Source organism: Barbatula barbatula (genome assembly GCF_947034865.1).
Source record: "Barbatula barbatula genome assembly, chromosome: 1".
Taxonomy (NCBI): Eukaryota; Metazoa; Chordata; class Actinopteri; order Cypriniformes; family Nemacheilidae; genus Barbatula; species Barbatula barbatula.
This window is the reverse complement of record NC_136766.1, coordinates 15,847,734-15,899,227: the sequence shown is the minus strand read 5'-3', so window position 1 is coordinate 15,899,227 and position 51,494 is coordinate 15,847,734. Positions and strand designations below refer to the sequence as shown.

General features: G+C 39.7%; 6 protein-coding genes and 2 long non-coding RNA genes across 10 annotated transcripts; 2 read left to right on the top strand and 6 right to left on the bottom strand.

The window, feature by feature from the left end:
- Positions 1 to 314: 314 nt before the first annotated feature.
- LOC306900361 (high choriolytic enzyme 1-like) lies at positions 315 to 2,547 on the bottom strand (the record flags this gene model as incomplete). Its single annotated transcript, XM_079467256.1, has 8 exons — positions 2,321 to 2,547; positions 1,959 to 2,283; positions 1,663 to 1,717; positions 1,325 to 1,468; positions 1,042 to 1,159; positions 704 to 882; positions 546 to 627; positions 315 to 447 (listed from the first exon to the last, which is right to left on the bottom strand). The coding sequence occupies exons 2-8, from the start codon at positions 2,022 to 2,024 to the stop codon at positions 315 to 317; spliced, it is 777 nt and encodes a 258-aa protein (XP_079323382.1). The 5' UTR covers positions 2,025 to 2,283; positions 2,321 to 2,547.
- A 2,549-nt stretch (positions 2,548 to 5,096) lies between these two features.
- On the bottom strand, positions 5,097 to 7,369 carry LOC306900353 (high choriolytic enzyme 1-like). Its single transcript, XM_079467244.1, has 9 exons — positions 7,282 to 7,369; positions 7,162 to 7,192; positions 6,983 to 7,045; positions 6,752 to 6,904; positions 6,554 to 6,671; positions 6,253 to 6,431; positions 5,928 to 6,009; positions 5,716 to 5,837; positions 5,097 to 5,464 (listed from the first exon to the last, which is right to left on the bottom strand). Exons 1-9 carry the CDS (start codon positions 7,348 to 7,350, stop codon positions 5,460 to 5,462), a joined length of 822 nt encoding a protein of 273 aa, XP_079323370.1. The 5' UTR covers positions 7,351 to 7,369; the 3' UTR covers positions 5,097 to 5,459.
- A 5,226-nt stretch (positions 7,370 to 12,595) lies between these two features.
- mtch2 (mitochondrial carrier homolog 2) lies at positions 12,596 to 18,300 on the top strand. The gene is made up of 13 exons (XM_079458985.1): positions 12,596 to 12,769; positions 13,586 to 13,670; positions 13,910 to 14,016; positions 14,135 to 14,158; positions 14,275 to 14,331; positions 14,924 to 14,981; positions 15,069 to 15,120; positions 15,209 to 15,268; positions 16,312 to 16,405; positions 16,561 to 16,608; positions 16,707 to 16,774; positions 17,161 to 17,236; positions 17,404 to 18,300. Exons 1-13 carry the CDS (start codon positions 12,683 to 12,685, stop codon positions 17,488 to 17,490), a joined length of 903 nt encoding a protein of 300 aa, XP_079315111.1. The 5' UTR covers positions 12,596 to 12,682; the 3' UTR covers positions 17,491 to 18,300.
- A 734-nt stretch (positions 18,301 to 19,034) lies between these two features.
- On the top strand, positions 19,035 to 24,234 carry psmc3 (proteasome 26S subunit, ATPase 3). 3 transcript variants are annotated; one of them, XM_079467614.1, is made up of 11 exons: positions 19,035 to 19,149; positions 19,824 to 19,904; positions 20,029 to 20,154; positions 21,628 to 21,732; positions 21,869 to 21,931; positions 22,077 to 22,214; positions 22,308 to 22,451; positions 22,543 to 22,788; positions 22,872 to 23,017; positions 23,207 to 23,288; positions 23,700 to 24,234. In XM_079467614.1, exons 1-11 carry the CDS (start codon positions 19,108 to 19,110, stop codon positions 23,808 to 23,810), a joined length of 1,284 nt encoding a protein of 427 aa, XP_079323740.1. In that variant the 5' UTR covers positions 19,035 to 19,107; the 3' UTR covers positions 23,811 to 24,234. The 3 variants fall into 3 exon arrangements, with proteins under 3 accessions (XP_079323740.1, XP_079323741.1, XP_079323742.1); XM_079467615.1 differs by having other exon boundaries at positions 19,078 to 19,143; positions 23,700 to 24,053; XM_079467616.1 differs by having other exon boundaries at positions 19,131 to 19,286; positions 23,700 to 24,053.
- Positions 24,235 to 25,016: 782 nt separating this feature from the next.
- On the bottom strand, positions 25,017 to 26,249 carry aplnr2 (apelin receptor 2; the record flags this gene model as incomplete). The annotated part of the gene is made up of 1 exon (XM_079464288.1): positions 25,017 to 26,249. The coding sequence occupies one exon, from the start codon at positions 26,247 to 26,249 to the stop codon at positions 25,017 to 25,019; it is 1,233 nt and encodes a 410-aa protein (XP_079320414.1).
- Positions 26,250 to 28,571: 2,322 nt separating this feature from the next.
- Positions 28,572 to 29,489, bottom strand: LOC306900723. Its single transcript, XR_013787321.1, has 3 exons — positions 29,404 to 29,489; positions 29,188 to 29,283; positions 28,572 to 28,679 (listed from the first exon to the last, which is right to left on the bottom strand). It is a non-coding gene; the product is annotated as an uncharacterized lncRNA (long non-coding RNA).
- Positions 29,490 to 33,740: 4,251 nt separating this feature from the next.
- Positions 33,741 to 34,279, bottom strand: LOC306896460 (CD59 glycoprotein-like; the record flags this gene model as incomplete). The annotated part of the gene is made up of 3 exons (XM_079460485.1): positions 33,741 to 33,940; positions 34,043 to 34,140; positions 34,221 to 34,279. The coding sequence occupies 3 exons, from the start codon at positions 34,277 to 34,279 to the stop codon at positions 33,741 to 33,743; spliced, it is 357 nt and encodes a 118-aa protein (XP_079316611.1).
- Positions 34,280 to 35,297: 1,018 nt separating this feature from the next.
- LOC306905711 lies at positions 35,298 to 37,515 on the bottom strand. Its single transcript, XR_013787764.1, has 4 exons — positions 37,384 to 37,515; positions 37,002 to 37,071; positions 36,778 to 36,873; positions 35,298 to 36,265 (listed from the first exon to the last, which is right to left on the bottom strand). It is a non-coding gene; the product is annotated as an uncharacterized lncRNA (long non-coding RNA).
- Between the last annotated feature and the right edge of the window lie 13,979 nt (positions 37,516 to 51,494).

Genomic DNA, 51,494 nt, shown 5'->3' with positions numbered 1-51,494 from the left:
TAAAGCTTTAATAATTTTTCATTTTTGCACATTACAGGTGATAAGGACCGATGGTTCTGCCTGCGGGGCACTGAATGTTTTTCTGCTCCTCCTAAAAAAAATTAAATGTCAATTTAAAAAACATCCTAATAAAATGTACATTTTGTTCAACTATTCAAAATCCTCAGCCATCATAATGAGGATGAGGAGTTAAAAGTATCGTGATCAAATACTATATCTGTATCTACTAGTCCTCAAAGGTAAATGGGAAATAAACAAACAAACGACTTTGCAAACATGTCTTGAGAAATTGAAGAAAGAATGTCTGTTTCATGTCACTCACAACACTTATAGAGTCTGTTGATTCTGGTGATGTCATTCTGGCTCATCTGAGAACCTCCACCTAGCTGAACATTGCTGTTTGGAATAGGAACCATAGTAGGATAGCCATTCTTAGAGAAAGCAGTTCTGTAGATAAACACGACACAGACACCGTTAGAATATGAATCAGGTACACCTCACACAGAGAAACCCTATCTTTTTTATGCCAAAGTGATGTCACTCACCTCTCGTACTGCATCACAGAAGTATAGTCATAAGGAGTACCCTGGTTAAGAGTGTTGATTTTGTTGAAGTTGTACTTCATGTCTGATAAACAAACAAAACATTCACCATCGGTCCTATTCAAAAATCTAAACTTTGTGGTCTTGTATTGAACAAATACCGTCTTGGATGTTGTCCCAGATGATTTGGATGTAACTGTCACGGTCACTGCGGGTTTGCTCATGGTTGAAGCCAAGAGCATGGAGAAGCTCATGTTGGACAGTACTGTGGTAAAGGCAGCCATTACGGGCCAGAGAAACAGTCTGGGCAGAACCTTGACGACCAACGAATGAGTAGCATCTGTCAAAGTAAAACATCTTTTTCAAACATGATTATTTTGATGATTGTGATGTGAATATGGGTTTTGCTAACAGTCACACAATGCTTAACGTTGATTTTAAGTCTATGTCTGTATGTGGCGTTTTCTGTTTCCACTGCAATCGTGGTTCTGTTACATACCCACTGCGGGACTCAATGCTGATGTAGTCTCGCTCATTATTACGAGGGAAGAAACGGATGCAGGAGACGGAAGAGAAAGAGTTTAGACCACGCTGGATGATCTGTAGCTCACTTGAGGCTGAGGGGGTAAAGGACAACGTTTGCTATGGAAATATTATTTTGTTTCAGACTCACATGCTTTTGAAATGATTATAAAACTCTAGCAATCAATTCTGCCATTTGTTACTCTTTCATTCTTTTGAGACACTGAGTGGTATCATTAATCATTACATGAGTGACTTACAGTAGTGGTTGGCAATGACGTATGGAACCCAAATGTTGCCGTCGCTGTACTTGGGCCAGAGGCAATTATAGGATGTACAGGGATCAGCATTTTTCTCATTCACAGCAATGTCATCCAACAGCTTGGGCTCATCAGGCTCAGGAACTACAGAAATAAAAAATATAGTTGACTCTCAACAACTAAACACATGCATGCGCCCCAGGTCAGAAAATAAAATGTATGTTGTTGTTATTTTATTATTGTTTAAATTGTTAATTGCAGAAAACTATATATTTAGCACTCATGAAGCATAATCAGAGGTATAAAAAGCAATTTGTAGGGTTTGTGTGTATACGTACCAATGCCTCGGTTGGCTCTATGCAACAGTTCAGACACAGAGAGCTCAGCAAGATCCTCCTCTATAACTATAATAAAACACACCAGAACATTTAATCAATGGATTCCATCAAAATCATAGCTAAGTTTGAATCTGAACAGTATTAAATATGGAAGTATTTGACTTACCAGGCTACATTTGAGGTTTGCCAGAACACCACAGATTAAACAGAAATGAAAATATATATATATATATAAAACAGGCAGCAACATTTTTATTTTTACATTTATAAATGTATCAGCATGTGCAGTCTCATACCTTTCCTTCAACAGCAAAAGCCAGCAGCATGGCCAACAGGCCAAAAGTCACTTTGGTCATAAACATGGCAGGCAAAGACTGCACACAGAAGCGCAGTGAAACAGTTTAATTCAAAATGATTTACGCATTAAACTACAAGATTATTGGATGACTAGATATCAGGTTAGTTTTCTTATTTAATTTTGTGATCTTTATCGATTAAGTGGAGGCTTTGTTTTTTCCTGTTTCTGCACTGTATATATTGTCATGTGCATTATTTTCTAAACTTATGTGTAAAAAATCTAAAGCAATAGGCAGCATTTAATAATCCAACAGAAAGCCAAAACTAATGTTAAAATATCAACCAAACATCCAAAATATACATCATTTGAATAATATTGATGGCATTAGACAAATCTAATGTTGACATATGTTTCTCAAAAACACTATAAAAACCTGCTAAGATAATTTAAAAGGAAATCTACATCATGATTAAACTTATAGATCCTTCATCACACGCAGCTAAACTTCGGACAATTTAATCAAATATTACATCAGACATCAAGGGGGAAACACATTAGTTCTCTTACCTTAGATTTCCAAAGCCAGTGCAGTCCTGCAGCCACGGGACACTTTTATACCCTGACATGGGTTTGTGTTACTACGGCATTTACGTTTGTGAGCAACAGAACTTGCTGACATAAACAAAAAATGTTACAGGGACAATATATGATTTGTATGTGAGATTTGTGAAACCTTGGTGTGAACAGGTGGGAAATTCCCTCACATGTCAGACACAATATCTTTAGACTGATGAGAGGAGATACTAAGAATAACATAAATTCTATATACAAATGTGTAATAAGATGTTTTTACTTTAAATTTTAAAATGTTGTAAATCACCTCTGGGGGACAGCATGGATAAATCCTAGCTGCCACAGGCTATGAATTTCTTCATTGTAAACAACAGGGTGACTTTTTATTATTAACTGATATTTTTAATTAATTTACATTTTAAATCACACCAGGTCTTATTTGAATGCAATTATATTACAGCTAATCACATGAAAGTATTTGGGTCACAATGACTTTAACGTCTTCTTTATCACTTCCCTGTGTTAAAACAACACAGAAGACACAAAGTCACTGGTCCTGGAAAAAATATCTAGTAAGGATACAAAATAAAACCTGACCCTTGAATTTCTTTTATCTTTGTAGCCTTCGTAGAAATATGATAAACCCTATAAGGGTTTTTTGAGTTCAGTCTGTAATCTTGTTCTCGGTTAACAGGTGTTTATTTCCCTGTCACAGTATGGTGCCTTCACAGGATGAAAAAATCAGTAACAGGACTTTTTTATGTATCTTAAATGTTCTAAAGTTACATTTCTAACCAACATTAGATATTTGCAGCTAGAAATAGTAAAAACAGGTACCTTCAAACTATAGGGTGTCACAATATACTGTATTGACGACAATCATCAGCATATTAAAAAACAAGATTATCGATATTGTGTTAATTGTACCAATATCGTAATATCATAAACTATTCAGCGTCCATTCAAAATGTTGCCTTCAACTCTCTCACTCTGCCTAAATACATTTGTATTGTGACCAAATAACAGACAAAACACTAAATAAACAGAATGGATGATTAAATTCACTGATGGCATCAGCTTGTAATACATATTGTGATAATTTGTCTTCTTATTGTTTGTCCACCATAACCGTGCAGTGAAAATATTCTCGGTTACGTATGTAACCTCCGTTCCATGATGGAGAGAACGAGACGTTGTGTCGACAGAATGGGGTTTGACTTGAGAACCTATCATCTCTGAAACTTGAAAAGGCCAATGAGGTTCTCTTGACGTTGTGTCGACAGAATGGGGTTCCTATGAAAACGCTGCAGCGCTGTGCCACATCACAACTCTAGCGGAGCGACACTGACTGGCCTGGGTGTGTCCGACGTAAGCGCTAGCACGAAATTATACAGACCTGACACTGCCTGCCCGTTGCACACAGCACCCCAACCCTGAAGGGAAACGTGTGTCGTTACCACGATATGCCTCGAGACCTGCCCAAGAGGGACCCCTGTCCGTAGAAAGGTCATCGAAGACCAGGGGGTTAGGGTGCGTCGGCAGAAAGATGTGATGGCAACACGCCTGCGATGTGCCATGCTCTCCAGGGAACTCGGCATCAACCCGAGGGGGACCAGTTTCAGGGAGAGCGCTGGCTGCTGCGTAAAGAGCTTCAGGCAGCTCAGCACTGACTGAGCACGCTCTGTGGTAACAGCCCACATTGCGAGATGGGGGCATCGAGAAAGCGAACTTTCTCTGCATCCCACATTTGTGCAAGGTTAAGCCAGAGGTACCTCTCCTGGACCACTAAAATGGACAGAGGTCAGTGGTGGTGGGGAGTTCCTGCATAAGCCCTGGGTCGGTCCTTCCCTTGTGCAACTCCTTCAACGCTTTGCCTAGGCCAACCTGGAGGATGGCCATAGCTTACTGAGCCGAGGCAGTTTCCGAATGCGTGTCTGAGGAGCAAGACGGGGTAGGACCGCCTCTTGAGGAACGGTCAGACGAACGAGATGGGGTGTGAACGGTCCGCGAAGGGGGGGTTGACGGATTGAGGCTCACGGTAATCCCCATATCACCCTCGTTGCTCGCCGTAGTGGACGGCAGGGCCTGCACCACTGCTGTCATGGAACAGGAAGCAAGGGAGGTGGTAGCTGATTCCCGAAAGCACACAGCCACTCATGACCGCATCGTCTGGATCGCCATTCGGATCCGAGGAACAAAAGGTAAATGAATGTACCCTGTCGACATAATGGCGAGAGACAGACTGAAATGGAACTGATATTGTGAATGGCCTTATTTAAAACATTTTAAACATGACATTAGATATCATATGTTATCCTTGAGGGCAATTCATTTCTTATTTTGCATGATCTATTAATTCTTAAGGCAGACACGTCTGTTGTCAAATGTGTAGATCAAGAGAAAGAGTCCTTGTTGAGCAGTTTTAGTGAAACTTTCTTTCTTTATGTTTTTGTCTTTAGGCCCCCAGTGAGCAAAACCATGGTGACAGTGGCCAAAACTAAAATATGGATTTTGAAATAGTGTTTTTGCATTTCTCAGGTACTGTCAATGCTATCATTACAGAATGGTGTGTGTTTCAAGTTTTTAATTCCTTGTAGGTTTATTGGTACAATATAATGTGACAAACATGCTATGTTTTGCAAAGCAAGACAAAAACACGTCAATGTTTATTACTTATTTATTTGTGCATTAGCTTTTACACGCTTTGATTTTTTAAAACCTTTGTCAAAAGTTTGTTGAAAATCATGACGCATTATCTTTACAGTTGATGCATAAAGACAGATGACAGATTTTGATGAAAATATAGCAAGTGACATCAATTTGACATTGGAAATAATAATAAAAGGAAAGCTTGGAAGAATGCTTGAAAAACGAGGATTAACTGGGTCTTCAGACATGCTCTTCATGCATCTCAGCATCACTTTGTTTAACCTATCAAAAATAAAAAGAGCAAGACATGACTGGAAAGACAAGATCATAAGTTAGAAATTATAATAAAAAACTAAAACCCCTGCTAAAAAGACCAGCATATAGAAATGTTTGTGAACTGATGTGTCCACAACGCTTCACTAAGGTTTTACAGTGGTTCACCAGTCTCTCAAGTTTTGGATAGCAGTGATTTAGCATGTAAACCCAAGTGCCCAAATGCATTTTTTCACATGAAAAGAACACGTTTTACATACTGCAGTAAAGACTGTTAATACGCTGGATGTCATTGGGGCTCATTTCTCTAGCTTCACCAATCGCAACATTTTGGTTTGGAATGGGAATGATGGTTGGCTGACGGTTCACGGAGAAAGCGTCCCTGAAACACAATAAAAAATACACAGTTGCTGATTGTGTTTTCGTGTGTGTGTGTCTTAAAAATGTTGGTCTGGACTACACCAAAACTTGCCTTGGATAGTGCATCACAGAATTGTAGTCATAGGGAGTACCCAGATTATTGGTATCTTTTATTTGGAAATTGTGCTCCATTCCTGTTACAGCATATAAAAAAGATTATTTAATATGTAATTGTAAAAATTAAACTGGAATAAAATTGTGCATATTACATGAGACAACTGTGGTTATATTAAAATTATGAAAAAAGTATGTGTTATTATTGTAATATTTACATTTGGATTTTTTCACTAAACTTACCCACAAAAATCCAGTCTAGTTTACAACGTTGCAAAGCAAATCTAAAGAAAATTCTAAAAGGAAATGTAAGAAAGGTGTACCGGGGTAGACGTTTTCAATAAGAATTCGAACATGTCCGTCACGGTCACTACGATTCTGCTCGTGATGGAACCCGAGGGCGTGAATCAGCTCGTGTTGAACAATACTGTGATAAACACATCCACCGCGGTCCAGAGACACAACCTGCCCTCCGTTTTGGCGTCCAATATATGAATAGCAGCTGTAGACCACACATAGAGGTTCTTACTTTAATGTGACTCTTATGCACAAATTCACATTATGCACAGAATAGAGAGCAAAAAACATTAGCATACAGAAGATATTTGTGCATAAGACATTTACCCCGAGTCTGACTTTATGTCAAGAAAGTTCCTCTGTCCATTGTGACGAGTGAATCGAATGCAGGTTGATTTATGAAAAGATTTCAGGCCTCTTTTAATCACTGCTTGTTCTTGGGGAGCTGTGAATGAAGTAGAATGTTGAATGAAATATGTACTGTCAAAAAGTAAGATCAAAAGTAAAGTAAGAGTTGTCAATTACAGTACTGGTTGGAGATGGTATAGGGCACATAGACTTTTCCATTTCTGCTTCTGTCCCATTTACACCCTCGAGCTGTGCATGGATCTGCATTCTGTAACCCTGTTGCTACAGCGATGTCTCCAAACATGATCAAAGGATCGTCCAATCCCTGTCCTGTGTTATATAATGCTGTTATTCACTCTGTTATTCAATTTGTCGATTCATGGGAATATCATTTTTGTATGGAATTACCAGCATTTTTGTTGGCATCAAGAATTGCTGACACTGGAACGTTATCTTGATCAGGGCTCTCATCTAACATGTGTTAAGTCAGTGAATCATAGAGAAAACACAAAAAAACACAATTTTAAATATAAAACTTTCACCAGTAGTCGCTGTGATTACAAATAAACTTAATGCGGGCATCTTACCAGTCACTTCAGAGGTCCTTCTGAAGAAATTCTGTTTAAGGATAATAAACACATGTAGATTAGAAACCTCTGATTGAAATAAAAAGCATTTAATTTCTTTTATTTCTGATGTGCTCTTACCGCAACAGAATGACTCTGAGCTGGAACAAAGCTCAGCACAAGAGAGATGCAGACTACTAGCAGATACATGATGAAAGCTTCCCAAAGAGCTGTGCTGAGTTAAACAGAGCTGAGGTTTATATAGTTTTCTTAAAGCAGTTAACTTCCCTTTTAGTAAACCGACCTTCACGATTTCACAGATATACAAATGAATGAATGAATTAACAATTCTTGTTGCAGAAAAAAGAAGACAGACTTTAAAAGTTACAGTAGCAGCCAAAAGTAATTTCCATACGGCATATTTGTGCAAAAAAAGATGGAATTGTTAAAAAAGCCAGTACACTGAACATTTCAGCTATTTATTTTTATTTAAAATTACTTGGCAGAAAGGTAGATCATGGAATATGAGTTTAACTCAAATTTGCAACAAACCAATACACAGAGAAGTGAAAATCACACAAATAATAGTATGTTGACTACAATTCAGTTATTATTTTGTGGTTCTTCTTACGTAGCAATATTTTGTAGCCTAACAAAAGTAAAAAGTAAACTGAATAAAGTTTTTTTACTTGAAGTAAATTGATTATTTTGTACCTACTCAATAGGATAGTCCTCAACATGTTGCTAACAAATATATACTAAATGGTTGTCAAAATATGTTTGGTTGTCAAAATATTTTCACGTAGCATGCTGTCAAAACTTTTTTGGTTTTAATTTTTAAAGGATTACTGTTTACTGGCTTAATTATTGCAGGATTGGGCTGTTGTTGTTGCCATAGTAAGTTAGACTGGCCGTTGTATTTAGAGTTTATTTTTTTAATGATGTTTGCTTATTGAGAATTGTGTGCTCAACACACACTGCTTCAATGTTTCTTGACCCATGTTTTGGTCTCTCTGTTTGAAACACATTTTTTTATATAAAAAATGAAATAAAAGCTTTAGTTTCTTGAAGCTATATGTTTCTGCAGCTTAACTGAGCATCCCATTAACATTGCAAAAGTCTGTAGGTTTTATTCCCAGAAAACATATTGAGGGCTGAAATGGAGATACCGGATGAAAGCCCTCGATGAGCTCTGTAAAATGACAAGTGAAATCTTAATAAATTTGGAGTTATACTGCGGCAGTTGGTGCAGAAAGGGCATAACTGCATTTTGGAAAAAAATGCATTTTATGAAACCATAATGAAACGATGCCAAAAAGGCGCATGTTACATTTTTTATTTAAAAAAATATTGTTGTTTTCTTACGAACTGAAATGTTTATACTGTTCAATAAGAATACTGTCAAGATTGAAATCAATACACAAAGTCAGATCAAACTATAATATTTTTTTATTCTGGCTCTCCTGTAAAGTTGATGAAATGTCACTCAGCCCCTCTGGTTCCTACCCCATAAATATGTATACATAGAATCCACAGTAAGTTGCTGGTTTGTTATTAAAAAAATAATAAAGAACACGATTGTCAATTTTCAACAACAAAGCCAACAAAGTCAGACATCACTTTTGGTCAATATTGCATTTGTGTTTGTTGTGAAATAAATAGAAGATTCTCAAGAACTGCAAACTCTGAAGCGGAACAAAAGCTAACCGCCTAAACCAACATGGGTTTAACAGGGAGGAAGCTGCCAGGTCTCTGGTTTACAGTTAACCCGATACTGAGTCATACTATTAGCAATAACTTCAAAAGAGGATGTCAAAAGATTTCAAAAACTTCAAACAGGCTGTTGTCACTGTATACCGTGGCTACAGTCATTTCTGGCTAATCATTGAAGAATCTATATCACACAGCAGCTGTAAAATAAATACTTTTAAATGTTATATGTTTTTACACATAATTTTACAATCCCTTTGTCACCAATTTCACCAAATCTTCTTTTTGTTCATTGGCTCCCAGTTGATTGTCTCCAGGTGTGTTTTGTTACCCCTTTAAAAGTTTGTGCATTTAAACCCATTTGTTTCTCGTGTTAGTGGTCTAGTAGTGTTGTATTGTACGGATGGGTTTTTTGTGTATATTTAACCTAACCCAACCTAACCTTCCCACTTCACACAATTATGTCAAATATGAAAACGTGGTCTGTAAAAGTGGTACACAGGACCATAGAAATCAAATAAATCTGACAAAAGGGTAAGAAAAATAATCTTGAATTGAGTGACTAAGAAAAAGGTTTAATTCAAGATTATTTTTCTTACCCCATTGGCAGATTTATTTGATTGTTTAAAGCACAAATTCACTGAAATTTCATATTTCTTTACTAAAAAAAAGACTTATTTTCTTAGGTCCGTTTCCTCATTAAGAAAATACTCCTTGATTCAAGAATTTTTGGACTTTTTTTCTGGAAAAAAAATAATACGTAATAAAGTCATTTCTGCGTGGTCATTGATGTGTGGTCATTGATGTCAATTGATCTAGTTATCTAGTTAACTTTCATGATGCCTTCATTTCATAATAGAATATGCCTTAAAAACCATGGAACAGTTACTTGAGTAGTTGTATCAATTGATAGTTCAATAGTAATGAAATGAATACATAGTCATCTCAAATTGTGTGATTTGCATTTTGAAATTGTGATACTTTGATGTTACGTTGTTTCAATTTAAACAGGTGATTTTGGTTCAATGAACAAATGATCTTTGGTGTGTCATGTTCATTTTATCCAAGCATTTGGAAGAGGTGTTAAGAGTTCTGAAAAATGCATTTTGAACACAGGTTAATAATTATGTGTCTAGAGTTTTGAAAAATGGCATGAAGGTTCTGATATTAGTGAAAAATATTTGTAAAAAAACTGTAAACAAATGCCTTCATATCAAAAAGTTTTTAGGATCATGTGACCCCAAGTCACCCTAAACCATTAAATGATATAGGCTATAACTGCAACTAGATTTAGCATCTGCAGTGAAGTATAGTTTAAGATGTTTAACTATACTTAAACTATACTAAGGCCACCCAACCGCAAAGGTTTTGAAAACTGAACACGTGTTATTGCACACAGCAATAGCATGAATTTCCATTTTCCTTTACATCACATAGGCTGTTGCGCAAACATGTTATGTGTTTAAATATTCACACTGTTGAGGTTTTCTTTTGACTTCTATTCAAAGTCAGACCAGTGTGCATACCAGTTCAGTGTTTTTTCAGGGATAAGATAAATGTGTGCATATTGTAAATACATGTATTGGTTATCAAGTGAATTATTCATTAAATACCTTTATAGTGCTTTGAAAGTCTGTTTATAGGTTGTGGTACGTCTATAAAAACTGAACACTTAATTGCAAATAAATTATTATTATTATTATTCAACTAAATTTTGGAAGGGCACTATATGCAGGTGATGGAACGGTATGTAAAAGAGTTAGGAATTTAAAGAATGTAGTTAAAGGAATGCAGGCAATAAAATTGGAAGATTGAGAGAATGTAGGTATCTTGGACTAATATTTGATGAAAAATGTAATTGAAAGTCACATATTAGGAAAATTGAAAATAAATGTAAGGGAGTACTTAATTGTATGACTTCAATAAGTATGATTGGGGAGCAAATAAAATTTAATTGTTACAGATATATCAAGCTTTGGTACGATCTACCATAGATTAAAGATGTGTAGTGTATGGAGATGGGTGCAAATCAGAACTGAAGAAATTGGAGAACATACAATCTAGAGCACCAAGAATCTGATGTGGAGCAATAAAATCAACCCCTCTAGATGCCATTAGAGTTGAAATGGGGGAAATGCCATTCGATTTGAGATGGAAGAAGCTGATGTATTGGGTTAATTTGCAGGCGAGTGATGTCAAGCACTACACAGTTTTAAAGGATAGCTGGGAATATAAAAAAGAGGAAACAGCTTTGGATGGATATATAAAAAATGGGTCAAGGATTGAGGTTTAGAGAACGAAAACATCTGCCCCAATTTGCCATCAGATGGTGTCTCAGTATGGAACTTTCCAGAATCTTTTGTTGAAATGACATTAGAGGAGAAGGTTGCAGTAACAGTAATGAAATTTGTGTTTTTTTGTGGGGGGAAATGTTCTCTTTCACACAGGTATACACAGATGGATCTAAGAGATGCTGATAAGTTAGCAAAGAAGGCATTACAGAAAGAGTTTGTGGATATCAAGGTATATCTTGGGAGAAGATAAGCTAAAACAGTAATTAAAAGGGAGTTAATAGGTACATGGCAGGAAAGGTGGGGTAATAGCAGTAAAGGGAGATGGTTTTATAATTTTGGAAAAACTTAGGAAAAAGGCAATGTTATGGTAGATGTAGGAAGGAAGAAGTAATGATTTCCAGGACATACAGGTTTCAATTCTACACTTGCATGAGTAGAGAAGCATGAAAATGGTATGTGTGAAGAGTGTAAAGTGTAAGAAACATTGGAACATGTATTGTTTTAATGTAATGGGTAGAAGCATGAAATAGTCTTCTTAGTAATGTTAAAGATAGACAGTTGAGTGGTATGGCCATTTTAGGATTGAGTGATTATCGGATATATAGAGCTCTGTTAACCTTTTTAAAAAGTACAGGATTAGAGGATATAGTGCTTGGAGAACGGGATGCTTCTTTTCATAGGTTGAGTAGCCTAGTGTGGAAGATGGAGGAGCTGGAGATGCAGCACCATCTGAAACACGGGCTATGATCTTCTTGGGTGAGGGGGGCATCACGTCTCCAAATAAAATTACAATAACAGAACAATACAGATTCATCACCCAAGATATACAGTAGGTGGTGGTAATAGTCCAACGGAGTGGTCGGACATAAAACTGGATGAAAAAGTAGAAGGTGGGTCACATGTATTTGCTCAGTGTGATTTTACAAGGGATTTTTGGAAATAAAAGTCTTGACTTATTTTTTCTGCTTACAACAAACTTGTTGTTTTTGTTCTGGGAGACAGGGTCAAAGGAAACGGATGAGATTTTAAAACTCTTGTGTATTTCACCTTCATAAATGTAAAGTTATTTGTTATTTTCATGCTGATTTTTAAATGTTCTATGATTCTCTATCTTCTTCACTTAACAGGAAAGCTATGAAACCTTCACTTCTATTGAAAGAAATTGTGATATCCTTATGGGGATTCTTACATTTATGCATTTGGCAGAAGCTTTTAACCAAAGCGGCTTACATTGCATTATCCTATACATTCTTACTTGTTGTTTCTTGTATGTGACTCTTTCATTCACCCTATTTATTAATGTTTTTGTTAAGTATTATTAAGTTCGATATATCATTTCATCTTGTATACATGTTATGTATCCCCTGTATTTCTTTGTTCAATAAACCAGCATAAAAAAAGTCATGAGCGGTAAGTCATGATAAAATGGCGCCCTCTTCCGGACAATAAAAGAAAACACCCTGTCACGTGATCAGGGTGGACGAGTAACCCTCATCACGTGACTCTCCTGCTCGTTGAGGGAGACATTTCGGATCACAATGGCGGATACATGTGGCCAAATATTTCTCGGGTCTGGGCTAACTGTCCTTTCCCACCCTCTTATGTACATCAAGGTTTTAGTTCAGGTAAGATTCACACAACGTACATTAAAATGGCAGCCGTACCCAGTTTACTCCTGCACATGCGCTGCTAAAGAGTCATTCACTTGCAGTTCCGATAGCATGTCAACGTTAGCCCTTTCTTTAAATAAAGATTAAGAGTATTACGACTGTTTAATTCACGTGACAACATTTCCTTTAGAAGTAGGAGCATCTTTTTAACAAGACGTGTATTTGACGAGATAAAGAAATGTGTTGGTGTACTGTTGGTAACCTGCTTTTAAGATTCGCTAGCTGTAGCAGGGTTATTGACTGCTGTCTGTCTTTAGTGTGTGAGTAATTGGTCTCTCAGGATTGTTTTTTTAATTGTAAATCGGTAATTATGAAACTGGAAGCTCGTATTATCCTCACGCGTCCTGATATTTCCCACGTCAAACACAGAGAGCAGCCACGTTGTGGTAAAGCAGGTCTGTCCTTCGGGCCACTGGTTAAGGTTAACGTGCTGTAGTGGGTTATTGGGATTTTGTTAATCTGTGTCTTGCATTGTGCACTGTACTGTGATCTGATAACAATATGGTCTAGTTGGCAAACACAGATGCCAGCACGATGTTTTGTGTAAAAGTGAAAGGGAATTTGATTGATTCTGCAAGACAGACTTTCATTTCCGTATATTAAATGATTTTACTCAAGGATTTACATTGTTTGCTTCTAACTTCACACAGCGTTTTTTCACAGTGTAGTCATTTTTAAAAAGCATTGTATAAATAGGGCAAACTCTTGTTTCTTCATGCCTTATTTATCTTTCAGTTATTAACACAGTCTTGTTTTTTTTGGCATATGTAGGTTGGACATGAACCCCTCCCTCCTTCTCCAGGCAGGAATTTATTTGGCCGTCAGGTGTATCAGCTTCCGGGGCTTTTTGCATATGGTAAGATTTTCAAGTTTGTGTAACTATCTTCTCGATTACATTTTACATTGTTGGAGGAAACTTATCCAAAGTGACCAGTGTTTATGTTCAGTGGGGAGCAAATGTATGACCTTTGCACAGTGTCTTACCAGTTGAGCTACAGGAATACATTAATGTTGTTTGTTTGATTCTGGGTATTGTTTTAGATAGAGTTCTGGAAAGTGTAGGAAGTTCATTACAAATGTATTTGTCTCTTATAGCCAAACACATCATAAAGATTGATGGGAAATCAGGCCTGTTTAAGGGTCTCGCTCCAAGGCTTTGTGCTGGGACAATTGGAACTATTGTCCACAGTAAAGTTTTGCAGGTATGATTTGCTCATAGGCAATAATGACAGTGGAGGGTCTCTGGCTGTTGCCATGGGATTTCTGTGGGGTTATTTATACTCTGTTTTATCTGGCTTTAACCTTTATTTGTACCCACAGAAATGTCAGGAGAGAAAAATTCAGGTGAGAACATGAATACTATGAATAAATTACATATTGAGCTTATTTTATTGGTATGGTTGTGAAAAGAAACTGTACAAGATTGTTTAAGATGATCTCACACCTCTGTACTCTTGCAGGTACTGGGAAGTAGTCAGAAAGCAGAGGAGGGTTCTCTGCAACATGTAGTAAATGAGGTGAGACTGGCTTTTATACCACTTTACCAAAACCCTGATTACAACTAATACCTATTCCAGTGTTTCTCAAAGTGTGAGGTGGGCCCCACTGATGGGGAATAAAAACATGACAAGTGGGGCGCGATAGATGGGTGGACATTTTGTCATCTCACTTATTTACTTTATTATTGACCATACACTCAAAACTTAAAACAACATCAGATTGCAAAGAAAAAACTGGAGATTCGGCACCCGCAGAGAAAACCAAGACGGCCTTATTACATTTAGTCTTTTTTTAGCAGATGCTTTTTTTTTATCTAAAGCGTTTACCATTTTGTTTTTGGCTATTTGGGACAGGTGGGGCTCGCACCCCTTCTTAACCTCCAAAGTGGGGAATGGCAGGAAAAGTTTGAGAAACACTGACCTATTCTGTAAGAGCTTTAGGTTTCTGAGTGTGTTATTTGTCACAGTATCATAACAGTGCAATGTTTCCGATTTGTGAAAAGGAGTTCAAAAGATGCATTGTCTTATTTAAAAAATGTGGCATTTTGCAGATCATATTGCAGTTCTCTTTATGATGTTTTTAATCTTCCGTCTCGATTTATCTTCTCAGACAACTAAAGAAATGATTGCACGCTCATGTGCCACAATTGTCACACACCCTTTTCATGGTAAATGCAATAAATATGCATTTCTTGATTATGACTTGAATCACTTTTAACACTGTAAACTAACTGTCAGTAACATTTTTATTTCAGTGATCACACTGAGATGCATGGTCCAGTTCATTGGTAGAGAAGCCAAATACAGGTTCGTCCGTCTTTCCTGATTTTCTTTTGTGGTATCTTTGTATTGTGCTTTTGAGTTACATCTCTTTTTGTTGTCTTATTTCTTGCAGTGGTGTCTTTGACTCCATTATTACAATCTACAGAGAAGAAGGGATCCTGGGTTTTTTTGCGTAAGTGCTTAATACAAAACATTGAAAACAGGTGACATGGAGCTGTGCATTCTAGATCACCTGGCAACACAAACCTAAGCAGAAATTTCCTTTCATTCTTTTTTTTTTATTGTACATTCTAGGGATGCACCGATATACCAAGCTCATGTACTCGTAAAAATTCCCTGATACCAAAGACCGATACCTCATGTGACGTAATTGACAGAATGTTCCAGTGCACACAGAGACACCTGCCGTAGCAGACACAATGTCATTGAGTGTTCACACCTAAATCGTGCTATTCGTGTGTAGTTGGACGCTTGAACATTTTGAGTTTACTCGCTTCATTCGAGAGTGAAATTTGCGTCATGGGAGGGGCTTCTGGCAGGCGGCTCCAGTCTTGTTGCGAAATGGCGGACATGGATTTTGTTGAGCAGGTAGCTGCGCATTATGTGCTATGGAAGGCTGAAGATAAACGTAGACTCGTTCGGCGCCGTGTCTGGGTCCATCAGCTCGCTATGTCATAATCACGTCCCTACTAGAGCAAGCTCCTGATTGGTTAACATGGTGCAAATTTTCGCCAAAGTTCAGATTTTTCAACTTGCGTGAATAACGCGAACGCTCAATTCGCACCGCCTCATTCGCGTGAATCGCACCGCAAGTAGGTCTATCGCGTCTTTGCATTGACTTAACATGTAAATCACTCTCTCGCTTCATTCGCACTTAGCAGTGTGGAAATATTTCAAAATCAATGATGACGACCCACGTTTGGCAATCTGCATGCTTATATCCCTGGTTTTGCCCTTTGGAGGTTATTGGACACTGTGAATTTTGGGCTTTGAAAATTTTTGATAAGCACATAAGATTGATTTATTTTTTCATAATATGAGTTGAAGTTGTTAAAAATAAAGATGCTGATATGTTCATTAGTCCCATTGTGTTGTTGTTAGAAAATTGCCACAAACAAAAAAAAACTATACAACAGGCTTTGTTTCAGAATGTATCTTGTGTGTGACAGTGTCTAAACTGTAAATAACTGATCCTAAATTCTTGATGATCCAAAGTGGCCTCATTCCTCGTCTGCTGGGTGACGTTCTTTCCCTGTGGATTTGCAACATGCTTGCTCACCTCATCAACACATATGCTATAGATGACTTGGTATGTAGACACACAAAAATGTAGTTAATGGATAACATTTATTTTAGATTTGCATAAAATGTAATTTTGCTCTGTGATGTTTACTCTTCCTAACGTGCTTTGGTGTATATGTATTTAGGTTTTTACGTTGCATTTTGTGCATTCCTGTCTTTCAGACAAGTCATACAGGAGAAATAAAGAACTGCTCACAGGCTGTGACTGGGGTACTTCTCAAAATAATTCTGGGTGTTTACCCACAAACAGAAATTATCATCTGATCCTCTGTAATGCTATGTTGATGTAATTCCTTTGTCTTATGCAGTTTTTTGCCAGTATGTTGACATATCCCTTTGTGTTGGTGTCCAACCTGATGGCTGTAAATAACTGTGGGTAAGGGATCTTGTTTGTCTATACTACAAACATTTTTCAATACCATTTAAAGGAGATTTTCTTCAGCCAATAGAATAATTTAACTTAATAACTTTTCTTCAAATATTCAGTATATGTATTTGTAAAATAAGGTTTTGTCATTTTTTTATTTGCTATAGTTAGCTTTTATTCTCTCCTCAATCTTTCATTGCTTGGGCAGACAAGAAGACCTCTATTCAAGCGTACATTTTTGCTTGACCATGTTTGACCCAACTAGGCAGTTAAAACAAACTATTTCTATTTTGTGGCACAAATATCACACATTTGCCACTTAAGAGATGGTGTTGTGAACATAACCGTAAGAGTAAAATCACTTGTGTATAAAGTGTTCTCTTGGTCTGACCCAGGCTGGCCGGAGGTCAACTACCCTATGCTGCCGTTTATCCCAATTGGCTCCACTGCTGGAGTCACCTAAGCCGAGAGGTGAGCACATTTAATTGATCAGTAGAGCTGCATCTAAATGACCTTATCAGTTGACTGCCATGCTGAGCACAGTTTGTATATGGTCAGCCCACGATTTCTCCAAAAAAAAAACATTGTGAAGAAATGTAACTGTCATGAAATATAAATCTGGTTCTTGTGTGTTGCAGGCCAATATGAGCAGAGGCAACAGTCTGTTCTTCAGAAAGATGCCTGCAGGGAAGATGTATTCCATCGATCAGAAGAGATTTCTCTGAATGGGAAACCAACAGCATAGTGATTAATAATGATAATTTAATTGAGCTGGCCCATGATGTTGGACTCCTAATCCATTGTATGCACTTGTTTACGATTACAGACTTTTGTTTTTGATAATCAACGTCCAGGATTATTACTGTTCATTTTGTCAGTACATGATTTTCACTACATTGTGGTTCCTTTGATTTAAAAACATAAAGAGCTTTATTTTAATACCCAGTGATTTCTATTCATGCCCTATATATGCCCTAAAAATACCCCTGTTGAATTGTATAAGTGAAGCAGCTGAGGGTTTCCCCGTCTGTGCCTGAGTTCAGTACAGGCCTCCTACACACACTTCTGTTTCTTTGTTTCCATTGATCCCAGTCATGATGCTCGACAGTAAAACAGTCATTATACACCTGTTGTTGTTTTAACTGTCTGATGTAATGACTAATTCGCTGACAGAGAAATAAGAAATTCTAAACTCAATTAACAATAGACATGACAGTGAAGTGAATTAAACAGATACATTCTCGCCCATTTGGAATCTTGGTCTATTTATTAGTGCTTATGTGAGATAGTGGTTATGCGACACTGAGTGGCTGACTTCTCTTTCTGTGCATTCTTTGTTGTTGTATGTTTTGCATAGCTTTGCCAAGTTTGCCCCCGCCCAAGTACATGAGAAAAGAGCCTCTGGTGTTATAACAGGCTGAGGAGAGGAGTTTGGCTTCTACTCACTGTCTGGGCTCCTGCTCCCATTAAAGAGCAGAAGAAGTTGAGTTTATGTTAATATTCTGACTGACCCAAATAAATCTGAGAATGCCTTTTTTTGTGGTTTACCTGTCCATTATTCGCCAAGGGACAATATGCATATGTACAAAGCATTTTAGTAATCTGCACTTTCAGCATGCTAGTAAAAAGTTTTGTGACTCAGAATTTATCATCTGAACATAGTGACTATTAAAATCCCAATAGAATGTCGTTGGGGTTCAATGTCCATATCAATGGAAAAAAATAGATGTTGAATGTTTTGACCAAATAAATGGTAAAACAAAGCTACAGTTAAAACAATTATTTGCTTCACAGTTCACAATATAAAAAAGTCAAAAATTATATTAAGTGTACCCTAGATCTATTCCAAAAACAATTATCCTTTTTAAAATAGATACAAAATGACAAATGTCCGGTGTGAGAAAAAACATTTGACATCATAATAGAAGAGGAAAATACCAAAGCCTATATTGTTACATATCATATGAGAATATTGAAATACTGCTTTCCACTCTTGTAATAAGTCTTTAGATGAAAGCATCTGCTTAATGTTAATTACGCATATTGTATGTATAAAAAGTTTAGCTAGAAGTAGCCTACTAAATGAAACGGACGTTTCTTTTATTCGGGAAAAAATACACATATCAGAAATAATTTGTGTCATGGAAAATATCAAAAGAAACAAACGCAAATAGTAATTTCCTGTAATACTCATTTCATTTTTACACTAGTAGTATTTTGCATTGTTGATGTTTACGTTAAACTCAACGCAGTTTTACTCCGCGCCAGTAGGGTGTGGTGTATTGAACTTACGACAGCCACTAAAACTTATAACACGCTCCTGCGAAGAATAAGCATTCAAGATGTCGTCGCTGAATGACAGATCAGTTTGGGATGAGGTTGAGGTTTGTTTTTTATTTTAGGTTAGGTTTTATCTAGTTCTTATCTATTTTTTGTAGCGAATGTCTCCTGAAGTTTTCTGTTTGCGGGCATTATCATTTAGAAGCGTCTCTGTGTGCGGTTCAGAGGCTTTCAGACCACAGTGCGTAGCATGACACAGTGATTTCACCCTGGTTCATTCATTCATTCGTTACTAACTGTGCGAGCATTAGATTATTTGACGGAAATAACAGAAACGAGCTCTGAAAAATGATATGGTCAAAAATTATGTTCGTGCCGTAACTTGCATCTTTAGTACAGGTGTAGTAGTTATGGCTTGCTAGGATAACATTAGCCTGACAACATCAGCGAGCTAACGGGTTCACTGTTTGAAGTATAATGGCTGGAATACACTACAAGACTATTAAAATATGAACAGATTTCATTTAAAACTAGACCTTATTCATTTGCAGAGTTTTTGAAAGATTGAGATAGAAACACTAGCTGATCAAATTAGTTATATCCAGACTGAAAATCATAGCCAAAGTCGTGTAGTGTATTGTAGCCTTAAGGTTTTATTGGTTACAAGGTGAGGGATTAAAAGCTGCTTAAAACACTTGTGCGACGTGCACGTGAAGCTCGTATGTTGTTCGTATACTGCTGCTATTGCAAAACACAATTTTTTGATTGTATTTTAAAGGATGGCATCGGCGAGGAAGTCCTTAAGATGTCGACGGAGGAGATCGTTCAAAGGACTCGTCTTTTGGACAGTGAGATTAAGGTGATGTAATGTTAGAAGTGTAACCGTGTGCAGTTGATCATTTTTAGTGCCTCCATGGAAATGGTCTTGTTTTTATCACACAATCGTGTTCTCAATCCTGACTTTATAATGTATGTGGTTCCAGATCATGAAGAGCGAGGTCCTGCGTGTCACTCATGAGCTGCAAGCTATGAAAGACAAGATAAAGGAGAACACAGAGAAAATCAAAGTTAACAAGACTTTACCATACCTTGTCTCTAATGTGATCGAGGTAAGGAATATAAAGCTCTCTTATAGGCACAACATAGAAACTTAAAATGAGGAATGCATGATTTGGTGAGGTGCTAACTTTAGCCTGCTAGCACCAGGGTTGACAGGTCCAAGAAATATTTCAAGCCCAATGACCCCTCAAAACCTGCCCAAAAGAATGAAAACTAGCCCTATGTTTTCTGGTGTCAAATCAAAGTCAACAACTGCCATTATTGCTACATTTACTTATATTAACGTATCAGATCAGTAAATATAGCAATATTGACAGTTGTTAACCAAGTTTCCTAGGTATTGTGTGTGTATATGTATATATTATATTATATATTCATATGTTGAACACAAAAGCAGATATTTCGAGGGACTTTGGAAAGCAAACAGTTCTGGGGCACCTTAGACTATACCATTTACATTTGTTCTACTATGTTAGTCAACAATGCCCCAGAGTTTTGAGTTGCCAACCTTCTTCCAAATAACTTTCTTTTTGTTCAACCAAACAAATAAATTTATACTGGCTTGGAACAACTAGATGGTGAGTAATTTATGACAATTTTCAATGTGTGAACGCATGGAAACGGATAAGAACTAGTTTTCTCTTCGTAAATAATTTATGCAAAAAAATTATTGGATATGTACGTGCTAGTACATGCACCTCAATGTTTCACTTGTTCCAGACTGCATATTGCTCTTCTCAAACGTTCTGCAATCGGAAGAATCAGCTGCCCTACAATCGTGCATGATTTATTCTATTGTGCAATGCGACATGCACCTTGGCGCGAAACAATAGTACAAACATAGTACGAATGCATTGTCTCTAGCACCGCTATATTTTTCCTCTTGTGTTGAGCTGAGCCACACTTTTGAGACACTGCTGGTCCTAGAGTTGCCAGGTATTCATTCCAACTATGAATACACATTAATAAACTGTTCAATTAACAATCATACTTTGTTTATAAATAAACATTTTTGGCGGCTGCAGTGCATTATGAAAGTAGCCCTAAAACAAACGCAACCCGTGGCAGCTCCCTAATTTTTGCGACAACTCCTTTTTTTAAATAGCCCAATTGTTTGAGAAATATGCGGGAAATAAGGGGAAAGTTAGGTTCCAGCTGTTTATCTGCCCTTCTCCCGCTGTGTTTGCACAGCGTATGTGACTGTGCTCATGAAATGCGGTGTCTGCGTGAACAGGGTGCTGAGTGGGATGCAAAATACATTGACTGAAAATCTATACACACAATCAATTATTGCGTTCAGACCATATGCAATAATTGGGCGAAAATTATTTTGGTCCTAACCCTTTCACAGACGATATATACTTATAACAATATAATTGGACCACTTTACTTTTTGATGCTATCAGGATGTAAAGAGATTTACAACCAGCGTGACAAAATGTTCCGGGACAGGATCACCTATTCTGCCTTTAATGCTTAAAACATTAGAACCAGTATTAATTTTGTGTCTGTTTGAACGGAAGCTGCTGGATGTAGATCCTAATGACCAAGAAGAGGATGGGGCCAATGTTGATCTGGACTCACAGAGGAAGGGCAAGTGTGCAGTCATCAAAACCTCCACACGGCAGGTAAGTCAGGGAGACTACTGAAGTAATTGCAACTTTATCAAAACTGAGAATTTTTGTGGCCAGAATTTATAAGCTAAAGTTGATTAAAATGAGGTCATTTTTATTACGCATAATAAATTCAGTGTTTTAATTGCAGACTTATTTCCTGCCTGTGATTGGTTTGGTGGATGCTGAAAAACTGAAACCTGGTGATCTTGTGGTAAGTGAGGCTGTAAATGTAAAGAAAGGTACTATGAATCAGTGACCTTCCTCCACTTTTTCAGAATCATCATAGAAATTATTCTCAAGCTCTAAAATGCTTTTTTTTGTCTTGATGTTTTTAATATTTCTGAATCTGTTCACAGGGAGTGAATAAAGACTCTTACCTGATTTTGGAGACTCTGCCTACTGAGTATGACTCTAGAGTTAAAGCAATGGAGGTGGATGAGAGGCCTACAGAGCAGTATAGTGACATCGGTGGCCTTGACAAACAGATCCAGGAGGTACCACCTAATAACATGCCTCATATTTGAAAAATCAAAATGTTGTTGACAGTTAGAGACTGATTTTTGAGATGACTGGTTTGCTCTGTGCAGCTGGTGGAGGCGATCGTTCTGCCTATGAACCATAAAGAGAAGTTTGAGAATCTGGGCATCCAACCACCAAAGGGAGTTCTGATGTATGGGCCACCAGGCACAGGAAAGACCCTTCTGGCAAGAGCCTGTGCTGCCCAAACCAAGGTACAGTGAAATACCCTCAGAACAGTGCAGAATATAAGCATTTCCCAGTTTCTTTTTGAGGGATCATATTTTACCTTTGTCCTTTTTTCAGGCAACGTTTTTGAAGTTAGCTGGCCCTCAGTTGGTGCAGATGTTTATTGGCGATGGTGCCAAACTGGTACGTGATGCATTTGCTCTTGCCAAAGAGAAAGCTCCGTCTATCATTTTCATTGATGAGCTGGATGCTATCGGCACCAAGCGCTTTGATAGTGAAAAAGCTGGAGACAGAGAGGTGCAAAGAACCATGTTGGAGCTTCTTAATCAACTTGATGGCTTTCAGCCTAACATGCAAGTGAAGGTCTGTACTCGCAGATTAAGATGATGTAAGAAAATATAGGCTTATATTACTTGAGGTTTCACTTTTTTAATTATTATTCTCAGGTGATTGCTGCCACTAACAGGGTTGATATCTTAGACCCGGCTCTGTTGCGTTCAGGTCGGCTGGATCGTAAGATTGAGTTCCCCATGCCCAATGAGGAGGCTCGTGCTCGCATTATGCAGATCCACTCACGCAAGATGAACGTCTGGTACTGAATGCTTATCTCTTACAGTGTGTACAGTGGAAAGTTCAAAGTGTAAAAATATTCACTTTCATTGTTTAAAGAAAATGCATTAATAGTACTAACATATAGAGACTGACTGTAAGGTGTTGTAATTTGATTATTATAAAAACATTAATCATGCATCTACTATTATTTCTTCTGTATATGATGCAGTCCTGATGTGAACTATGAAGAATTGGCACGCTGTACTGATGACTTCAATGGAGCTCAGTGTAAAGCTGTGTGCGTTGAGGCTGTAAGTATGATTTACCTATGCAACCAATCTACATTTACCTCATTTGTCATACACTTAGATTTTTAAAAGGGTGAAACTGTTTACTACAGCAACAGTAAAACCCATTTCGTTCATGTGCTTATTGCTTTTCATATAATACACACTATAAAATTATTTGTTTGTAAAAAGCTCTAAGATTTAATTCACCATCTGATAAAACTCACTCATCTCACTCACTGAATAGCAGTAATACTGCAGTAGTTATAGTATGAAAAAATATTTTTGCGGTCCAAATAGGACCATTGCCGTTATACATTTTACACTACTCGCATTGAAAATTAATTAAAAACCATAGCTTGGGTGAACTAATGCAGTAGGTTGATGTTATAGTAGCACACGAGATTGATTGTAGACCATTTTTTGTCTTTGAAGGGTATGATAGCTCTGCGGCGTGGGGCCACTGAACTCAACCATGAGGATTACATGGAGGGCATTCTGGAGGTGCAGGCAAAGAAGAAGGCCAACCTGCAGTACTATGCCTAATATTGTGCTTAGACATTCTTTGTGTGTGTGTGTGCGTGCGTGCGTGCGTGCGCACTTGTGTATGAGAGTGTGTATGTGGTTAAGCGTCTGTATTAGGCACACTTGTAAACCTGTGCTGTTGTAATCCGGTACTGATCTAAATGAAAGTGACGGATCAGCCACACTTGACTGCCTCACACTGTTTATTTTTCAGTTACCCCTTTTGTTTGTCTCTCAATCAATTAAAAACACATCTTTTTCATTAATGTGTTTTGTGCTTTAAGTTTCAAGAGTTTTAAATATGCATTGCCATGGTGGAGGTTTGTTATTTAATAGGGAACAATACAAACATTTTTGTATTGTTGGACAATTTTGTCTTTTTTTACAAAGATCGCTTTCCATTTTTATATTCCTCTTGAGTGGACATCTGAAGAGATCACCGTTTATAACATAGTGTCTTAGCATAGTTAGACAATCACTAAAGGGGATACTATCATACAACTATGCTAGCATGTAACCAATGCAAAGAAAAGCTAACTGATGGCTGTCCAATTAAGGGACCTCTGTTATAACACACTAGAAAGCTTTATTTTACATGTGACGGAGTGTTGCCTGTTATGATAAACAGTAGACTTTCATCTTGTTTATTAGAATAAACAAAATGCTAACAATTTCTACTTATGCAGAAAGAAAAATACAGCTGTTCCTTGGATGTCCTAATTCTTTTAGGAAATGGAAGAAACAATATTTATTTTTAATGATTAAATACTGTGTTTTCAAAGTTGGCAAGCACTTTTTAATATTTGTATTGGCTAGATAGTTGCAAACCCTAGTGACAAATATGACCAATAATAATGCATTATGGCAAAAAGGTTTTCCGAATGACAGCAGTGAATAGTTAGATCATCTTCCAGCATAATGTCACGGAAAATGCTCCCGTTGCCATCTTGGGGAAGTTTATCCAAATTTCACATTCCAATACAAAAAGCATAATCTGATTCTTCCTGTTCCAGCTCTGGAAAGCACTTCACCAACTATATGATCAGCATTTTAAGCAGCAATCTTGTTATATACAGTATATTTACAATACTATGACACCATAGCCATGGGAAATCTGGATTCTGTATCTCAGTTGCCACAACTTTTTTTGAGGGGATGAAGTTTATTGATGGATAAGTATAAAAAAGATCTAGCTCTGTCAGAGTATATTCCTGAATCTCTCATGGTTCACTGTTCATCTTTGATAACGGTCATTTCATGTGTTCCTGATGGTTCTGTGGAACTCTTGTTGCATTGTTCTCTCACACTCCCTTCCTGTGCTCCTTTGAAACTGGTCCATGCACACACTAGCAGTCCCCTGCACTGTCTACGGAATGCTGGGTCACAGCAAGCGTACAGCAGAGGGTTCAGACAGCTGTTGACGTATCCAAGACAGATGGCATATGGGTGGACTGCCACCAACCACTGATCAAACCTACAAGAAATGGGAAGGATGCCCAGTTCCACCAAAGCTGACAGTGTCTTGTTTGTGTGAAAGGGTAGCCAGCAGAAGAAGAAGGCCAATACAAGGGTGACAATGATGCGGAGGAGCCGACGTTGACGTGTGTGATCGGGCCGCGGACCTTGACTGAAGTGTTGCAAAAGGAGTCGGCCCAGCAAGCCGTAGCATAGCAGAAGCACTACCAGAGGCAGCAGGAAACCAAACACAGTTGATTTTAATCCCAAAGCTGCTGACCACATCAGCTCTGCCTGCTCCGAAGCCTCCGGGTCAAGCTCGTTCGAGATCAAACTGGAGAAGTCCATATCACACAAGCACGAGGAGACACGTCCATCCTGCCAGTCACCACCTGGACCCGCTTCCAAATCCACCTCCCTGACGGTCCGTAGAAGCAGTGCAGGAAGTGCAAGGATTCCAGCTGCCACCCAAACGCAACCCACAATCCACTTGGCACGAGTGGTCGATCCACCATGTGGTGAGCTGTTAGCACAGCGCCGTGTGATGACACAGTATCGCTCTACGCTGAGCCCAGTCAGAGAAAACACACTGGCATACATGTTCAGAGCCACTATGTAACTGCTCACCTGGCACAGAACGTGGCCAAACGGCCAGTGGTAGCCCAGTGCTGTGTATGCTGCCCATAATGGTAGGGTCATAACAAAAGCCAGGTCAGCTAATGCTAAACTGGCTATTAAAGACTCTGTCACTGAACGGGATTTGGGTGAGGCCCTGGAGGTTGGGTTATCAGGGGTTTGGGAAAGTTTGGAACAGCTCCCAATCCTTCCGCGTCCTCTTGTTCGGCGGTCCAGGTATACCCACAGCACCAGGCCATTACCCAGTGAGCCCACAATAAACACCAAGATGTACACACTTGGAATGAGCACCCAGGTTGGAGACCATTCACTATAGTCACATGAGGGGAAGGGGGAGGGTGAAGGGAAGGGATGATTCGGCTCAGACATCGAGGAGGGATCCATACTCACACCTACCAGCAGAGAGACCAAGTGCATGACACGAGCAAGGATTGCGGATGGACAGGAAAAGTGAGAGTTTCCTCTAAATTATGTGTAGTTATTGTTCTCCTTATTCCCGAAAAACATGCAAGTCAGGGTTTGATACGGGAAGTTGTGATAGTTTTCTAAAAAAGCTTATTCCCCTATTATAACTGCTGATGAGAGCACATTTATCGTCATGTAGTAAGTACTGTGTTATAAGTAACACTTTTTTGTCTTATCTCAGGGATTGAGTACAAAGCATAAGACCTTCCTCCTTCATCCTCGTAGACGATATCACTAACAGACAAAAATAAAATAAAGATTATTCCAGGCAGGGCTTTAAAAACATGACAAAGGGATTTCTTTCCCAATTAATCCCAAGGCAGCTTTTGAGTAATTTATCAAGTATTAAAACATTTGTGTAGTAAGTATAACCCCACACATTAAATCATTACCAGAATTTCCACAAAACAGGAGGATTAACTGGTAACAAGAATTTAAGGAGGCTTGGCAAACAATAAAGATATGCCCATGGAGAATATTACCACACCACAGCCAATTTATAACTAAAACTGTAGCCAATGTATGAAGTAAGCTTTAAATTAACATCTAGAAAGTTAAGGATGCACTTAACTTTCTAACGCAAAAGCTCTGTTATTGCAAATGAGGCAAAGTATACCTGCTGGGTTCTGAAGGGTCGCTTCTGTTATATATAAAGTGTCCACTCCCCTCCTAAGTGTAGTTGTTGTCTATCTGTTGCAGAAGTTCTTTAAATCAGCTCTCCAGAAAAGAAAAGTAGTTATTCTGCATCCACAGTCTCCTTCTACAAGTGAAAGTTTCCTTCTGTGTCCCTTTTTAAAGACCCTCTCTTCCCACCATCTGCTTTCCCTGTCTTCATATAGGACCACCCCTGCAGAAGTTTTGTGAGATCTCCAAACAGTTCTCCTGCTCTTAAACAGACTGAATAAACTCAGAACATTGATACACCTGCGTTTGAAAAGAGCATTATAACAATGTGTTTTAACAGAAGTAGTAAACAAGCCTCTGGTCAACAATGACAGTACACTAAACACTACCTACATGAGGCTGTTTGAGCAAACATTGTACACATTCCTGGACACAATAGTCTGGAGAGATCAGGAAATCAGCAATTCACCATAATGGAGATTGCCTTACTGAAGCAAAGGTGACAATTATACCTGTATATTTTGCAAGCCACTGTATTCCAGCATCTTTGCGTAGACTTCATACTCACTTTAATAGCACATTTAATCTTTATATCAGTTAATTTAACTCACAATTTAATATCTTCATCTGTATTTCAGTAAAATGAAATTCAAAGTTTGTCCATTTCACACAACAATGGCGGGGTTAAAGTGCATTGAAAACAATACATTTCTAAGATAATAAAAAACGGAATAAATAACAATATCCTCAATTTCATCCTGTATAATAATATACAGGCATCTTCTGATGATCCCTGAACCTTCATCAATCAGATGATCCCAGAGTAAAGTTTTTTAAAAGGTGATTCATTCAGAAAAGATAATAAATAATAGATCACCTGTAAACTTCGTCATGTAGCATAGTATTTTTTCTCTGATTCTTGTCCCTAGAAATCTTCAAGTAGATGCGTGTGAACTCTTCACCTGTCCGTTTAATCAATCCATATGATGTTTCTGTTGAGCTGAATGCTTAAGGTCCCAGATTAACTGTTTGAGCAGTCGGGTGTTACACTGTTTAAACACTTCCAACACACAAACATTCTCTTCTGTGGGCTTTGTGTTTTGTGCATGTGTGTGTGTTGAGTTTCAATATGAATGAAGAGGGTGAAGTCTTTGTCTTTAGGAATATTTTGACACTGTCAAGTATTTACGAGGCATCTGCATAAATCACCAAAGCCATTTACTTTTAAAGACATTGTTATATATATATATATATATATAACTTAAGCTATTCAGATTGCAATACTTCTATCAAATCCCTTATTAACTGCAATCACCACGATCCAACACGGCCAATAAGTACCTAAAGGATACTAATAAAAGTTGAAATGTCTGTTGTCTTTAAAACGGATATCTAAAAACTCACATTCCACCTTTGAGCACAGCATCTCAAAAATCTAAAATAAATATTTTTTCAAAAATTCCTCATTTATCTTTATTTTGGCAGTGCAATTCAGTGCAAAAAGAAAGCATATAAATAGCCAAACACAATGGCTCCGTCCGAAAGCTTAGGCAGCTGACGTTGCCCCGCTGAACTTTTAAAGATCTTGGTGAGGAGAGAAATTAGAAGTAGAATTGATTGAAATTTACTATTTATTAAGCAATGGCTGCGTTCGAAATTATGTTGCCTCGTTCATCAAAGTGCAGTCATCATACTTGTGTCGCAAAGCACCTGAAAGAAGTAGAGGGTTAAACAATGAAATGTATATGACAATTAGGCATTTTTACAATTCAACAATTACTTTTCAAAATATAGTTAAAGAGATTCTCCACCCAAAGATCTGTCTCTAGTTGTTCCAAACCTGTATACATTTCTTTGTTATGCTGAAATGTTTGGAATAATGTTAGAAACTGACATTTCTGGGACATCATTGACTACCATAGTAAAAAAGGATTCCCTATGACTGTTTGCTTTCCCAAATTCTTTAAAATATCTAATTTTGTGTTCAACCAAACAAACAAATGAAACAATTTCCTACTGTAATAGTGAATGATGTCCCAGAAATGTCTTCCAAATATCTTTCTTTGTGTTCACCAGATCAGAGAAATGTATGCAGGTTTGGAACAACTTGAATAAATTGCACTAAAATTCATTTTTGTGGGAGTATCCCTTTAAATAAACATACGAACTTGTATTCTGTATATACATATTTAATGAAAACAGGTCTATAGGAAAATACCTTCGCCCTTAACTGACAGGCAGGAATCTTCAGTGTTGCAAACTTGAGTTGCATTACACAATCCATTGATGCATGTATAGCACTTTAGTGCAGAACCTCGAGAGAGAAGTAAATATATATATTAGAGAAGAATTACTGTACATTTAAAAACATAAGCCAAATTTTTTCTGGGTTTTCCTGACCCTTTATAAAAGTAAACATTCGTGCTGTACATACCAAGTTCCAGTAGAGTCAGAGCAAACACAAAACCGACCAGAGTTTTCATCTTGTGTTTCTTTCTGTAATCCTGACAGGGCAACAACAGAAGCAGGTTCATTGGAATTACAATTTGTTTTAATAAAAAATAACCACAATGTGTTTAACACGACATGGCAGTTTCTTTTAACAAAATAACATTATGTGGTGATCTGTGAAAGCCCTCTCGGTTCTGTAATTCTTATATTTTCTTCCGCTTCTCTGTGTTGCAGAACACACCTCTATTTTATAATTCTGAGCTCCGTTGTCTTTTTTTCTCTTTTTTTTTATCTGCAGAGCATCATATCAGACTAAAAGGAGACCAACATGCAACCAGTCCTCGTTATTTTTGGGGCAACTTGTTTGACATGCCCATCAGTACACGGTGCATGTTTCATTGATTTTAAACACGTAAGATGTCAGAGTTTACAATGCAGAAGCGGTGTGGTGTCATTTGCCTGTCAAATTAGCCGTTTACAGCTTTAACAAATTTGTACAGAAGTTCAGAAATATATGAGAATGAACTTTATTTGCCCGCAACTCCTCTCATGTGTACTCGGAAGGGAAATGATGAAGCAGATGTAAGGTTAACTTTCTTGCTTCTGCTGCCTGAATGGATGTTTTTTGTCCGCACGCAGGTTAAAATTCCAATATGCGGGAGCTTCAATGAACATTTGTTGTAATATTTCTGTACCCATGCCTTACATAAAAAAAGTTGCCCGCAAGGACACGGACCCCAATTTTAGTTCCACCGAGGACCCCGCGGATCCTGTTTGCCCTACAGCACTACAGTAAATGTGTGTACTAGTCGTTTAACTTGTGCATTAACGCAATCAGCAGTGTTTCTGAAACACTTCTCTCTTGCGTACAGCAGAAACATATCAGTCCATGGCTGAAATTCATTTTTGTGTTCATATTGTGGAAATCACTTTATCCATTTATAATGCGATTGGTTTTGCCATGCTGACGTCATTCATTCATGTGCACGCGCGCGCAAACTAAGGATCTAAGAATTAGCTTCAGGATCAAAGCTTGAGTTGCTTTGATGCTTGTTATAATAATCAATTAGATTATGAGATGTTAGCCTGGGTTTTCACAGGGTCAAAAATGTTTACACGCTGACTAATTATGCTAATGTAGATAAAAAATTATGGCTAATAAAATATTGCAAATCTGGTTGAAAGGTTGGAGACATATAGCTTAAAGTAAACAGACTAACAGATACAAATACTTTAGTTAAATTAAGCACGTGTTTGCTGCTTTTCATGCAGTGCGTCATTGGCGGGAGAGAAGCAGAGCAGAATGGGTTATAATGAAGCGCCTTTGGCACAAAACAAAGATATTAGAGGATATAGTGGGAAAAGATAAATTACATGTTCTTGAGAGCGCGTGTGATGTGATTCTCTGTTGTTTCAAATACTTGAAATTTAATATGATATCTGAAATAAATGAGGATGAAACCATGTTTAATGCACAAATCCATCAGTGAAACGGTACAATAGAGCATATAAAACATTTAAATAAACATCAGAAAATAATGAAAACTTAAATAATAAAAGTAAAATATTAAATAAAAAAAGTCAGTCAGTCACTTCAGTCAGTCACGTATTAACCAATACAGTCCTTTACAATTCCATTTGAAACAAACTGTTCAAACCTACATTGGCTTTTTCCTATTCAGATTGCCATTAAACATTACTTTTTACTACTCATTCATGGAAAATTTACATTTTAAAATGTTTACAGCTGCAATAAATAGGTGTTCAGAAGATGTGTACAGGAGCGCAAACGAATGTCTCTCGGCAACCGCAGCAAATCCTGCGCATGCTCCGACACCAAGCAAACGGTTTATGTAACTGTTCATTTCACAACAAGATCCATTGCAGAACCCACAGAGTAACCTGGGCTTTGCTGTGCAGTAAAATACTTTCAATAGACAGTTTAATCATGTAGATTAACAGGCAAAGTCCCAAAGATGAACCCCTTTCTGTAAATGTGCAGTATTTAACTGTACACCCGTTGGCGCCTGAAAATGTCATGGTTCTGCCTCCTTTTGTAATGATCTTTTAGTCTAGTGTCCCTGTTTTTTGTGAGCTCTTCATGCACTACCTGTCACTGGGGCGGAAAGCGGTGCACTGCTGCCCGATTCTCACGGCGATCCGGGCAATGGCTGACATCGTAACGTCGGCCTCGTCCTGGGCTCAACCGGCCGGGAACTGAAGGGAGTCGGATTTACGCCCATGGGACTCCCATATCATCAACCCACCAGCTGTCGCAGATAGCTTGTTAGCCGCTGTCGAGCAGGAATAAAACGGTGTTCGCTGCCGTGACCACAAAACCGTTAACACAAATGCTACTTCAGCATGCTGGAGACCCAGACATGTGACGCAGGTATCGTGCCTGTCTGGCTCCCAAGACTACAGCCTGGCGACATGTGCACGCTGTAGGAGAAATTGCTCTTCTGAAATATCCACTCGTTACAACCTAGGTAAGCAGCAAAGCATTTGTGAAGCCACAACACGCACAACCTTGAGGCGGATGGGCTACAACAGCAGAAGACCCCACCGGGTACCACTCATCTCCACTACAAATAGGAAAAAGAGGCTACAATTTGCACAAGCTCACCAAAATTGGACAGTTGAAGACTGGAAAAATGTTACCTGGTCTGATGAGTCTCGATTTCTGTTGAGACATTCAGATGGTAGAGTCAGAATTTGGTGTAAACAGAATGAGAACATGGATCCATCATGCCTTGTTACCACTGTGCAGGCTGGTGGTGGTGGTGGTGTAATGGTGTGGGGGATGTTTTTTGGCACACTAGCCCCCTTAGTGCCAATTGGGCATAATTTTAATGCCATGGCCTACCTGAACATTGTTTCTGACAATGTCCATCCCTTTAGGACCACCATGTACCCATCCTCTGATGGCTACTTCCAGCAGGATGATGCACCAAGAATTAAGGCAGTTCTGAAGGTCAAAGGGATTCGAACACAGTATTAGTATGGTGTTCCTAAGAATCCTTTAGGTGAGTGTATTTTAGAATTGGACAAAATTGTCATGATCACAGGGGTGAGACACAGACAGAGGACCCAGGTGCAAACAGCGGGTAAGGGGTTAACAGAAGACTTTAATATTATTAATACAGAAACAAAACCGGGATGGATACAATAACATGACAAGACAGGACTAAAACTAACTACACCTAAACAAGACTAAAAATAAACTCATTACAAGAACTACAAATACATTAAACTAGCCGAACAAGACACATGAACTCACCACACAATCACAATGAACCAGCACAAGACAGAAGATACAAGGGCATTAAATAAGGGACCAAATCAAGAGGGGAACAGGTGTAGGGCATGAATCAATAACGAGAGGATGGGAACAGAGATGAAACGGGGGAGAGCATAAAGCAAGCCAAATAAACAATAGTCGCCTCTCTCCACATTAAACAGGAGGTTCTGTCATGATCCTGCCACTACACTAAAAGAAACATGACATGATGCGGCAGAATCATGACAATAATAAGCATTGAACTACATAAAAACAATATATTTCTTATTATTTGCCATTTATAATGAATAAACATGTTTCCAGTTAATGTCAAGCTCTAAAATATTATTGGGAAGAAATCTTTAGTTTTTGTGACTAGGGCTTTTGAATATTGTTAAATACAATGGGGGGCCTTGGAGTCAAATAGATTTAGAATCTCTGCACATAAGAGAATTCACAGAATTTGCATGAAACAGCATGTTCCTGTTATTGGCAAGTAGCTGTAGTGGTAACAAAAAGCAGATTATAATGCTGAGAAGAGACATTTAAATATTGCACAAAGTTTTTCTAAGGTTTTTGTTTAAAGACATTCATAAAAAGGCAAATTAACACATGTATGAAGGGCATTTATAAAAAGTGCTGTGGCCTTTAAAAAACTGCATAGGAATTAGAGTCCAATCAGATTCTCCCGTTTCATGTATAACACTAGGAATTAGCTTTGAAAATTATACACACACAATGAAAGCCACACATTACAATCAATTATAATCAGACAGTTTCCCTGTCACTGTTTAGTGTTAAACAACAAACTTTTACATTTAAACAATTAAATCATGCATCTTAGCAAAACTGTCAAAATGATTAGCTGGTTACCGGGCTACCCTGTGTTATTAGTTTTGAGAGGTTTTCATCTGGTTTTGAGATTTTTTTCATTAGTTTTGAGAGCAAATCTTGACCATTTGACTCAAGAGATGAAAGATTTCTTGCTGCATGATATTACTAGATATTTGAGGAACAATGCAGAAGCATTTTGTGAATATTTAGAGAACACACCACCAGAAGAATGCTAGCGAGAGCAGAATTCCCACCACTGAGTGGCTGGCCAGTGACATGGTTCCTGTGTTACACAGATCAGAGGCACAGCAGGAGAACTTGAAGCTGGAAATTTGGGGAAACTTCTGAGCAATTGTGTTGTAATCACATTCAGAGTATTTTACACACTGTCTGTGTGTGTTACCACCTAGAACAGAGGGAAGACACAAAGTTCAGAAAAAGAATAAGTGGCACTACTGTGCTATTTTTGTAGATTTCAGGAAAACACAGTGTGTGTGAAATAGTTCACCTCTCTCATAGACTGATACACAGGCATCATCGTAGTAGCAGTCTCGTATCTTAGAGCATGTACCAGTGTAGTCCTTACAACTGTAGCATTTAATGGCAGAGCATTGAGAGACAGAGAAAATACACGGCTATATTTGTTTTTTTAAATAGAATCAGTGGCAATTACTAGAAATGAATACATACCAAGCCCCACCAGAGCGAGACTGAACACCACACAAACTCCAACAGAAGTTTTCATAATGCCCTCAATTGACTGATTTACAGAGAAGATTTATTTCTTATTATTCCTTTGATTTCTATTGCATTTTTCATTAGGTTTTAAACAACCTAAAAGTGATTGTACATGTTTAGTATTTGTATAGCAAATCATCTTAAGTTTTTATAGTTATATATACATATATATATAAGTTGTGAATAATATTTATCTTAAATAATAATTATTTAAATAAATGTCTTATAATTTCAATAAATATTAATTAATCACAACTTAATTTGCAGAACACAGCACATATGACAACTGATTCAAATTGTTACACTCTGTTTTAAAAAAAATCTTCACAGTTTAAGATTACTTTTGAAATAGTAAGATAGTATGACCACACTATATGGGGCAATTTACCACAATGGAAACATGATGGGGCAACTTACCACTATGGAAACCTGCCAATGCTTAAATTGATGAATTAAATTATATTATTATTTAGTTGTCGATGTTTCCCCTAATGTTTGCAGGTCTTTTATTATTTAACTAACAGTTATTATACAATTAGATTTTTTTAATATTTTATATAAAGAGTATCAAAATATCTTAGTTCAATATGTCTTGGTCTTCCCTTCATTAAAATATAGATTTACTAAACATTTTTGTTTTATATAGAAGACTGCATTCTTATGTTTTATATATTCTTATGAACGTCTATGTTTTTATAAATGTTAAAATTTTGTCCATCTCACACAACAATTGCACAATTTACTAAAAACAGGAAAAATAGCAATAAACTCAATTTCATCCTGTATAATAATATAGTCATCTTCTGATGATCAATGAACCTTCATCAATCAGATGATCCCAGAGTGAAGTTTTTTAAAAGGTGATTCATTCAGAAAAGATAATAAATAATAGATCACCTGTAAACTTGGTCATGTAGCATAGTATTTTTTCTCTGATTCTAGTCCCTAGAAATCTTCAAGTACATGCGTGTGAACTCTTCACCTGTCCGTTTAATCAACCATAGGATGTTTCTGTTGAGCTGAATGCTTAAGGTCCCAGATTAACTGTTTGAGCAGTCGGGTGTTACACTGTTTAAACACTTCCAACACACAAACATTCTCTTCTGTGGGCTTTCTGCACGTGTGTGTTTCCATAAGAATGAAGACGACAAAGTCTTTAGAATTATTTTGACACTGTATTTACGAGGCATCAGCAAAAAGTAATTTACTGTTAAAGACATTGTTATATATATATATAAAGCTCAATTCAAACTTAAGGTGTTCAGATATCAATATTCTATTACATTTTTTATTAACTGCAATCACCACGATCCAATACGTAACTAAGAAGGATTTTAATTAAAGTTTAAATGTCTGTTGTCTTTATAACCAATTTCTAAAAACTGGGAAAAACATTCCACCCTTGAGCAGAAAGTCTCACATATTCGTAAAAATCCAAAGAAATCATTTATTCATCTTTATTTTGGCAGTGCAATTTCTGAATGATTAGCTAGCATTTGAACAAAAGCATTTGTTACAAATATCCAGTAATAATTGGTCAGCTAATTTGTTTTGGAAGAGCCTTATTCCAACAGAACAAAATGGGCAATAAAACCCAGAATGTAAAACTTAAAGTTGATATGCATGTCTTTGTGATGAAAGTTTCTTAAGTGGCTTGTAAATGTAGAATGTTAGTACCTTTGTTAAATAAATTATAAAATGCATTTATCTGATGAAAGTGCAAATTAATTTTTTTTTTAATATCGTTAAGGTATTTCCCTTGACATTTGTGTTTAGTTCGTGAAGACTGCAAATTAGAGAGAACACCACCAGAACAGTGCCACCGAAAGCAGTGCTCCCACCAGCGAGTTGCTGGCCACCGACAATGATGCTGTGTTGCAGAGGTTTGAGGTACAGCATCTGTATTTCATGTTTGAAACAGTAGGAAACATTTGCCGGACTTTCATCAAAGTGCAGTCATCATACTTAAGGCATCGCTTGTCTCGGAAAGCACCTGAAAGAAGTGGAGGGGTAAACAATGAAATGTATATGACAATTAGGCATTTTTACAATTCAACAATTACTTTGCAAAATATAGTTAGAGATTCTCCACCCAAAGATCTGTCTCTAGTTGTTCCAAACCTGTATACATTTCTTTGTTATGCTGAAATATTTGGAATAATGTTAGAAACTGACATTTCTGGGACATCATTGACTACCATAGTAAAAAAGGATTCCCTATGACTGTTTGCTTTCCCAAATTCTTTAAAATATCTAATTTTGTGTTCAACCAAACAAACAAATTACACAATTTCCTACTGTAATAGTGAATGATGTCCCAGAAATGTCAGTTGCTAATTTTCTTCCAAATATCTTTCTTTGTGTTCACCAGATCAGAGAAATGTATACAGGTTTAGAACAACTTGATTAACATTTTTATCCCTTTAAATATACATACCAACTTGTATTCTGTATATACATATTAATCTATGCATAAATAATGAAAACAGGTCTATAGGAAAATACCGTCGCCCTCAACTGACAGGCAGGAATCCTCAGTGGTGCAAACTTGAGTTGCATTACACAATCCATTGATGCATGTATAGCACTTTAGTGCAGAACCTCGAGAGAGAAGTAAATATATATATTAGAAAATAATTACTGTACATTTAAAAACATAAGCCAAATGTTTTCTGGGTTTTATTATTTTATTTTACTGGGTTCAAGGTAAACATTCATGCTGTACATACCAAGTTCCAGTAGAGTCAGAGCAAACACCAAACCGACCAGAGTTTTCATCTTGTGTTTCTTTCTGTAATCCTGACAGGGCAACAACAGAAGCAGGTTCATTGGAATTACAATATGCTTTCATAAAAAATAACCACAACGTGTTTAACACGACACGGCAGTTTCTTTTGACAAAATAACATTGTTTGGTGATCTGTGAAAGCCCTCTCGGTTAAAATAACTAACTAAATATACTGCGATATTGTATTTAGGGGCCTAGCACACAGCCTACGCTCTGCTAAAATCAGTTGTTGATTCAACTGTACACTCTACAGAAAATATGTGAATAACTAAAATAATATCGCGTTTACAGTTAGATGAAATGTAGTGTTAAATGCAGCTTACCTTTGCCGCTGACTTAAACTAGAGTTTCAGTAGTAGCCGGACACACCCAATGTGGGCTTGCAGCAGCCGATGGGACTGTTTACCCAATCCGTCCCGTAAATATGCGCATGCGCGAATCTGACGTCACTTCCTGTCTTAAATAAATCGAAACACTTTATGGCAGTTTCGGGTATTATTTATACCGTGACTGGTGTTGTTTAACACTCGTTACCCGATACGGCCACTGTGTTTTTATTCATTTTGTACTATTTTAATGGTCTATCGTCAATTATTCCTTGCATACTAAAATTGCATAACAGTTTAACTACTTATTCATTATGCATGTAAATGTCACATGTAAAACCACTAATGTATAATCATTCACCTAATCAATGTCCTTGCCATCTATTACTTTTCTGCTGGGTGACAGTTTGGCGGTGGTGAATTTCGACACCCTAAACACAGGCTCAACAATCCCCTGAAGGAGTTGGGATGCTTCTTCAGTCCAGTATGCAAACCACTGTCCATGCATTTAAAATATATGTAAATGTTTATGAACTCTATGTAATAGCTTTAGCTAACTTAATACAGCCAAGATACTGAAATTATATCTGTAGAATCTATCATACCCTTCTAGGCAAAATCTTTCCATGAGGTTAATGCGCCACCACTGGCGAATCAACTGCACCTCCTCCTCCTATGGAAGTATTTTAATGACATTAGTCTTTGAAGCAAAAAAGCATGTTGAATTTACACTAATAAAAAATAAACCTGTTGCATAATACCAGTGCTTCGATGTTTAAAGTCTGCAATTCAATATGGTTGTACAATGAAGTTGTGAATTTTTCAATAATCAAAATTCACCTTTTAAATTTAATTCCAAAAATTAAACTTGTTTGGAAATACAACCTTTAATATTCAACAGAAAAAGTTCAGTTCATATTATTTCAGTTAAAAAATTTGCTTGCACAAATTCAATGGTTCAAATTCAGCTTGAAATTCAAAGTTTCACATACGGTAATCCCAGGAGAAGCTATAGAGCACCGATTCCGACAATCATGATCTCTACCTGTTACTTGACCACTTCACCAGTAGATGTCGGTCGGTTCTGACGAAGATCAAAGCAAGAAATGCAGATACTTTTATGATTTGTTGATTTCAAATAAGAATCCTCTGAATGTTTTATGATTGTGATTTACCTTTTATGATTTGTGACTTTTGTCTTTGTAAACAATAAATAAACAACTTAACAACAGAAACATACACTAACTCCCTGGCTAAACCAAAAACAGAAGAAAACAGTTAAATACAAAATAAACATGGCACCCACCTCCCTACAGCTTCCGGTTCGAAAACATTTACATTTAGTCATTTAGCAGACGCTTTTATTCAATGCGACTTACAAATAGTTCCGGGAGCAATTAGAGATATGTCATAAAAGAGAAAGTACATTCGGTGCTAATACAAAGTTACTAGTTTTAACAAAAGCTAGACCACTACCTGTTCAGAGAAGACCTGTTTTTTATTTGTCTGTCAAGTATTCACAGAAAAATGTGTTTTAAGTAGTTTTTGGAAGGTTGTGAGAGATGTGGTCAACCGAACTACATTAGAATGAGTGTAGTAGGGTGTGAAAGTATGCTGGCGCAGATCAAGTGATAGTCCAGTAGGAAAACATCATTGACTTGAATCTGTGGAGAGAGATGAAAACATACAGTATGAGGGTTTACAAGTTAAAAAGTTGGTAATATACAATAAATATTTTCTACAAGCACCACACACACACACACACACACGCACACGCACACACACACACACCCACACACCCACACACCCACACAATATGTTATCTATGGGGTCAGATTTGTTTCATTATTCTGATAAATAAATTACGATTCGCAAATAAATAAAGACAGTTTCACAAGCATTTTTTTAAATCCACATATGCACAAAAAACGAACCATAAATATATGTTAAACGTTCCACAAAAATAAATGCAATTCACAAATAAATACATTGAGATTTGCTAATAAAATTTATTTACAAATGTATTTTAATGATATTTATTTGTAGATTGCTTTCTTCACATTTGTGGATCGCTTTCCATTTGTGAATCGCTTTCTGTGCATTTGTGAATCGCTTTCTGTGCATTTGTGAATCGCTTTCTGTGCATTTGTGAATCGCTGCACGCATTTGTGGATCAGTGCACACATTTGTGGATCAGTGCACACATTTGTGGATGGCTCTCTGTGCATTTGTGAATTTTGAAACATTTCTAACGTCAAACCGTGCGCACAATCCACAAATAGATGGACCCCGCCCACTATCTACGCAAGCCAATCGGTTAACTTACGCTTTTGTTTTCCAATAGCCCAACATGGCGACTAGTGGCGATCTAAAATGTATGATATACTAAATTATAATGGCCTCTTCTTTATACTATGTAATGATTGCTTGTGTTTATATATGTACATTGTCCGTATTGTTTCATATATGCTGTATTTAAACGTTTACGACTTGATAACCTGGCCACCAGGGGGCCTCAAATAATTTATTTTTACAATTAAATAACTTAATCCAGTGATATAAATGAGTGAATGAATGAATATGAATGAATAATTCAAGACAAGAAAATTCTGATCATGATTCTCATGCCAAACAAAGTGAGATCTTCTCAAAGCATCTAAAGTTAAAGTGTTTTCCAACCCATTGTTATAGTGAAATCCCTGAAAGGGAGGGGGGCTCAAGATGACGGAGAGAGCAGACGCATTGTGAACAGCTCAGTGTAGCAAAGCCTTGAAAACCAATGGAATTAACTTTTAACTCAACAAAATCCTGAAATAGCAGATATAAAACCATAGGGAACTTATCATAATAATTCAGAATCCTGTAAATGACCCTGAGCACCTCCTGAAGACCATAACATGTCTACCACAGAAGCTAATGCTAAATTGAAGGCTCTCCAAGAACAGGACTATGTAAAATACTGTTTGACTTTGTATGGAGAAACAAAATACATTACATAAAGAAAACAATTATAATTAATTCATATGAAAATGGCGGCCTAAATGTTTTAGATTTTGAAATGTTAAATAATACATTTAAAGTTAATTGGCTTCGTCAGATGTTCAGAATCCTTACTCAATCTGGAACTTCATACCCTCCCATACTCTTTCTAACCTTGGTAGCATAACTTTTCAAGCATAAGTTATCACCACATAAGTATTATAAATGGAACAATAGGGATATATTATATAAGCGCAAATCGTTGTTTTAAAACATTGGTTTGATAATGGCATTATTTTGGTTGATCAGCTATATAACTCAAATGGTCTTCTTTTCACTTATAATGAGTTTTTGGCACATTATAAGATTCCTGTAACACCAGGGGAATATGCTAAAGTTTTTGGTGCAATTTCTCCTGAAATCAGTATGATGTTTAGACATCAAAAAAGAATTAGTACTCAACAATTGTCCCTACTTAATATTGTGAGTACTTATTTAGGCAATATCTGTTTTTACCTTAACGCAAAGAACAGATCTATAAGAGAGTTATTTCAAAGAAATTATGTGACTTTGCCTAATATTTACTCATATTGGAATCGTTTTTCAGAAGATATTGTGTGGAAAAAGGTTTGGCTTATTCCTAATCAGTATTTAATTACAAACAAAGTTAAGGAGGTATCGTTCAAATTAATACATAGAATCATAGACAGCGGAACCGGGGAGGCCGGCGGGGCCACAGCCCGGGCAACTTTTGTACTCTGACAAACTATCTGATATGAATAAAAGCCTAAGTTGTATCTGTGTTTTTTCGAGCCAAACAATACTAGTCACCACACAGCTTCACTCACTCTAACCAACTGCTGCCGATAAAAAAACTCACACTGACGGCTGCATTTTTATTTGAAATTAGTGTACATTGTTTATCAACTACGACGTTACGTTGACGTAGTTACTAGGTCTGTCATGTGTGAGCATCACGGCGGGCGTGCACCTGTTTAATCGCTGGCGGCATTACTAGGCTGTGACAATGAAGAGACAGAAGTCAATATCCGATTTTTTTACAAATAAACAGGCAAAAAAAATTAGCAAACTACTCAAGCTTCCACAGTGGCCTCATCAACCGACCCGGAGCATCCATCTCCACCACGGACTCCGACGACCTGCCAAGCCCTGGCTAGCTGCTCGCCTCCGGCTTCAAGCCAAGCTAACGAGAGCCACTGTACAAGTGAGTGCTGCGGGGGGATCTCACAAAACCAAATCAACCTCACGACTCTGCTGTGCTGATGAAGACCAAAAAGGTACAGGGGACTGGGGCTTCACAACGAGCAAGGTCAGTACAATATCAGTGGTTCAAAGATTTTAACTGGCTGACATTGTGTGAAACGAGCGGGAAAGTTTACACGCAGTGTCGCTGCTGTACAAGCAAAGGCCTGGGGATTAACAAAAACATGGAGCCTGCTTTCACCATTCACGGTTTTCAAAACTGGAAAAATGCTATACCAACATTTAAGGAGCAGACCAGAAGCAAACATCACAGAGAGTGTTTGGCTCAATTTCAGGTGTTTGTGTCACAGCAGCCCAGCGTGGCCACACAGCTGGATACCCAGTTTCAAGCGAACCAGAGGAACTTCTCTGAGTTTTTTGGCCGGCCAAGGTTTAGCCTTAGACGGTAACAACCCACAGTGCAGTAACCTGTACAAGCTGATGCAGCTGAGATCTGAGGATTGTCCGAGAAGAATTACATGTCTCATGACATTATTAATGAGATGATCCACCTGACTTCACTTGATGTTTTACGAAATGTTTTGTCACCTATTCGGGATGGATACTATGCGATACTCGCGGATGAAACCAGAGACATTGCTAACAGAGAACAGCCTGTGACTGTACTTCGCTGGGTGGATGACACATACACAGTGCGTGAAGAATTTTTGGGTCTTTGTGATTTACCGAAAACAGATGCACACACAATTTTCACTGTGCTAAATGACATTTTGAGACGGTGCAATATATTGCCTGAGTTGTGCAGAGGGCAGGCTTACGATGGCGCTGCCAGCTTCTCACCATACATGTTCATCTTCGCCACAGAAATGCTAGCAAACTATATTAAAAATTGTAATGATATTAAAAAACGTAATGTACTTGGCACAGACATAATAATCAGCCACCTAGCAGATGACACAACAATTTTCTTAAAAGATAAAGAACCAAATATCAACAACCATTGCCAAAATTGAAAAATTCTCAAAAGCCTCAGGTCTTGACATTAAACTTAAAAAAATGTGAATTGCTTGCTATACATGACACTTCACTGAAAAACATCTGTAATATCCCTATTAAATCAGAAATAAAATACCTGGGGATTTACCTTTCCAAGGACTAAAAACAAAGCCAACTTCTGAATAAAGTTAAAGAATGCAAATCAAGATAAATATTTGGCTACAGAGGGACTTATCAATACTAGGCCGAATTTACCTAACTATGGAATGTTTATCAAGATGTATTTACTCAGCCTATTTCAATGCCATTCCAAACAAATTGATTAAATCTATCAACCTAAACTTCATTTGGAAAATAAGACAACATTATATGAAGAAAAGCAGTATGGTTAAATACACAAAGGATGGAGGACTAAAAGTTATTGATTTTGATTGCCTTAATGGAACCTTAAAAATAAATTGGTTAAAATCTTGGATCAAACACAACAACTCCTTTTGGTATTGTATTCCGAAGGCCTTATTCAAGAAAATTGGAGGATTAGAATTTCTTCTTCGAGCGGACTTTAATGTTAACAAATTACCCATATCATTGTCAGAGTTTCACAAACAAATACTCTTGTATTGGAAAATGTTATACGTACATAGCTTCTCTGGAACAACAGATATATTTGCACCGCAACCGATCTCTTTTCTTTGAGGATTGATATGGGAGAAACATATGGTCCATGGTCGACTTGATGGATACCAATGGACATTTCTTCAATTATGAACAATTTTGCATCAAACATAATTTCAAACCCTCAAAATCAGACTTTTCTAAATTACATAAAGCACTACCCCAAGGTTTGGTCATTCTAACAAAAAACATTACGGCATACGATACAACCACAATTGGCCCCACTATCAATTCAAGGGATCTTTGTTCTGGATAAAAAATGCACGAACGACTTTATTAGAAAATGTTTTACTGATTATCTTTACCCTGAAAGCCAAAAATAAAAATTACATCCTACAAAAATTGGATAAATACTCAATCACCAAACTAAGAACAATGTATCTAACACTCCCTATACCTCCTAAAGTGAAAGAAACACACTTCAAAGTAATGAACAGTATTTACCCCTCTAAAAATGTAAGTCTTCGCTTTGGCATAGATGATAATACATGCACATTCTGTGAAAATTATGTTGAAACCCTGGACCATGTGTTTTTCTCATGTAATGTGATACAGACATTTTGGTGTGCTGTAAATGGGTCAAGCAACAGATGTCTTCATTCACAACCTCTTTCTCTAGGGACGATATAACATTTTGATTGTTATTACAAATCAAGGGTGATAAGCTCATACCAATACAATTGTATGTCTAGCTAAATTCTTCATCCACAAATGTAGAATTGTAAAATCATCTGCTAAATTTGTTTTGTTTTTTAAACGAATTTAAACTGTATATGAAGTCTTTAAAAATGTTGAAAGGTCCTAAAGCACAAAAAATATATGATACCCTACTTCCCAACTGAGGTTAATAGCTAAACAATCACGGAATTATCCCCTTATGTCATGTTGTAATTTTCTTAATTTTCTATTTATTTTATTTATATATTTTTTCCTTTTACAAATCATCTTTTTTCGTTTTTGTTTTTCTAAGACTGCATATATAATTCCTGTTTGTATTAAGAGCTGCTCCCTCAGGCTATGTCTTTTCTGTATTATGAAGAAACGGATGTTGTGCAGCCATGTTTGTTTGTAAATCTTGATAATTTCAATAAAATTAAAAAAAAATCCCTGAAAGGAGGGGGTTTCTCTTAAACTAATCAGTTCCTGTTACATTCTTTTATCTTGTCATTCCACCAATAGATTTATGCATTGGTCAAGTTTCAAGCTTGGATCTTTCAGACATTGCTGGATTTTCTTTGTTGTGCAAACCAGGTTATTTCGGGAGCGTTTATCCTACGCACCCAACAAGTCATTTAGACGTTTTAAACAAAGTTTGATTTTACGAATTTAATCTGTTTTGCAGTTCCTGACTGTGTTGTTTTCGCTTGCAAATTGCTGTTCACAGACCTGCAATACTTTTGGCCGCATCTGTGCGCTGAAAAATTTAAGTGAGAAGAATGCAGATCCTTATTATTTTGCGTTAGCATGAAGCTGCAGTTTCACAATACATGAATTACACTTACGAATAACACTAAAATGCTGCAAAAAAAAAATTCTCACACATGGATGGGTAAAGTTTTTGCAGTGATAACGTGATTCTCTCAGTCCGAAATATCCGCTGTAGTATTCGGAGTTTGTGTGTGTCCCGAGCATGTTTACTGAAATTGAGAGAATAGGAGAATAGAATGTCGCCTCTAAATCCAGCAAGTTTTAAATGACGTCATCAATCAACACAAATTACAATTCTAGAGCACTTCAATAAACTTAAACGTTTAGCAATCTTTAAAAGTACGTCTCTTGATGTAGCCTACACGACGCAGAGCGATTTTTTTGTTAACAGACTGATTCGAGCCTACCTGAGCATGCTTGTTTTTTCTAAACAAAAGCAAATAAAACAAAATAATTGCCTTTTTTATTGCAGTTAAAGTAGTTAAAACAGGCTATTGACAAATGTTTAATAAAAACTGTGCAACGTCCTGTTATCATTTTTATTGAGGTTCTATAAATTTGCACCAGACAATTTGTTTTTATATAGGCCTATTCATATTTTTCTTATATTTAACCAGCTGGATGGGATACCTTGGTTCTTCTCATTCTTCGGTGTTCTGCATTTACCAATAAAAAGTACTTATTTTGATTTAAATTTATATCTTTATCATTTAAAAACAAGCAAGTATGCTATATAATAACCCTATTTGTCACTAAATATAGAAGGAATGCGGTAACAACAAAGCAAAGCCCGCTACTGAACTATGAAATCACTGAAAGGAAAATTACTTCACCATGACAGCGCTACGTTCCCGACTGCTATACGGTTGGTTACATTACACGTCACATGTCTTCAGGATATGTGTGAACACACGGACATGTCACTGGAATGGTCAACCAAAATCAACCGATCCCATCATCCCGGGACACGCCTTCCGCATATTTTCCGGGATCTCTGTATGAAAAGGGCTTTACCGAATTGCCCAGTCATCCAGTGCCTTTTGTGCATTTGTATGGAAAACGTCTCGGTTACGTCTGTAACCTCGGTTCCCTGATGGAGGGAACGAGACGTTGTGAGAGACTGACTGGGGTTTGATCTTGAGAACCTACCTTCTCCGAGATAATTAATTAATAAAACGCCAATGGGCTTGGCGAATGGCACGCGCACGCCAGTCTCCGCCCCGTGCATACGGGTATAAAGGAAGATGGCGGCGGTCATTCACTCACCCTTTGTACTGAGGAACCTGAGAGGGCACTCCCGTTCACTGCAGTGATTCGGTGCAGCGTTGTGGCATGAAGTCACAACGTCTCGTTCCCTCCATCAGGGAACCGAGGTTACAGACGTAACCGAGACGTTCCCCTTCAGTCGGTCTCTCGACGTTGTGAGAGACTGACTGGGGATCAATCTTAAACGCCACAGCGCTTGCACCGATATCACGACCTCTAGCGGAAAGACCCTGACTGGGCTAGCGAGTCCCAGAGTGCTACCGCGAGACGTAATCTTCCAGTCATATAGTATTGGTCATACCGAGAAGCCTCTACTGACGGCCTCACGGACAGTGGCGTACGCCTCTAGTAGCGAGGAGCTGTCCGGAGCCGAACACTGGGGAAACACTGCTCTCCTCTTAGAAGAGTGTGCTACGGAGGCCACATCCTACCCGGAGGGGAGGTACATGTGGAGACATGACATGGTCTCCCCGGCGGGGAGAACAACATGCGGAACGGTGTTAGCCCGAATAGGGGGACAATCCAGGTGGGATTACCACCGGCGGGGAGGTCACAGATTCACCAATCGGGAAATCCTGAGTGAGGAATTCAACACACGGGACGACCCAAAGGGGAGTCACTACGTATGGGGCACTAGTCCTAATACAGGGGTCTGCCTGAGCAGGGATGACTCTACCTGTAACGGACCTGGTTCTAACAGACGGCTCCGCCCAGTCTGTTACCAAGTGCAATGCTTAGTGATGGATGGAATGCCTATACTTCGCCCGAGAGGGGAAAGTAGGTAGGCTACAATAGCGCACTAGTCTCACCTGGTGAGGGGAGAAGGCGCTTTCGCAGGCGTACGCCCAAACCAGGAGCCCACCCTAAACGTTGGCGGCGTTTAAGGGATGTTCTGCAACTGGTTCCACGTGGAGATTGTAAAATCTCGTGAAGGTACTGGGCGTAGCCCAACCCGCAGTTCTACAATGTCTGCCAGAGAGGCGCCCTGTGCCAGTGCCCACGAGTGGAGTGGGCTCTCACTGCCAGCGGGCACGGCGATCCTGGGATTGGTACCCAGTGCGCCACTTCTGTTTGAAGAACAGACAAAGAGCTGCTTCCAGAACAGACAAAGAGCTGCTCAGAGCTTCTGAGGCTCTGTGTGCGGTCCAGACCGAGGCGCAGCGCGCGTACTGGACACAACACATAGAAAGGTTGGGTCTTCCTCTCCGGAGGGGAGCGCCTGCAGGTTCACCACCTGGTCCCGGAAGGGAGTAGTGGGAAGCTTGGGCTCGTTGTCGGGATAGGATCTCAGGACCACGTGAGAATTACCGATCCCGAGTTCCAGGCACCTTTGGGACACAGAGAATGCCTGTAGGTCCCCCACCCTCTTGATGGAGGTGAGCGCCACAAAGAGTGCATCTTTCATCCGACTGAGGAAGATTGGCAATACTTAGGGGCTCACCAGGGCCGTACCAAGGCCCTGTAGGACCCCATTAGGGTCCCAAGAGGGTACGGAGCGCGGCCAGGGTGGACACACCCTTCTCGCGCTCCTGAGGAACCTGGTGACCAGGTTGTGCTGACGGGGATACTTACCTGCGGGTCAGCACTGATCCGATCAGGCAACTCCGCGGGTTCTCCTCCCGGGGAGAACACCAGGACAATTGGCGCCACTTATAAGCGTATGACCGCCTAGAGGCGGGGCTCTAGCCTGTAAGACAGTCTCCCGGACCGCTAACGGGCAAGCCCTCGTCCCGTCCAGGGGCCAGGCATGGAGGTTCCAGAGGCCTGCGTTGGGGTGCCACAACGTGCCCTTCCCCTGCAACGGAAGGTCCTTCGTCAGGGGAATGGGCCAGGGGGGCTGTCGTCAGATCTACCAGATCCGAGAGCCAGGTCTGGTTGGGCCAGTATGGCACCACTCACCAGAACCTGATGCCCCTTTCTCTGACCTTGCACAGGACCTGTGCAAGGAGGCTCACTGGGGGGGAAGGCGTACTTCCGCTTGTCCCGCGGCCAGCTGTGTGCTAGGGCATCCGTGCCGAGGGGACCCTCGGTCTGGGAATACCATAGCGGGTAATGGGTGGAGTCCGGGGAGGCAACAGGTCCACCTGTGCCTGCCGAACCGCTTCCCACATGAGCCGGGCTGCACGGGGATGGAGTCGCCACTCTCCGTGGGGAGTACACTGTCGAGAGAGCGCATCGGCTGTCTGGTTCAGGTTGCCCAGAGGAAACGTGGCCCGCAGGGATTCACCTGCTGACTCCCAAGGAGGAGGCGTCGGGCGAGTTGTGATAACTGCGGTGAGCGTATGCCGCCTTGCGATTGATGTACGCTACGGCAGTCGTGCTGTCCAACCGGACTAGCACGTGTTTGTCCTGCACGAGGGGCTGGAGCCTCCTCAGTGCCAGAAGGACTGCCAACAACTCTAGGCAGTTGATATGCCCACGCAGTCGGGGACCTGTCCACCGACCCGATACTGCGTGCCCACTTGCACACCGCACCCCACCCTTGCAGGGAGGCGTCTGTCGTTCCCACGACACGCCTCGAAACCTGTCCGAGCGGGACCCCCGCTCGGAGAAAAGGTCAAGTCTGACCAGGGTAAGAGAGTGCGAAGGCACTGAGGCGTTACCGTAATCCGCCTGGTGCCGGCGTGCCACGCCGTCCAGGGAACCCGACTCTGTAGCCAGTGCTGAAGCGGCCGCATGTGCATCAACCCGAGAGGGATTACCCCCGTCGAGGACGGCATGTGCCCCAGGAGCCTCTGAAAATTCTTCAGCGGCGTCGAGGGATTCTGACTGATCAACCTCAGACAACGCAGCACTGACTGTGCACGCTCGTTGGTGAGACGTGCTGACATACGGACAGAGTCTAGTTCCATACCGAGGTAAGAGGTGCTCTGCGCGGGGGAGAGCTTGCTCTTCTCCTGGTTGACCCGGAGGCCTAGACGGTCTAGGTGCCAAAGCACAAGGTCCCTGTGCGTGCACAACACATCTCGCGAGTGTGCCAAGACAAGCCAGTCGTCAAGATAGTTTAGCACTCGCACGCCTTGCTCCCTGCCAGGAGCTAAGGCAGCCTCCACTAGCTTGGAAAAAACCCGTGGAGACAGGGCCAGACCGAATGGCAGGACCCTGTACTGATTCGCCCTTCCCTCGAACGCGAACCGTAGGAACGGCCGGTGTCGGGGGAGAATAGAGACGTGAAAGTACGCGTCCTTCAGGTCGATTGCCACGAACCAATCCTGGTGACGTACCGAGCCCAGGATGCGCCTCTGCGTCAGCACTCTGAACGGCAGCTTGTGCAGGTGCTTGTTCAGGTGCCGCAGATCCAAAAATGGGCCGCAGCCCCCCGCCCTTTTTTGGGCACGATGAAGTACTGGCTGTAAAACTCGGACGACATCTCGGTTATAGGGACGGGTTCGACCGCACCCTTCGCCAGAAGGGCGGCGACCTCCTGCCGAAGTACGGAAGCATTCTCTCCTCGCCCCGAGGTGTACAGAATGCCACGAAACTTGGGGGGGGCGCCTGGCGAATTGGATCGAGTAACCGAGACGGACCGTCCTCTCTATCCAGTGTGACGGGCTGGTGCGCTACCAAGCGCCCAAGAACCGTGACAACGGGACCAGAGGGACAATCTGCCTCACCGTGCCGGGGGAGGCTGGTTCGGTGGCTGACAGTACGGTCACCTCGCACATGGGGGACCCCCAGGGAGGTTGACGGCTCTGTATGTTTACCTGCTTCAGGCGGCCCAACGCAATGTCCGGAGGAGATTGCGGTCGGCGGCCCGATCCATCCCATACACCGTCTGGACGATAGTGTTGTGGAGGAAAACCCAGGGGAGATTTGTCTCTTTGAGAGTATGTGGGCGCCGGACCCTGAAAAGGGCCCAGACTCGATGGAACGCGGCAGGCAGCGTCCTTTTCCGATCCGGCATTGGAAAGGCCGGGATTCGGGCCCAGTAAAATCTCCCCCTGGTTCGTCCCGTCAGGGCCGCTTTAAAGAGCCTCTTGGCGGGCTGCTGACGGGGAACAGATGCCCTCTTCCGCGGGGGTCCACCTCTGGTGGGTCGTCCTCTGGGAGGTTCCTTAACCGGAGGGCCGCCGCGGGAGGGCAGGGCTGCTGGGAACCAGACTGTGCCCGAGACCATGCCGACCTGTTGGCGGGCACGTTGCCGCGTGGCAGGATCTGTTCGATCGCCTCAGTCTGCCAGACCGCGGAGAACTGCCGTCCTCCACGGTATCACCAAGCAGCCCTGCTTGCGAGATGGGCGCATCCAGAACCGACGTTCTGGGCGCCGCTCACCTGCGCAAGACTAAGCCACAGATGCCTCTCTTGGACCACCATTGTGGACATCGACCGACCCAGTGCACGTGCCGTGGCCTTCGTCGCTCGTAGCGCGAGGTCTGTGGCAGTACGTAGCTCTCATACGAGTTGGGTCGAACTTCCCGTCGTCCAAATCCTTCAGGACTTACCTGAAAAACCCGGAGGACCGCCATGGCGTGGAGAGCGGAGGCGGTTCGTCCAGCAGCACTGCAAGTCTTCGACGAGTGTCGAAGAGCTTACGTGCTCTGGACGGGAGTCTAGGTCGAGCCCCCCCCAGTGGCAGCTGTCTGCGGGCACAAGTGGCCCGCGACTGCACGCTCCACGCGGGGAACGTCAACATAGACTCTAGCCGCCCCACCAACCAGGGAAGTCACAGCCACAGAGCCCTCCGGCCTGAAACGCGCCAAAAGGAGCGCATTCCAGGACTTGGCGAGCTCGTCATGCACCTCCGGGAAAAATGGTAACGGAGCGGGGCGTGGCTTTTGACCACGCCCCCGAAACCGCGCATCTAGCCGCGAGCGTTCCGGCGAGGATGTTGTTACACCCTGCAACCTGATGCACGCGGCTGCCCGGGAAAGCATGGCCGACATCTTAGCCCGAGTCTCCTCCGGAGCTCTCTTCCGCATCCGATGCCAGCAGGCAGCTGTCCGACGCAGCGACAGAGATAGCGTCATCATCCGTGTGCGAAGTCTTACCACTATGAGACGGCCGTCTGCCGCTCGTAGGGGACGAACCAGGTGAGCGTGAAGAGGTATAGATGGTCCGCGAGCGTGAAGCTGACGGAGCGACATCTATCGCGTCCCTAAATCACCCCCGCCGCTCGCCAAAGCGGTCAACCTCGCCGAAACGGCAGCTGAACACGCCTGGGAAACAGACGGGGTGGTGGCAGCGCTCGAAAGAACGTAGCCAACCGTGACCGCAACACCCTGATTGCTATGTCCGCACACACGGGACATTGCATCAGTGAAAACCTGCCTCAGCATGCTTGAGCCCCAAGCAAGTGACACAGGAATCATGGCCGTCAGACTCCGGGATGAGTCCGTCGCACCCAAGGATACAGCTACGAAACATGCTCGTAGCCGGAGGGACTTACCTCTTAAGGTCTGTAGCCTTCTGCCGAAACGCCCAGGGGAAGTCCACCGAAAGGAGAAGTCCGCTGCTCCGCGTCATAAATCCAGCAGGTTTTTCTCGAAGTCGAGTATCGCGTGTAGCATCAGCAAACACACAGGTTCCGAAGAACAAAGGAT

Coding starts and splice junctions, on each gene's coding strand:
- psmc3 (XM_079467614.1), top strand. CDS start 19,108: ATGTCGTCGCTGAATGACAGATCAGTTTGGGATGAGGTTGAG. Junction 19,150..19,823: donor CAGTTTGGGATGAGGTTGAG/GTTTGTTTTTTA, acceptor TGTATTTTAAAG/GATGGCATCGGCGAGGAAGT. Junction 22,215..22,307: donor TTGACAAACAGATCCAGGAG/GTACCACCTAAT, acceptor TGCTCTGTGCAG/CTGGTGGAGGCGATCGTTCT.
- mtch2 (XM_079458985.1), top strand. CDS start 12,683: ATGGCGGATACATGTGGCCAAATATTTCTCGGGTCTGGGCTAACTGTC. Junction 13,671..13,909: donor TCCGGGGCTTTTTGCATATG/GTAAGATTTTCA, acceptor TGTCTCTTATAG/CCAAACACATCATAAAGATT. Junction 14,159..14,274: donor GTCAGGAGAGAAAAATTCAG/GTGAGAACATGA, acceptor GTACTCTTGCAG/GTACTGGGAAGTAGTCAGAA.
- LOC306900353 (XM_079467244.1), bottom strand. CDS start 7,350: ATGTATCTGCTAGTAGTCTGCATCTCTCTTGTGCTGAGCTTTGTTCCA. Junction 7,046..7,161: donor AAGGACCTCTGAAGTGACTG/GTAAGATGCCCG, acceptor AACACATGTTAG/ATGAGAGCCCTGATCAAGAT. Junction 6,432..6,553: donor GACATAAAGTCAGACTCGGG/GTAAATGTCTTA, acceptor TGTGGTCTACAG/CTGCTATTCATATATTGGAC.